Source organism: Erithacus rubecula (genome assembly GCF_903797595.1).
Source record: "Erithacus rubecula genome assembly, chromosome: 3".
NCBI classification, from domain to species: domain Eukaryota; kingdom Metazoa; phylum Chordata; class Aves; order Passeriformes; family Muscicapidae; genus Erithacus; species Erithacus rubecula.
In genome coordinates this window covers 139,529,971-139,591,104 of record NC_136689.1, presented here as the reverse complement: position 1 = coordinate 139,591,104, position 61,134 = coordinate 139,529,971, and the positions used below count along the sequence as shown (strand labels likewise).

Below are 61,134 nucleotides of genomic sequence, written 5' to 3'. Positions count from 1 at the left end.
ATCCTTCAATATGCAGTGGAAATTAATCTCATTTTTTTGAAGATTACAAATATTCAGGAGCTGCCCTTAGCAATATCTATTGCGACAACTGTAATTTCACTTATCTGTATTTCCTCACATCTCAAAAAAAAACCCATAGGATCATAGAAAGTTTTGGGTTGGAAGGAGATTTAAAGAAAACCTTATTCCAACCCCCTGCCATGGGCAGGGACACCTTCCACTATCCCAGCTTGTTCCAAGCCCTGTCCAGCCCAGCCTTGGACAGTTTCAGGGATGGGGAAGCCAAAAATTCTCTGAAAAACCTGTGCTAGGGCCTCACCATCCTAGAAATCAGGAATTTCTTTCTAATCTCTAATCTAAACCTCTCTTCTCTTAGTTTGAAGCCATTCCCTGTGTCCTGTCCCTCCATCCCTTGTCCCCAGTCCCTCTCCAGCTCTCCTGGAGCCCCTTTAGGCTCTGAGCTCTCCCTGGAGCATCTCCTCTCCAGGCAGAACAGCCCCAACTCTTTCATCCTGTCTTCCTAGGACAGTTGCTCCAGACTTCTGATTAGAAATCCTTCCTTAACACCCAGGCTTTCCCCAAAGCACAAGGAACCCTCTTCCCATGGCAGCCACCTCCCACAGCCCAGCAGCAGCGCTCGCATCCAACAATGGAAACCTTCCCTCTGTTTGCCTGCTCGGCTCTGCCAGAAACAAAGAACACTGCTCAAGTGGGAGAACACCTTCCTACTTCTTCAGGGAAGACCTGGGAATTTGTGCAGATCCCTGGTTACTTGGAGGCAGCATTTCTCAAGGAAGGAAACCGGGGGAGCTCGGAGCAGCAACTCTCAGTGCTAAGGAGATTAGGATGGGAGCCCAGGGAATCAGCAATCCCAGCACACCACATCCCCACAGCCTTGCCCAGGGCTGTCACTTCGAGGAGAGTGTGCCACAAAGGCAGCACAGAGATTATCTTGTTGTCTTGCAGGAATGCAAGGATTGAGATGCAAGGGAAAAGCAGCACGATGGAGCTTTGTGGAGGCAAAGCAGGGACCACCCCATGGAGGAAATCTGGCCAGAAACCACCCCAGCACTGGAATGCTGGCCAGGAAACTGCTTTGGGAAAACACAAAATGTGCCAGCAGCCCCATGAGACTGCCCATTGCTCTGAGGGGGGTGCACTGAATGCCAGGACACCCCAAAGAAGGCAGGCGTGGGTAATTGTCAGATTAAGCCACCACCCAGGGAGAAGGGTTTTTGGGTCACCACGGTGCTCACATCACATGTTGACAGCTGGAAGAGCCACACAAGGGCTGCACAGTGGCTCTTTTTTCCTTTCCACACACACTGGGTGGCATCCCAGAGAGCAGTGTCACAGCCAGGGCTCACATGTGTGGTGAGGACACAGAGCAGCTCACTGTGAGGGGAGCAGTGACAAGCCAAGTCCACCAGGAACCCACAAAGAATCATGGAATTGTTTAGGTTGGAAAAAACCTTCAACATCATCAAGTCCCACCTTTAACCAAGCATTGACTGCAAAGGCCACCACTGTGCCATGTCCCCAAGTGCCACATCTGCACACCTGATAAATCCCTCCACCACATCCTTGGGCAGCCTGTTCCAATGCTTGACCACTCTTTTGGTGAAGAAATTATTGCTAATATCAAATCTAGACCTCTCCTGGAACCACTTGAGGCCATTTCCTCTTGTCCCATCACCAGCTTTATGTGCCCTTGGAGAAAATGCCCAGGTCCTTCACAGCCCTACAGACAAAATCAGCACTTGATGGAACAATTAGTGAAAAGCAGCATTTGTGATGCTCACCACTGACACTTGAAAAGATCAGAAGGATGGGGACAAGGAGAAAATACAATGAGATCTAGCAAGGACACAATGGGCACAATGAGGACATCAACACATAGAAGTTACATCTCCATTTATTTTAACCAATAAAAGTTTATTTTATGGATAGTTGTGCACACACAGATGTACATTTATGACTGATAAAAACACAATTTTCCAATTACTGTGCCTATAACTGAAAGCATCAATGACCAGCCAGAGAGAAAGACAGAAAACCACTTAGTGACACACAAAAAGTTTGAGCAGTGGAGCTGATGCTGGACAAGCTTAGCCCCAGTCAAACTCTGACTTGCATCACCTGGATGGAGGAGGCACAGGTCAGGCCAGTTGAACAAAGTCCCCAGGGGGAACCTGCTGGTCTGTTTAGCAAGGAGTGGCCTCTCCAGACCTCAGCAGCCTCCAGCAAACTCCTGCTCATGTGGATGAAGGGCTGGGGCCAGGGAGCACCTTGTGCTTGTGCCCTTCCAGCAAAAGTGCCTTCACCAGTGCTCAGCACAGAGCATGAAAAAGCTAAAAACAACTCCACTGCCTGCACTTCCAGGGTACCAGGAGGTGAAAAAGAACAAATGTGAGCAGGAAGAGATTTGGGCTCTCTGCTGCAAGGTTGTCCTTCTATAGCTTTGCTCCCAGAGCAGCACATGTGGCTACCAAACAGTGAGATTTTCAACAGCTTTCCACACCCAGCCTAGAGAGTGACTCTTCCCAAGGGGTTTCCATCCACTTTTCTCACCATGCAGCAGATAGACAGGGAGAGCAACAGACCCCTGGGGAAAGGACAATCAATGAGTGTGCAAGAGCACAAAGACAACACAGGGACAGGACTGAACAGGTGAACAAATTGACAGGGGCTAAAATGCTGTCAATGCAGCCAAGGACCCCCATGACATCTGGGGAGAGAGATCCTGACCCCAGTGTGGCTGACACCATCAGTGCAGCTCTCAGAGCACCACAGGACTTCCACATTCATCATACTTGGTGTCCTTTGCAATGCACAGCTCCACCACCAATGCCCTGCACCAGGCTTGTGGCTCCAGCTCCAGCAAGAGCAAGACTGGTCACAGACACAGAGAGGCCACAACATTACAACATTATTTCCCCCCTGTACTGCTGAAACAGGTTTCCAAACCATTGGTCCATGGCCACATTCCCATGTACCTGCTCCTTTCTGCCACACAGGAGAAACTGCACATGAAAGCAAGAGATGGGAGGGGAAAGGCCAAAAAAAGTCCAATAAAACTGAGAAAAGGTGTCCTTGACAAAATTTGTTTTCAGGCATCATACTGAAAGCCAAATCCTCTGATTTTCAGTCCAGACCCTTGTGAGAGAACTTTGTTTTCTCTCTTTAGCCAGACATGGTGCTGGGGCACTGTTCAGGGCAGCAGTAACTCCACTAAAGCTCTTTGCTCAGTCCTGCTGCAAGGAGATCCAGGGGCAATGAGCTCTGGTATTTAGGGAAACATCACCTGCATCAAAGGGGACACCCATCACACTGATTCAGCACCACTGCTGCCACTGGTGACAGGAAAATTACACAAAGCACTGCTCCCTCCCCAAACAGGAGCCTTGCAGGGGATGAATCAACTTCTGTCTCCAGAGCCACCAAGGAGGTGTCCTATAAATCTCCTTCTGCCTCCAAGGGGAGGTAAACCAGGTGGGAGAGAAGAATAATCCCAGAAAAAGCCAGTGAAGCTTGGCTGTGACAGCACTGCCCACAGATGGATCTGCCACAGCTGGATCTGCTGCTGGAGCAAAAAGCAATTCCCCTGGGAGGGGACCACTGAGCATCCAATGGACACATGAACATCCCAGCAGTGTGGGACCAGCACCCCCTGCTTGCATTTCACACTGCCCTGGAGACCAGCAAGGCTTTACCACCCTGGCAGGAGTTTCCAAAATGAAGAACATAAAGTTTAAACCTGAAGACCTACAGAGCAATTCAGTTTTCAGTGATTTCTGGGAATTTGGGTTTGGATTTTAAGTAGAGCCTGAAGTGTCAGGGTAATAGTTTCAAACTGAAGGAGATTAAGGGCTCAGGCAAGATAAAAGATTTTGGTAAGACACAAAAAGGTTGCCCACAGAGGTGGGAGGTGTTCCATCCCTGGAAAGATTCAGGAGCAGGTGGGATGGGGCTCTGAGCAATCAGATCAAGTTGGAGATGTCCCTGCTCATTGAAAGGGAATTAGATTTGATGACCTTCAAAAATTGCTTCCAACTCAGAGTATTCCATGGTTTAAATTCTGCCTGGCTTCCTTAAGCACCCAAGTTTCAGAGCACTGCCATTTTCCACGTGTATTTTATTCCTGTTCATGGTTTGCTCTAGGGATTAAAGATATGGAACCAGCAAAGGATCAGCACAATAACAACACAGTCAGAAACATGAAAATATGCCCAAAGCTCTGAGACAGCTCTTGGATAAGGTTGCTCTCTATATGAGTGGAGATAAAGCACTCCCTCCCCAGCAAAAATTTCCATAAACCAGCTCTCCCTTTTGGCAACTCAGTCCAAAAGAGAGTTAAAGTCCTATAAAATGAAAGTAATGGGAAAAAAAAAAAAAGTTTCTCAAGAGCAAAATTTTATTTGCATCTGCCTGAGCCCCATAATTCCATGTTCAGGTGATCCTCTCCTGAAGAGATGCTCTTACCAGCTGCTTCCCAAGTCCTGCTCTCCTGGGCACACAAGACTTTCTTCTAATCTAGAAGAAAAAGCAAGACAACTGGTAAGTACTGGAAAAAAACCACTTATTTCACTGTCATGGTTAAGGACATGGCAACCATGAGCACAAAGAGCAGTGATATCCAGGCACATCTTGCAGCCTTTAAGCTGGGCTGCAGGAACAAGTACAAAAACAACTGTTTGTTCCTCAAAACATCAGTGCTGAGCATGGGGAACAGCATTTTCTTTTCAAAAGAAAGTTGATATAAATCTTTACAATTCCTAGATGGTTTTAGTATTTCTGGATTAGTAACAGTACAAAAGTAAGGGGTTGTAATTGTTTGCAGGACACCTGCAAAAATAATAAATAACAAAACCTTCAATGGAAAAGGAGAATCACTTTTTAAGTGTCCAGTCTTCTTTAAGATCCCAAACCTGCTGTGGGAGGAACAGTCTGGCCACAATCCAGTTAAGCATTTCAGATTTGAGAGAACAGGGAGAGAGAACAGAACCCTGCTGAATCAAGGTCTTGGCATTTCTCACCAGCCATTTGTTTCTCTCCCCTGCTGGCCCTCAAACACGTACACACACTCCTACTTTCCAAGAATTTCCAATTTTAGCTTTTATTCTAGAAAAAACACCTCCTGGTTACAAAAGCAGCCAATTTTGCTGCCAGGAAAAAGCACTGGTAGAGCCCCAAGGGGTTGGTCCTGCATTAGATGAGCACCAGGCAGCTCTCAAGAGCTCACAAAAGGCTTTTTAATTTTTAATTAATACACCTTCTTGCTTTGCTCAGTTAACACAGTGAGGAAACCCTTCACACAGTGCTTTCAGTTGTGGTCACTGTGTGCTGAACACTTTAAAAATCCTTTTTCATTAATAAATACTTCCTATACAAATGCCATATATTTCCTATGTACATGCTCTATACAGAAAGCTCAGGTAAAAAAAAAAAAAAAAAAAAAAAAGAAAGGCAATTTCCCCAGAGAGAGAAAAATTCAGAGATAAAATTTCAGCAGTGATTTATATCTGCCCAGAGCAGCAATCCCAGCCCTTGGTGACCTCTGTGCAAACACACCAAGCCAATTACACACTGTGACAGAGGATTTCCCCTCCCAGAGCAGCAGCTTCTTGTTGCTCAGAGTAAGAAACATCAAAAGGTAGTGCAACAAGTGAGTGTGTGTTAATGAGCAGGCTGGGGACAACCAGCCTCGAGGTTTAATCAAGATTTGGATCCAATTCTGTGAGGGGTTTTGTAAACATTGATCTTATTGAGTTGTTACATCTGGAGGATGTAATTCCCAGTGACCTGCTAGTTTAACCTATGGAAATCACCACGGGGCAACAGCTCAATCCTCCCACTCCATCCCTTCTTCTTTGCTGTGGTCTCCATCAGCAGATGAGTAGTAATCCACCTCATCCTTCAGCATCCCACAGCTGGGATGTGCCCAGCAGCACTTCCATGTCCTTTGATAAAAGGGAAAACACAAACTTTTTTAAGCCACCAGTCATTGCTAGCAGCTGACAGAAAAAAATGCTCTCAGCTTCCTAGAGTTACAGAATAATTTAGGTTAGCAATGACCTTTCAGATCCACTAATCCAACTACTAAGTACTGCCAAGGTCACCATTAACCCATGTCCCCAAGTGTCACATCCACACATCTTTCAATACCTCCAGGAATGGTGACTCAACCACATCCCTGGGTAACCTCCTCCAAGGTTTGAAAAATCTTTCAGTGAGGAATTTTTCCTAGTATCAAATCTAAACCCTCCTGGTGCAAACTGAGACCCTTTTCTCTTGTCCTGTCCCTTGTTGCTTGGGAAGAGTGTGCAGGACATGGTGATGTGCAGCCTGCCAGTCCCCTTGTTTGGCCCAGGACATCCTGGTTCCAGCCTCTTGTTGAGCCATAGCATCACTGCTCTGGTTATAAGGATGCTTCTCCTCCTGGACATCCCAGAACCCATTTCCTTCACCCTGTTTCTTTAGAAAGAAAACCAAAACATAAGGGATGAGAGCTGGGAATTGTTGACTTCACAGGCCATTTTTTTCTGCTCCAGGAAAAAGAAAAACTAGGAAGAGTATGATAAGGAGCCTGTAAGAGGTGCACTGAGATCTGGATTTTTAACCATCACAGACTCACAATCTTTGTTTCCTGCAGGATTTCACCCAGAGCAGCCAAAATCCAGGTGACTCCAGCAGGAGAAAGAAATGCAGCAGCAGGTTCTTCAGAAGATCCAAAACTCAGCTCATCCTGCCAGTTCCCACAAGGACACTGAAATTCCAGATCCCATCTGCTCCCCAAGAGGGGAAGTTATCCCTCCTCCTGAGGTGTTTACAACAGGGAAACCACCTCAGCTCCCAGATTGTGCTTTGAGTCTTCCCCAGTCTGCTCCTATGCTGTGAACTCCATCATCTCCTTGGGACTGGGATGGGAACATCCTTTTCTAGCACCCCAAATGCACCAGCTTAATTATTATACTTTGGGCTTTTGGGGGGAGGTTTGACTATTTTCATCTTTGAAGCATTCAACCACGGGACAAAATGATTTCTGCCTGCACTGAGAGAGGAAATGTTCCTGACTGTTTAGGTGAGATTAATTTCAGGATTGTGGCCAGACTGAGGAAATTGGTGGCAGAAATCCCTCATAGCTGGATAATGAGGTTGTGGCTTTATGATTAATTCTCCTGAGTTATTCTCCAGTACCTTGGGTGTGGGTGACACATTCCTTCCTGCCCTCCTTCTTTGAATGGGACATGTCATCCAAACACACAAACACAATATTTATTCAAAAAAGTAAAATTAAAATAGTCACAACACAATTCATGAGGTGGAGGCACAGATTGCATCTCAATTGTACAACGTCCAGTCAACTGCTGTCTGGAGGAATTTCCCTGCTGGGTTCTCCAGGAATGTCCCCAAATTCCATCACAACCATGATGTACCCAATATTCCAAAAATCTAAAGAGCCTCTGGGGTGGAAACCAAGCCAGATCAACAAAAACACTCCCTGAACACCTCTGTTGTACCAATATTCTTGATATGGAGAGATGAATCCAGGCTTCCTCACTGCCTGCTGCTGAGTCCCCTTGCTGCCATACCCATGATCCTGCACATACTGCCCATGCTGATCCCACATTCCTCCTCCCAGCCCAAATTGGCATCCCTGGATTGCAAACAGTTCCCCCTTTTTCAGCAAGCAAAGGCTTTCACATGGAGGTTACCTGAAGTTTTAATGCTGTCAAAACTCAGCTGCAAGGAAACTGGAGAGAAGAAAATCAGCCTTTCTGTGGAGATGCCTCTGCTCCAGCTGGAGCCATCACCTTCCATTGCTCAGCTGCCTTTTTGGGAATCCTCCATGCCTTCCCCTCGGCCACACCAGGGCACCAGACATGAAGATAGCTAATGACAGTTTCTGCTGGCATGAAATCCACCCTGCTTCTCCTGGAGGATGAATGAGCAGATGGGACCAGGGGGAGATGGCTGAGCTGGACAATTGGAGTCCTTCCAATCCAGTAATTCCCACCCAAAAGACAGGGGATGCAAAGAGCCTTCAGGGTCAGACCTTTTCATAGGGGTAGGAACATGTCTTGGGTTGCAATACAGGATGTGGCCAGAAATGTGGATTCTGTCACCATCTGTTGAGCCAGATGGGGCAGTGATTCCTTATCTCTGTGGCACATACCATCTGCTAATGGGCCATCTTTAAACCAGCTGGGGCAATCATCTTTATCTTTTCCACAACCCATCCTCCCTCAGGAAGATATCAATTGCTGCTGGGCCATTGAGTCCCACTGTGTGACTGATAAAATTACATCATCCCATGGGAGATGCTCCAGCCAGGGGAGGAGCCAAGCCTTTCCTACCTAGATAAAAACTGAGATTTGGAACAATAAGGTACCTTCTTTCCACTGGATTCCAGAGGAACACTGGACCTTTCCACATCATCCCTGGACCTTCAGAGGAAAACTGCACCTTCTCCAGGAGCACTGCTCCAGCTGAACCACATCTGCCACTGCAGGAGGATGCAGCCACCATTGAATGGGACTGCAACAACACCCTGACTGACTGACAGGGTGTCAGGTTGGATTCTGACTCTGTCAGGGTTGGGATTGTTCTTTGTAATACTGTATTTCTATTTTAATTTTCCTAGTAAAGAACTGTTATTCCTAATTCCCCTATCTTTGCCTGAGAGTCCCTTAATTTCAAAATTATAATAATAATTTGGAGGGAGGGGGTTTACATTCTCCATTTCAAAGAGAAGTTTCTGCCTTTCTTGGCAGACACCTGTCCTTCAAACCAGGACAGAACAGGGTCAAGAAAGACAGGCAGGTGGTTACTGAAAGACTGTGCAGATTAAATGTCTGCATGGTTGGTTTTACTGCTCCCCAAATTCTTGCTTTGGTTGCTTATTCCTCAGGCAATCCACTGCATTATTCCAGCAAAATAAGCACAATCCTGAAGAGTTTGAAATTAATGATGGGCTCTCAAGCATCTTCCATCATGCAGAACCAAAATGAAAATGTACACCTGGCCTCGCTTCACTCCCTGAAATCCATCAGGAAGGAATTTCCTTGTGTCACATCAAGAGACTCTGACAGCTGAAAGGGTTAAAGGTAAACTGTATTTCCAGCTGCTGCCAGGCTGTAAAACAGGGTTCCAGCCCCACCACCATGCCTGTTCCAGCAGAGCAGCCCCTGCCTCAGACACAGCAAAGCTGCTTTTTAGAGCAGTGTCCTCCTGCACAGGGGTGACAATCATCTCCAGTGTATAAGAGAACCAGAAGAATGGTGTTTTCCAGGTATTTTGGAGAAGGAAAAGTCAACCACGAGGTTTTCTCAGGAAAAAAAAAAAAATCTGAAGAGCTCATGCATGTTCTGGCTGTGCCTACACCCTGACATGAGAGAAGTAATAATCAGACACACAAGAAATCTAATTCAATCTCTGCAAAAACCTCAGGGGACAGGTGGGACAAACACAAAGTTCAGAGGCAGCAACACAATGACACCTCACAAGGCTGGGCATCCCTAGGAGAAAAAAACTTCTGAGAATCAGAGAATCATAGAATTATTTGGGTTGGAAGGAACCTTAAAGAACATCTTGGTCCAAGCCCCTGCCATGGGCAAAGACACCAGATCAGGCTGCTCAAGTTCTGTCCAACCTGGCCTTGAACACTTCCAGGGATGGGAAATCCACAGTGGTTTTGGGCAACATGTTCCAGTGCCCCAAACCCTCACAGGAAAGTATTTCTTCTTAATATCTAGTATAAAAATGCCCTTTTTTCAGTCTGAAGCCATTCCCTCTTGTCCCATCACTCCATGCTTTTGTCCAAACTCTCTCTCCAGCTCTCTTGGAACCCCCTAAAGCACTGGGAGAAACTCTGAGCTTTCCCTGGAGCCTTCTTGTCTCCAGGCTGAACAACCCCAACTCTCTCAGCCTGTCTCCTTAGCTCCAGTCCTGTGATCAGCATAGTGTCCCCCATCTGAACCACCTGGGGAAACATCTCCACCCTCAATGCAGCATCAACAGAGAGATTTGGGGCAAAGATGAACTACCAGAGCAGGGTAAAACCCTGATATCTGAGCTACAGCTGGTCTCACCCTGCAGCTCCAGCTCAGATGAGCAGCTCTGTCAGAAGGAACACTGAGACAGGCACTGACTCACAGTCCTGAAATCATTGTGAAAACCCTGTTCCAGTTCATTGTGAAAACCCTGTTCAGCAGCAAGGCACCAATATGGCAAGTCAAGATTCCCAAGGTCCTGCTGCAAACCCCAATTGATTTTTCTTTTCCTCTTGCTCGTGGCTGACATTTCCTGCCTGGCTCATCACACCATCAGGACCACAGCAAGAAAACCAACACCCTCTCAGACACCTTTTGGGAGAGCAAACACAGCTGCCTGCACTTGATGGTTATTTTGGGGTTGAAATTGAGATGAAGATTGCTGCCAAAACAACCACTCTGGGGGAGCAGTTGCTTTTTCTCTTGAAATGCAGAGACACTTTCCATTTCTTCCCTCCCCTTACTTCTACTGATTTTACCAGATTTCTTAGAGGAGGAAACAGCAATTGCATGACTCAGAGGGAGAATCATCTTCTGCCCATCACAGAAATGATCATGTGCAGGCAAGGAGCTGGGTGAGACATGGGCTTTTGTCCCAGGCCATGGGTATCAGACTGGCAAAGCTCTGCCAGATGCCCAGAAGAAAACAGGCAAGAGAAGAAGCAACAGCACCAAGAGTCAGAGGCTAAAATTGCAGGGCTGTGAACAGAAAGAGGTTTCCTCCAAGAAACCACCAAGCCAAACATGAAAGTCCTCATCCCATATGCAGAGGAGATCACAGGAGGATAAATCTACAACTTTCTGCTGGAAGAGGATGTGTGGGATCAGGTCAGGATGGTCAATGTGGTCAAGGGATAAAAACCATTCCCAGGAGCAAAGTGAAAACAACAACCACCCAGTGATGCCCACAATATCCCATCTACCATGCTGACTTCCCTTCTTCACACACTTTAAACTTTTGGAACAGACCTCCAGAAAAAGTTGTGATTGGTGGGAACATATTTTCCCTTGTCTCCACTTTTACTGCATTTTTATTGTGGTGCCCAAATATCCAATTGCTGAAAGGGTGGAGTGTGGGCTGGCAGGGCCCATGCTCAGAAACACCAGGAGAAGAGATGGTTCCTCTGACACAGGGAGAGAGGTCTGAAAAGATCTTGCCCTGCAACAAAAGCCTTGCCATGGGAACAAGAACATGATCCCCTGCAAAACTGCAAAATTCACTTGGTGGTGTGCAGATATTTAGAGCCCCCAGGGCTGTTTTCACAGTTATGATTCCTCCTTATCCCTAATGCAGCTGACAGCAACACGTGTAGGATCTGGAGACTCCGTGCAGGGGAGACAACTCACAAAGGCATGAAGGCATCAGTGCATTTCAGCAAGGCCTTCAGAGTCACTTATCTGATGTTTTAGACTTCACTGATGGCATTTATGAGTTTAAAAATACATAAAAGGCTTCAGCATCCTCTCCCAGCCACTCTCTTTAGGATGCAAATGCAGTTTAACACAATTAGACAGGACAGAAAGCCCAGACATTTTACAGGATCAACTGTATTCCAGTTGTCAGAGAAAATAAAGAGACACCAGCTCAACAGACAGGCTGGACAAAAGCCTGTATTCATCTCTGGATGGTTTTTGGATCAGCACAGCACTGTGCAAGGAGGAAGAGCCTTTTTCCAAAAGGCATCAAGCCCTGCTAGAGCTCTATTTGGGAGAAAAAAATGCCAAAAAATAATCAAGTAATCCTACATTTATTAGCAAGAAAATACAAATTAAGAAGTACAAATTCATTTAATTAAAAAAAAAAAAAAAATCTCATCTTTAAAACTAGAAAAAAACCCTCAAAACTTCAAGAAAATTGCCAGGGCACATTGCTCCATTTACAGATGTAAATAAAGCAGGGAAGGGATAAATGAAGAAAGGCAGGTTTAGATTACATATTGAGGAGAAATTCTTTACTGTAAGTGTGGTGAGGCCCTGGCATAGGTTGCACAGAGAGGCTGAGGACTCCCCATCCCTGGAAGTGTCCAAGGCCAGGCTGGATGGGGCTTGGAGCAACCTGGGGTAGTGGAAGGTGTCCCTGCCCATGGCAGTAGGGCAGAATAAGATGATCTTTAAGGTCCCTTTCCACCCAAACCATTCCATGATTCTGTGATTCTCTGTGTTATCTGAAACTCACAACATTAGGACAGAAAATAAAGAGGAGAGAGAAAAGGAGAAAGCTCCCAGTGTGATGCTTCTGGCAGCTGAAGACATTTATTTCCATTGCTGAAGGTTCAGAAGTGAGAAGTTGACAAAGTGTCTGGAGGTACCTTGAAACACTTCCCATCACGACTGCTCCTTCAAAGGAGAAGCAATGTGAAATTGGCAGCAAGTAGATATTTCTACATAATTTGTCATCTTTCACAGAAAAAAAAATCAATCATCCCTAATTCTAGGTTTTGTTTTTTTTTGTTTTTTTGTTCCTTTTTTCTTCTATTAAAAGACCTAAATAAAGACCTATTATTACACACTGCAATTTTAAAAATTAAAAGAAACCCGTTTATTAATTAAATATTCTGGGGCATCTCTGCTATGAAGACAGGATGAGAGAGTTGGTGTTGTTCAGCCTGGAGAAGAGAAGGCTCCAGGCAAACCTCAGAGAACTCTTTCAGTCCTAGAAGAGCTCCAAGAGGGCTGGAGAGACACTTTGGACAAGGGTATGGAGTGACAGGACAAGGGGCAATGGATTTAAACTGGAATCAGGAAAATTTGGATTAGATTTAGGAAGAAGATGAGGGTGGTGAGGCCCTGGCACAGGTTGCCCAGAGCAGCTGTGGCTGCTCCATCCCTGGCCAGGTTGGATGGGGCTTGGAGCAACCTGGGATAGTGGAAGGTGTCCCTGCCCATGGCAGGGGATGGAACTGGATGATCTTTTAAGGTTTCTTCCAACCCAAAATATTCTGTGATTCAATTAATGATTTTTGGATCTACCCCTGAACTCTTCAGCAATTGTAGAGGACCTTTAGGTGGCAACAGAAACACTGACAAGATGTTTTTAGGAGAAATTAAAAACATCAGAACTTGTGCTTCTTTCTAAACAACAGGATCAGGAGGCTCTCAGAAATTATCATTTTGGCAGGATCCTGCAGGATGTGAGATGGGAAAGCAGCTGAGCACAGGTGCAAGGTGTCAGGTGCTGTGTTTGCACACCTGACAGGATTTGACCACCCCCTACATCTCCATGCCTCCATCTCCCACCCCAAATCTTGCACCACAGCCCTGACCTTTGGAAAGTGCATTAAGACCTCTGGGACTGTTATAAAAGCTCAGGTGTTACCACCCCAAGCCCAGGTAATCCAACACAAATCACTGCAGAGAGACAATGGTGTGGCCCATCTGAAAATAGACAGAAATCCCCACCAAAAACATCTAAGTCGTCATGATAGAAAAATAAATCCAGGCAGATTGTTGCTTGCATTGTATGAATCATCATGTTGTTATAGCAACTTCATATCTGCACCCAATCTGAAAACCAAGCACAGCTGAAATAATGTAACAGCATTAAGTTAAAATGATATATAACAAGACAAAAAAGGATCAGCTTGATCTCCAAGGAGCACCCACACTTCTTTCTCACCCTCTTTCTTCCCTTTGAAAACATTGTTTTGCTGTATTTAAACAATTTAAAAAAAAAAAAAAAAAAAAAAAAAAAAAAAACCCAGACTTGGAGCTCATGGAGAAGAGGAGCCCTAATGAGCTTTTGAATTCAAGAGAGTCTTCAAAATGAAAATGTCATAGAAATCTGGAATCACAGAATCATTTAGGTTGGAAAAGACTTTAAAGATCATTTTGCTCCAAGCCCTATGGCATGGACAGGGACATTTTTCACCACCTTTAGATAAAAACAGGTGGAATTCCCAGTTACAACCACCAGATCCAGCCAACTGCCCCTACTGTTCCCATGTACTCCAGAATTCATGTATTCAATAAATTACATAAATTTTATAAGTATTTTATCTTTATTTTTAATTCATGCAATGCAGGACACATCTAAATATATATGTACATTGTGTCCTGCTCTGTTCAGGACTCCTGAACAGAACATTTAGAATCAACAAAGGGGATGCACAAGCTCTAGTTTTTAAAACTGCAGCTCTGTCTGGTGATTTCATTGCTGAAGAAAAAGCAAAAAAAAGTGTCACCAAGATTCTTTCCATCAGAGCAGCAAAGGAAGAAAGGTAAATAAACAGAATTGTTCCAGGGACTTGGCAGGAAAGCACAGCTCCTCTGCATGGCAAGGGGAGCCCACCAAGCTCCAAAACACTGCAGGTGCCTCAAAAGCCACTGTTGTGCTCCAATTAGTGCCAAAGATGAGCAGAAAGCACCACAGGGCACCTCACTGCTCCTCTCCCCATGAAATGCTGCCAGCAACAAGGTCTGAAGGAAAAAGAAGGGAAAGGGAAAGGGAAGGAGCTTGGGAGATCTGTGAATTTTGCTCTTGGTGTTTCAAGCAAATTAAGACCAAACAAACCCCAAAATAGAAAAAGCAACCCACAAACCCACAGCTCTAGTCCCAACAAAGTCCTATTAGTCTTAACAACAGCACAAAAGTGACTCAATTAATTGAAAGCAAATAAAAGAAGCAGCTTAACTTATTCTTTCACAGTTCAAGACAGAAGCACCAGTCTGCCCCAGACAGAACTCTATTTTTTTTTCTTCTTTTTCTTAAATGCATTTATTCATTAAGGTTTCCTTGTAGGCTGGGTAATGAGTCACTTCTTGCTTCTCTATGAAGTGCAAAGGGATGGAGAGGAATAGGATTTAAATGGAGGATGGAGACACTCACAAAGCCTGTTAGAAAAGCTTGAAAAGCTTTTGAAGGAGTCACAGATAAAAAGAGGCAACTCCTCACATGGACCCCAAACCCTTTTCTCTATCACAGAGCTTTCCCAGGGTCCAAGCCTGGCTGTCTCCTCTCTTTCAGCCAGCACAGAAACCCACCCCCTCTCCTCCACTGAGCTTTCTTCCTCCCCAGAGTTTGGGATGAGGATCCCAGAGCTGGAGCAGGAAGCAGGAATGATGCTGCTCCTGCCAAGGACCTGATGGCTCAGAATGTGGATGTGACCATCCCTGCACCAGTGGAATATGGACAGGGGGGATCCTATCAGCAACAGCACATGGCATTTTATGGTTCTTACCCTGGCAGAAGCCGGAGAAGCCCCAGCAGCCTCCAGCTCAGAGTGAGCCACACACATCCAATTATTCTGCAATTGTTTTTCCAAGAAGCACAGAAGCACAGAAGGGTTGGTGTGGGAAGGGACCTTAAAGATCATCTGGTTCCAACCCTCCTGTCGTGGGCAGGACACCTTTCATTAGACCAGGGTGCTCCAAGCTCCACACAAACTGGATTTCCAGTGGAGAGGATCTGTCCAATCCATCAGATCAGAGATGACAAACTCTCCCATCATCAGCCTTATCCCAGACTGGAGCTGAAATATCCTGATTTGGTCCCACAACTACTGTCAGGAGTTACCCCTGGCTCCCCAGGTCCTTTAAGTCCTCTCACCCCAAGTTTTGAGGAAGCAAAGCCAGCATGGAGATGGGACACAGTCTGCAGAGTGGCTGGACAACAAGAAGGGCACACATGTCACTGCAACAAACACAAACCCCCCAAAAAAGCACAACCTGAACCCAAATTCACCCCTGCCAGCTTTCCAGCAAGGACTCCCATCTAGTCCACGTGTAGGAGTAGAAAACTTGAAATAAACATTGGGACAAAACAGATACTGGGGGAGAAATTCCTCCCTGTGAGTGTGGTGAGGCCCTGGCACAGGTTCCCAGAGAAGCTGTGGCTGCTCCATCCCTGGAAATGTCCAAGGTTGGATGGGGCTTGGAGCAACCTGGGATAGTGGAAGGTGTCCCTGCCCTTGGCAGGGGTTGGAACTGGATGAATTTAGGGTCCCTTCCAACCCAAATCATTCTCTGATTCTATTTTTCTGTGAAACTGCTCTGGTGACAGCCACAACCATGTGTCATTCCCCATGGCAGGGATCTTCCACCTTCCCTACAGTGGTGTCTCTCACTTTTCTAACATTTATTCTGAAAAAAAAAAATAAAAAATTTAAGCAGCAAAAAATAAACAAAAACCCCCACAAAATCTTAAACAAATTTAAAATCCTCCTAAATACAGAATCTAGGGGAACTTTTTTGCTGCCACCTAGACCCCTTGCAAAGGGTTCAGATGCCAATCTAATAATAAAGCTGTCTTATGGGGTGATGTGATTTCAGCTTTCAAGCTGAAGGTTGCTATGGGAGGCTGTTCCCAGCAGCAGCACTGCACAAGCATTTGTAAAAGCCCTTTGCAGCATCAGACTCTGATTTTTGAGTAGGAAAAAAAAAAAAATCACTATTTCTGTTTTTAAAAAGTTCCATAAAAAGCAGCAGTGCTGGGGAAAAAAAAAATGTAGAGAGAAAAAGGCAAAATAAAAAACTGTGCTGTAATTCAGATGTCTGTAGAAATGCAGATGCACTAAAATCCCCTTCCCAAAGCTAAAGCACCAGGAAAACCTAATTTTTTTTTTTTTTTTTTTTTTTTTTTTTAAATCAATGCACATCAGCTGAGTTGCTGCATTTGCCAACACCAGGTTTGCTGGGACGTGGGAGAAGCTAAAGACAATCAGATGATCTCAGGTGCTGTAAAATGAGGTGCAGAAATGGGAACAGTTATTGCAAGTCCTCTGTGGGGTCATCTGCTGTGCACTGAGATCTTGGCTCACATAAAAATAAGAAATCACAACAGGTTGAGAAAGTTTACCCAGCTTTTCAGAATTAAAAAAAATAGAATATATATAGGGATTTTGCAAGGAATGAAGTATTATGTATATATATTCACACACAGAGTTATGTAAAGCTGGTCAAATACAAACGACTCTCTTAAAACTAACAAACAAGTAAACTCAGAAGGTATTTTCTACAGCAATCTGCAAGATTTAGGAGACTGTTACAACCTGCAGGATTTACAGAGGAAACACAGTAAGAAGGAGGATTTAGCACAAGGACAGAGCCCTGAGGCAGCAGGAGGAGGACACACAGTCACTTTTTACCTTTCCACAGTGAGGTGAAGACCACCAAACACTGATTTGGAAAAAGGCTTTTGATTCATGTTGCCAAAGCCTCCAGCCATTAAGTGTCTTAAATCTTTGCAGGTTAAGTAAAGGAGAGCTTGTAGAGGAGATATGTGGATGGGATCAATATCTAGAGAGCAAACACCTCCCAAATTGGAGATGTGAGATTGCAGGACAGCACACAGACAGCTCCCTGCCCAAACCCAGATATGGAGAGGGGTGAGGGTCAAGATCATCCAGTTCCACCCTCTGCCATGGGCAGGGACACCTTCCACCATCCCAGGCTGCTCCAAGCCCCATCCAGCCTGGCCTTGGATACTGCCAGGGATGGGACAGCCACAGCTTCTCTGGGAATCTGTGCCAGGGCCACCCATCACCACAGGGAAGAATTTCTTCCCAATATCCCATCTACCCTGCCCTCTGTCACTTTAAAGCCATTCCTTCCTGCTCTGTCACTCTATGCCTTGTCCCAAGTCCCTCTCCAGCTCTCCTGGAGCCCCTTTAGGCTCTCCAAGGTCTCCCTGGAGCCTTCCCTCCTCCAGGATGAACTCCATGATTTTTTTTTTTGCCTGAAGTCTTCAGTGGCAAGTGCTACAGTGACACCACTGGGATGCTCCTTCTTCATCGAGAGCCAGGAGGCAAGAACCCTACAGACAGATTCACAACCAGAAATTTCTGTGATGTCAAAGGTTTCAGACACAATTTCAACTCTGATGGAAGTCATACACAGGTGAAATCTTAAGACAAAAGAAGAAAAACTGATTTGAGTCTGATGTTCAGATAAGTAACAGAGATGCTGCAGAAGAGATATTTTCAAAGCATGGAGGTACATTGGGTCCTGCACCTCAATGATTTCACAGATTCTGAGACAAAATCTCAACAAAGAACAGAGAATCTTTTGCCATCACAAGCTTTTGCCAGAACATACAAATAACCCAAACAGAACTCCTGATCAATAAGTCAGGATTTGTCTAAAGGCCCAACCTCCAAACCAGCAACAATGAGGAGCCCACAGCACCAGGCAAAATAAGAACCATCACTCAGATGCACTGACTGCAGTGGCAGTACCAGGAACACACCATTCAATTAAAATTATTAAATTAAGTTGCTAAAACCAGACTGAATTATTGCAGAACACTTCCCTATCAGCCCAAGGCTTCACTGCTCACCCACCCACCCTCTGCATCCCCAAAACTCCTCCTTCCCCAGCACTCTGCTCAAAAACTCAGGGATGTCCTTCCCAGAGGTCTCAATGCCTTGTCAGCAGAAATTCAAATCAATCCAGCCCTGGGAGCAGCTGCAGCAAATAACTCAATCACGTTCATCATTTTAACTTATCCTATTTATGAATCAGGTCAAGCTTGAAATCTCCATTTACATTATCAGCCTTCATGATATTAAGATAATCATGCAGAGGACTGATCAAAGGTTCCTTGTAACTTTGGAGTGCAGGAATTACCATACAATAACTTTTTATCTACTCCAGTGTCCTCTGTGACTGTCAAGAATGCTTTCTTCCCTGGAAAATAGGACAAGGAACAACACATTGAACAAGGAACTGCTGCCAATCCTAAATCTAAGAGTAACAGGGCAGTAGGGACTGTACACATCTCCAAAAAAAAAACCATGAAGATCACAAGTTTTTAGAAGAGAACAGGTTAAGCAGGGCTTTGAGTAACCTGGTCCTGATCCTGCCCATGACAAGGGGTTGGAGCTGGATGGTGTTGAAGGTCCCTTCAAACCCAAACCATTCTGGGATCCCAATATCTGCTGAAAGTCTCTGAGAAAAACACAGATATTCCCTGGAATCCCCTTTATTTTATCTGGCCTGTATGGAAAGACATTTTGATTTTTTCCAGACTGATACTGAAAATCACCTAAAATGCTCTCTAAAGGGCCTCAATTTCTCTCAGGGCTGTTTTGATGGGAAGATGAATCCTGCAGCCTCCTGACACCCAGAAATATTCAGCTGATGCTCTTACAGCCCTCCCCCAGCAGCTGCAGCACCTGCACAGCATCACCAGGTCACTGCTGCAGATCTGAAAACAACCACCAAAACATAGGAAAAGAGAAAAAGCAATTCCCATCTTCTCTTTCACTCTTCTGTTCACCTCCAACTCACTGCTTTTCTTCCTACAACAAATAAAATGTAACCTCATTCTGCTATTTTTGTGAAGAAATGTTTTATGCAGAGTTTGGGCAAAGGGAAACAATTTCTAACCTGATTTTAAGATTATTTAAAGAGGGTAAAAAAACACAGAAGGACATAAGCTTGTAAAACAGCCTTATGTGGGAAGAAAATATAGGAATACTTTATTGGAAGCACTTCACTTCTGGTACCAGCTATTAAGAATGTAGATATAATCCTTTATTTATCTCATTTGCAGCAAGAAAACTCTACACACACAGGAAGAAAAATCACATGGGATATAATCCAACAACAATCTCCCCCATTAACTCCAGAACGATGTTCTATTGAATATTTCAAGCGTGATTACACTGTAACAAAATGGCACCATGCCACCAAGCCCTGTAAATTATTTTCTCTCAATACCTCCCTTCCTTGCAAAGATGCCAGGAGGCTGCATTAAAAAAAAAAAAAAAAAACAAAAAAAAGCCAAAAAAAAACAAAAAAAACCCAAAAAAAAAAAAACCTGCTCCTGGATCAAAGTAAAAGGCACCAAAGAAAGGAGGATCCTTCAAGTGACCATCCCAGCATTTGTCCCAAATAGGAAAGATGACCTTAGCAGTTGATGTTGCACTTTCCAGGCAGGATCTGGATATTGTACCAAGGGAATGCTTTCTGCAAAGGAATTAAATACAGGATTTAAAATGATGGCAACCTGCTCCAAGTTATAACTTTGAATGCAGTTAATGCCTCTGCTTTGATTTTAGGGCTTCCAGTGGTAGAAAAATTTCACCTTAGTTTCTGTAATGTGGAAAAAAGAACATAAGCAGCAGAGATGAAAGCTCAAAACAGCTCCCTGGGTGATGCATGGGCTCAGAGGGATATCAGGTCCAGTGAGCTTTGACTGGGAATCATGGCTGTCTTTTTTCCAGTCATGGCTTAAGGAGGAAGCAAACAGCAGCAGAATCACAAATATTGCCAAATCCAGGCAGCGAGGCTGTAACAGAGCTAATTAAATACTTTGTCAAAGATTTTCCAATCGTTCAAAGGATTGGGATGTGCAAGATGAGGTTTGCAGGGGTATGAACAGCAGCCAGAGTGCTGAGCTGAGCACATCTGAAAGTGGCAAACACCAACATGGATTCAGTCTGAATTCCCTGAATGTGTCAGAGAACAGGGAAGGAGGAAAAGCCAAGTTCACCCACGTAACTGAAGTGCTGTGTCTGAGAATCTACAACCAAGGCAGAGAGACCAGAGACCCCCAAAGGTGCTCCACTGACCATGGAAAGAGTTACAGGTCTGCAGGAACTTCTTCAGTCCTTTGGGAAGGGTGCTGTCACTGTCTGAGCCTGACCACACAAATGAACATAACCAGGATAAGCAGCCTGGGACAGTGGAAGGTGTCCCTGCCCACAGCAGGGGTTTGGATCTGGATGACCTTTAAGGTCCCTTCCATCCCAAACCATTCTGGGATTCTGTGATCATGGGGGACATCAACTGATGGGCAAAGAAGGGGGATGACACCTTAAGAGCATCACTGCAGCTCATGGTCCCCAAAATTCCAACTTGCTGCCTTCTTGAGCATGCAAGTTGATTTTTTTTTTTTTCTCTTATTCAGAAATTTTACTTCAATATGGCTTGGAATTATGTACAGCAGGCCCAATAAATGTGAAAAGAAGATGGAGAGGAAGTGTTGTAGCAGGCACACTCCTAACAGAAGCTGAAGCCAATGAAAGGAACTGGATGTTACCACTGGCACCTCAAAAAGAAACTTTCCCAAGGCTTATCCTTTCAGGTGAGCAGTGGGAAAGAAGAGAGAATTATGTAAAGATTATTTTAAGGTAAAATATAATTATAATTATTATAATTAATGTCAAATTCATCACTTAGAGGGTGGTGAGGCCCTGGCACAGGGTGCCCAGAGAAGCTGTGGCTGCCCCATCCTTGAAAGTGTCCAAGGCCAGGTTGGATGAGGCTTGGAGCAACCTGGAAGGTGCAGAGGCTCTGGAAACAGGATCCTTGAGTCCCTTCCAACCCAAACCACTGTAGAATTCCATGAAAAATAAAAGGTAAAATTGGTGGTGCAGGGTCATTTGATCCTTAATCTTTTTAACAGAGAAGCAGCTCAGAGAATGTTCAGAGATGAAGACCTGAAATGCTTCTTGCCCCATGGAGACTGGTGAGAAGAAAAAGACACACTGAAGGAGTGAGTTTGATTTGGAAACTGGCACCAGATAAAGCAGAAAAAGCCTCAACAAGGAACAGTTTGGAGAAGAATCTCTCAGCTTCCTACCACATACTAGAAAAAAAAAAAAAAAATCCCAGGAAATCTCCCTCAAGAAAAAAAAAAAAAAAAAAAAGAAATCAGGAAATACTCAAGAGATAAGTGATTATTTTTAATAATTAACATACAGCACAGGTTTTAGAGGCCAAGGACTCCAAGATCCAAAGGCACAGGGAAACACATAACAAGAGCAGCCAAAGTTGTCATAACTAAGTTGCAACATGAAATGCTGAAGCCAAGCCTTAATGATTTACCATCAGGAGAAACCCAGGGAGGATTCATCACCACATTTGCATAGCAGGACATTGCTTGCTCTTCTTCTGAGCACATTATTACTGATCACCATCCAAAAGAGAGATTCTTGAACTAAATGAAGCCTGTGGCTCTCTAGGCAATTCCTAGACTACTTATAATTAAAGGCACCATTAAGCCTTCAGAGAAGCAGATGCCAATCCATGTCAAAAGTTACACAGCTGAGTGGGGTCTAATTACACTGAATTCAAGAGATACATCACATCCCCAACAGATGTCATTTTATAGAAAGCTTTTCCCATCTCTCACAATTTTAAGATTGCTTGAGATGCTCTTGCCTGTATTATCCCTTTTCTTTAGAAAAGACCATCCAGAGTCATCTGCCTGCAAGCTTAAGATGAGGTAAGTGCCAAACAGAAGAAAAAGCCACTGATCTGGTGGGGAAGCCAATTAAAAAAAAAAAAAAAAAAAAAAAAAAAAAAAGATAAAAGTTGACATGAAGAAACAATTTCTTCCTTCCCATTTCACACTTTTTTTGTGGTAGGATGATATTTTGGGCTCCCTTTTTTTGCATGTTTATTCAGGGTCTGTACAGCCAAGCAACTGCACATTCTTGAGAACTGGTAAATGCTACCAGCACAGTTCATCCATTCCCAAAAAAAGAGTTTTATGAACAATATAAAACAACAATTAGGAACTATAAAAGGGTTCTTGCACAGCCTGGCCCAGGTGGCCAAATAATCCAAAATATATTTTGGATTAAGACAAGTGATCAATTTATATCCTCTGTATTTAAATGGGAAAAGAGAGTCCAAGTCAACTCAGAAGCAGCCATCATAGAAGACACTAAAAATATTATCATCTAAACACAGAAAGGTCAAAAAATAAATTCTTAACTGCCTTCTCAACAAAATGCAGAACGCACATCTATTCTTAAGCATTCACTAAGGCCAGTGAGTTTGGGAAAAAGACAGATGGGAGAGTATGTAGGAGAATATGTTCTCTGAATACTTCCACAAATAGGCTACCAAAAGTCAAGAGAGATGCTGTGTCACAAGGGATGCAGGAGTCACAGGAGATGCATTTCTTGACATTTCCCTCCAGGAAAGAGATCTCCTTGAGCTGAGAGAGAAGTCTTTACTACTTGTTCTCATGGCATTGTCTCCAGACACTCATCCTACAGTTTTCTGATATGTTTAAACAAAATGGCCCCATGGCTGGGGAGTGACAGATGCCACTTTTCAGCTTTTCACAGCAACATGGTGATGATCACCACAAAGAATGACAGTGATACAACAATCATCTGAGGTTTGTGCTGAACTTCCCTTTTCCTGGTCCCATTCTCCTCCCTTTTCAGCTGCTCCTGTAACTTGAAGCTGTTGGACAGCTTAAACAAATGAGAGGAAAAAGAAAAAAAAAACCAGTCCCAAACCAGAACTATCAGCCTGAAAATCAAGGGCAATATTAGAAGACTTCTCCTATGAAGACAGGGTGAGTTAGTTGGGGCTGATCAGTCTGGAGAAGAGAAGGCACTAGGAGACCTTAGAGTCCCTCCCAGTACCTAAAAAGTGCCCACAGGAAAGGTGGAGAGGGACTTTTCACAAGGGCATGAAGTGATAGGACACAGGGAAAATGAATTTAATGGAAGGAGAGTGCGTTTAGATTAGTTATTAGGAAGAAATTCATCCTTGTGAGGGTGGTGAGACCCTGGCACAGATGGCCAGAGAAGCTGTGGCTGCTCCATCCCTGGAGTGTCCAAGGATGGATGAAGCTTGGAGCAGCCTGGGACAGTGGAAGGTGTCCCTTCCAACCCAAATTACTCTGATATTCTATAAATCAAGGAAATAAAAATAATTAAACACCAGTGTGGAGAAATAGAAAAAAGCACAACACTTGCAGCAATTACCCAGTGAGTGGATTATCTATAAAAAAACAAATGGGAAACCAACAAGGTTTATGGTTTCTCCTGATGGAATGTCAGGAGTCTGTGGAAAATGAGGTGCCTTCTACTTGTTCTTCAGCAGATGGAGTGTGGAGAGCAGATGGAGATGTTCCTTCTCAGCCATTTCTTTTGTGACATCCTGGCTGGTGTCCCCACCAACAGCAAGGCCAGTCTTGGTGGTGGAACCAAAAGTAATGGAGTCAACCACTAATGCTCCAGTTCTCCATCACTTTTATTTGACAGTACAATGTTAAGGGTTGGACTTGATGATCTTAAAGGTATTTTCCCATCAAAATGATTCTATAAATCTGAAATGAGCCATGAAGAGGGATGGAACATCCCTGAGAGAATCTGGATTGTTCAGCCTGGAAAAGCAAATGCTTCAGGGTGACCTAAACTGTGGCTTTTCAGCACATGAAGGGGAGAGGGACTTGTAGTGATAGGACAAAGAGGAATAGCTTCACACTTAAATAAAGCAGGTTTAGATTAGATAACAGGAAGGAAAAATTCTTCACTATGAGGGTGGTGAGGCCCTGGCACAGGCTGCCCAGAGAAGCTGTGGCTGCCCCAACCCTGGGAGTGTTCAAGGCCAGGCTGGATGGGACTTGAAGAAACCTGGGACAGTGGAAAGTGCCCGTGCCCATGGCAGGGGGTCAGAATGAGATTATTTTTAAGGTCCATTCCAACCCAAACTATTCAATGATTCCATAACTTCTATATACAGAATCTGACAAGTACCAGAATATCCATGTACTGTATCCCAAAAACCCCCTGTGAGAAGCAGGTGCTCCACAACCAGAGGCCTGAGGACTCTGTTCTTGCTTCCCAAGTATCCTGTGCCCAACCAGCTAATGTCACAGCTTGTTTCCAACATAAATGTGTTGTGATCCAGCAAATGGATCTGCCCACATTACTCTCCCATTGCTGAAGAAATTGGGACCACAATTAAGAGAAAATTGTCCTTCAGTTAAAGTGACCTGATTTTCGTCACTTTAATCCAAAAATTAGGTCTGTATCATTCATTGCATGAATTTCCTTTCCTATTTTAAGGATTTCTCACCATCTTGACTGGGAACAAAACACAGGGTCTTGTTTGCAGTCAAGTCAGAGCAAAGCTGATGAATGCCAACACAGCTGGATCTCAACAGCCCTTCTGCTAAACTGCCGTGTAAAAATTAGGGGAGTGACAGAGATTACCAAGAAAAATACAGCAACACACCTGTAGGTGTCCAATCAAAAGTCATTTCATGGAGAGGGAAACAATTCCAGGTGCAGAGGAAGCATGCAAAGGAAGGCACACATAGCAGAGTCTGCATTAGTGCAGCTGCCTTTATTGCAAGGACCCTAATTGGCATTTCCAGATGTGAGGCAGGAAAATCAGCTGACAGGAGCATCTTTGCCTATAACCCTAGAAAACCTAGGTTTGAAGAAGATACAGGGCTCTGTACAAATCATATGTGAAGAAAAAAATAAAATTAAAAATCCCTTCTTTCTTTTCCATATATTGAGTTGGTTAAAGCAGTCCACGTTCTTCCATTGTTACAACAGCATTTATTTATCACCATCCTCAATTCTCAAACTCCAAGTGATAACACATGATCTCCCTGCAAAACCAAACTGAGATGGATGGAGGACAAGGGCTATAATTTAAGACAGTTTACATTGCTCACAGTCCCAGGAACACTGCATTCAGGCTGCAGGAAAGGTCATTAGTAAATTGAAGGCAGTAGAAGATAAGGGAAAAGTTTACAAACAACATTTCAAGAGGAAAAAAATGAGCTTATTTGGCCATTCAGGGAAAAGAGCAACCAGAGAGGAAGTTTGGGTGTCCAGGCTGAGGAGTGAGCTCATCTCCAGTGCTCATGATGGAGCACACAGGATCTGCATCAGTGCCATCAGCAGCAGCTCCCATGTGTCAGGAGCCTCCTGCCTCCCAGATGGCTCCTGTTAGTGCAGACTAGTGCCAGCATCTCCCTGCAGCTGAGTGCACAGGATTGCTGCCCTGAGCTGCCACACTTCAGCTTTCAGCCTTTTTGTGAGCACTACAGGAGATAAGCACTGAGATACAGGAGATAGGCAATGTAAAGAGTTCACTTCTTCCCTCCTGAACACCATCATCTGATGAAAACATAGTTACTCAAGTGAAGGGGAGACTCTCTAAGCTGTTTTTTTGGAAGTCTGCACTGCCTGTAACCTGGTCTAGTGGAAGGTTTCCCATCCATGGCTGTGGTTGGAATGGGATGGTCTTTGACATCCTTTGCAATCTAAACCATGCCATGATTCTGTGATTCTCTGTCATCAGCAGACAAGTGACACACACTGGCTTCAGTGGATTCTCCATGGCCCAAAGCCCAGTGGGACAAAGGTCTGTGAGGAGAGACTGTGAGAGCCAGGCCAGGTTAGTCTGGAGAGGAGACTGAGAGGGGATCTCATCAACCCATAAAAATATCTCCAAGACAGGAGTCAAGAGGGTGGTGCCAGGCTCTTTTTATGGTGCTCAGCTACATAAAGTCAATGGCCACAAACTAAAACACAAGTCCCACCTCAACCTGAGAAAGAACTTTTGCCATGCAGGGTGGCAGAGCCCTGGAACAGCAGCCCAGGGAGAATGTGGATTCTCCCTCTCTGGAGACATTCCAGATGTGCTCCTGGATGTGACATTCTGGATGTGCTCCTGTGTCACCTTGCCTTGGCAGGGGGCTGGATTGGATGAACTCCACAAGTCCTTTCCAACCCTAAAGATTCTGTGAATATATGAAGAAGCCCAGCCTTCAGGACAGGCTGAATCTCACCCTACTTTCCTTTTTAAATTTGGATTATCCACATGGACACACTTGAAACACCTGAGGAGCTCTAAAACACAGGCAGCCACCCTGACCTCACAGAAGTGCTATTTCTCATAACTGAGTTCCTTGGCATTCTCATCAGTTGCACTGCAGGGAGGAGAGGGCATACACCAAATATATGGAATGTTAAGTAATTCAGTTATTTTGCATCAGGAAGATGAAGGACAATGTCCTAAATATCCAACTTTCAGAACATCTTGAAAAAAAAAAAGACATCTACTCATTTTTGGTCAACACAAGGCTTAGCAGTGATAAACTCACACATCTCTGTTCTGCACAACACAGAGAACTACAGAAAAAATGGTGAATCCCCATCTACCAAAAGCTTCCTGCCATGACAACCCCAGTTCTACTACTCCATATCTTCATGATGCTTCTGTCCCAACTTCTCCACACTCTCCCTGTATCCATGGACACTTTCCCTCCTCAGTCTCAGGTCCCATCCATGCCTCAGTTTCTTCTCCAAAGCATCCAGAGAGGCAGCAAACAACCCACATGGGTGATCTAGACCTGGACACATGTTAACTATTGACTGTATGATATAAAAAAAAAAATAGGTAATCTGTGAATTTGCCTGAGTTTTCCTTGAGAACACTGAGATATTAAGTCCTTACATGCTTGGTGAATACATACACTGATGGTTGGGCAGAGGAGAAAATCAGTGGATTGTATTTTTTTCTCTGATGAGAAAATTGGTTAACTCAACCAACCTTCTTCAGCAGAAGAGGCAGAAAGACACTGACAGAAGAGATCCTTAAAGGAAGTGAGAGACTTCAAATTATCAAAAAAAAGTAAAAAAAAAAAATTCTGAAAGCAACCCAGTGTTGCTCATCTGCTCTCACTTTCAGACCCATGCCCCAAATATTCTGTTTGTATTTAATTTTCTGGCTGGTCAAGTGGAAAAATAACCCATTCCTGAGGCTTTCAGCTGTATTTACACATTTGGTTAGGACTGAGCTGAACACTCAAACCTGTCATTGAAGGTTTCAGGTGCTCCCAGCTCCATGAGGGCTTTGCTCTCCACATCACAGACAATCAGAGAATTGTTAAGGTTGAAAATGACCTCCAAGATCATTGAGCCCAACCATAAACCCAACACCATCTTCACCACTAAAGCCCTCAATTGTCATATCCATGTTTTTTGAATATTTCCAGGGATGGTGACTCTACCTCTTTCCTGTGCAATCTTTTCTAATGCTTAACAACCCTGGAACTGAAGAAACTTCTCCTAAAATCCAATCTAAACCTCCCCTGGCTCAACTTGAGGCCATTTCCTCTCATCCTGTCACTTGTCACCTGGGAGAAGAGACTGACACCCACCTCACTACAACCTCTTTCCAGGTAGTTGTAGACTGATAAGGTTCCCCCTTGAGCCTCCTTTTCTCCAGGAGAGAATAACACTGGCCAGAAGAAACCACTCTCCATCCCACCACATCAGCCAAGGTCCCACCATGTCCCAGTAGTTCAAACCCATCAGCTGGGAATACAGCAAGATTAATTTAACCCAAGAGAAAGCACAAGTTGCTTTATAAGAGTTGAAACTGCATCTTGTCTATCCAAAATGCAATCATTTTTAACTTATTTTTTGGTAGGGTTTTGTTTGGAATGCATCAGAGTTGGCTTAACACACCAAGGCCATACTGCTGGACAGAGCTGAAATCCACAAATTCACTTACAAGAGAGTGGAGTGACTTTCAGTGGCTTAAATTTATGCAAAAAAGCATCTTTAGGCTGCAGGTCTGTGATGAATTAGCTCTGACAAGGGAGGGAACTCAAGATCTCCCCACAGCCCTCTCTCCCTGCCCCACACCACAACTGCCTCTCCACTCTTGCTAACACAGAGACCAGCAGCCAGTGCTGTAAAATCTAATCAATGAAACATTCAGTTAAAAATAACAGCCCAAACCTCCTCCATTGCAGGAGAGCCTTTCAGATCACAAATGATGAAAGCACATTTTTTTAAAAAGCTGAGTTGAGAGGGATTTCTGAGAAGGTGGCAAAATAAACAGCCCAAGCCCAACCAGCAGAACAAGGGCTGGGCTGCTCCAAGCATTGCTGTGGCTCCAGAATAACCCTGGCAGTGGAAAACAGGTCTCAGTACCCCCAGTTAGTGTCTACCTGCGTCAGATGGTGGCTGGCTCCCATTCTGGTGATGCTGTAGGAGCAGGGCATTCAGAGGACACCACCACCCTCTGTTGTGAGCTATGCTTTGGGCATCTCCTTGCCCACTGGGCTATGTTATTCCTGCCTTATTGCTGGTAGACAGGGAGAAAAATTTGGGATGCAGCTTCTGGAGTCAAGAAACATCATCCTTGTGGTACCCACAAGTACCCAGCCTGTGGTGCTTGCTGAAACTGTGAGGAAAAGAGAAGCAGCATCCTTGAGGTTTCTTACAACTATTTTTATGACTGATGCTGGGAAAGAGGAGAGGGAGTGGGGAGTAAGTTTTTCCCCCTTTTTCCATGTAATTTCAGCATCCACTAAACAAACAACCAGCTGTCTTCATGCTGCAATCCAGATGGATGCCCCTCTGCAGCAGGGGGATGCACCACAGCATCTTGCCTCCCATTTCCAGTGCCAGGATTCAATACAGCCACTGCAGCTTTTAATGCCTTTTACAAACATCTAATTCACTCTGTATTAATCCCTCAGAGCAGCTACTCCTTCATTTTACCCTTGGAGACATCAAGCTAAAATATTCATCTGCTTGAACACAAAAAGCTACAGCTCAAAGCAGTTGTTGAGGACAGAGGACATGCTGTTACCCAGTTCTCTGATATATACAGCAGTATAACACCATCCTTGCAATAAAAGTACAGAATGAGCCTCTAAAGATGCCTTTTTACTAGATGTTTGTAAGTGGATTTAGGTTTAATGACAAGCTCCTCTTGCTTATTTCCCACTTTTACTCATCCTTCTTTTTGGGGGGAGGGTGGCTGACAGGGTGCTTCTTTCTCAAGCACAATATTAAATAAAAGAAACCCAAAAATACATTGAAAATGCACTCTTAAGCCATGGCACAAGGCATATTTCAAATGAATGCAGCTGAAAACCTCCAAACTATCAAAAAGGTATTTCAATAAGGGATTTTCACTTACTCGAGACATTGAAGACATTGACATAACTTCTAAAAAGATCAATCTCTTCCAAGTATTTTAACTCAATTAAATTGACAAAATCTCCAGCACATGAAGGTGACAACAACCCCATGGCCCACACTTCAATCTTCCCAGGCTACAGAGGGCTTCCCAAAGCTCACTATTTTAGGGAGAGCTTCCAGGCAGTCTCTCAGCTGACTCCTGCAGGCCATGCCCAGATATGCCCAGAAATCTTTACTGAATATTGAATTATTGAGAATTGAAGAAGCAAACCATGGAAGTGTGCATTAACTCATGTGTGCATTAACTCCACATCTCAGCCACAACAAATGACAAACACAGAACAGGACCTGACACACACTATTAATTTGACCTTTGACTATGACAGAGGCAAAGCAAGGTGACTCCAGCCCATAAATATTCCTGACTCCACCAGCACTGAAGATGTTCTGACCTCAAACCTTAAAATGAAGCAAACAACAGCATCAAATCCCTGCAGTTGTTTCACTTTAAATAGACAAAAGGGAGGGCTTGACACTGAAGTGATGCTTTGCAGTTCAGGAAATCTGAATTCAAGTGCCAAGCTTGACTAAGCTCTGGAAGCAGTAGGAGAATTAAAGACAAGCCACAGTCCTCTCACCTCATGCAAAGCATCCTGGAGCTGCAAAATGCATAGGAAAGATTCCTCGTTGAATGGGATGTTATTGTGCTTCAGTGCAGCACAGCAAGGAATGGATCTGCATAATTTTAATTTTTAACGTTCAAGAAGATTAAATTAAAATAATCAAAAAATCACAAATATAGAAAGATACAACAACTGTAATTAAGGTGGCAAGAAACTGGCAATGTGATCACCACTGGAACAGTTTGGGAGTTAGCCTGAACCAGTCCATACCATTGATCAAGGCATTTCTTTGCATCAGCCTCCTGCAGTAGGCAGATAAAATGTAGCTGCTCCGTCTACACAAAATGTGTTTAGATACATAAATCCTTGCAAAGTGGCTTTTTATTTTGAGGCAAAACCAGAAAGAATTATATGCTGCATTAAATATTTTCTTCTCTGTCCTCTCCTCGACTGTCTGCAAGATCAATTAAAGTGCTTTTGCATAAAACAGGCAGAGAGGAGCACATTCCAAAAAATAAATAAATAACGACACCACAAGCGTAGAGACTTAAAGATTCCCACAGTGAAAAAGAAGCAAATGATGAAGGTTTAATCATACACTTACAAGGCAACAAAACACATTTCTCAAGTCTTAATATCTCTTGTGAAATTTTAAGTGCTCAGGCACAAATGTTAGCAACAAGCTGCAGCAAGCTGAGTCGATTCTCCTGCCCTCACACAGAAATATGTGAGAGTCCCTCCCTTGCACTCACACACTCACATTTGCTGTTTCCATTGCTTTTCTATTTGAAAAAAATATCCAAATGAAACCATGAGTGTTTAAGACGTTGTGATTTAACACATTCCTTGCCTTACAGAGGTCTTGCTCACCAACCTCTCTGTCCAGCTGCATTTCAACATCTGGAAGCCCCAGCAGGACTTCCCCACAGGCTGAGCAGCAATGGGAGTCACAGCCACAGCCATGCAGAAACATTGGCCCAGGTTGCCAGAGAAGCTGTGGCTGCCCCATCCCTGGCAGTGCTCAAGGCAGGGTTGGATGGGGCTTGGAGCAACCTGGGATGAGGGAAGGTGTCTCTGCCCATGGCAGGGGAGTGGAACTGGATATCTCTAAGATTCCTCCCAGCCCAAGCTATTCTATGATTCCATGACCCTACCTGGCCCCAGAGAATGTGGTGGCCCTAAGTGGCACAGCAGGTCACTGACCATTTCCCCTTGGATTAGAGGGGGTTTGCTTCTGCTCCCTGTCCCTCCAGCTGTGGGAGTCATCCCACCATGTTTCCCTCATGGCAACTGTGCCATATTTTTCCAGCTGCACAGGGTATTCCAGCTCCTCCTGTTTGTTGCCCATGCTGTGGGCAGAGACAGGCCCTAATTCCTACATGGCCACTCTCAGGCACTTCCATGGTTTTGAATACATCAATAACTCTGGTGCCTTTGCTGCTGCAGGGATCTCCATCCCCCACCTCCACTGAGACAGCAGAAAAAAAGGGCCTCACTGGCATAACATCCCATGATAAAAAAACCTAAAAATCTGCTGGTGATACCAGGCTTGGGGCCAGGTATTGATTGATTGGATTTTCCTCATCATTCCCTGCAACTGGAAGGGTAGAGGAGAACACTACTTGTGTTCCTGATCCCTTAACCAGTCAACCTCACAACAAAATACAAAAGAACTGAGAGGAGAGAGAAATCACTGCTCTACGCAATTGAAACAGTAGGAAAATAACCTGCAATAATAAAATAAATTTTAAAAACAAACCAACATGAAAAAGAGAACCAAACACCCAAGAAATGAAAACAAAAGCTAAGAGGTGAATAATTCATTTAGGCAATGTGCAGTGCCCATATTCTACCTGCATTGTTTACATGGAAGGTTCATAGTTTAATCAGAACTGCTGGAACAAGAAAAACCAGAGTCATAAGTACAACATTTATCTTGAGTAAACAAAATAGGTTTCTGGGTAAGGCATTTTCATTTTAAAACAGAAAAAAAAAAGTAGGTTGCAGTTTGTGACGTGACCAGCAAGGGGAGTTGGTGCCCAGAGCTTTGAGGGAACCACGCAGATGCAGTTTTGGGTGGAGAAAATTCAAATAAACAATTCTGAGGTAGTGACATTGATAAAACATTGAAGACTGCCAGAGGATGCTGGAGGATGATGAGCAGAGAGCAGAAAACCCACTAACCTGGAAAAGAGAGAGGGCTTGAGACATACTAGGGTAGAAAAACTATCATGTTTTGCTTGGAAATTGGACTTTCTGTCCCTGCAAGACTTAATGGAGAGCATGCAATGAAGAGCTCTTGGAGGGAAAAAGGCAAAGAACAAATTAAATCAAGCCAGGATGGAGCTTAGAATGAGAAAATAAAGGTTAATCTCACAGTGCTTCTAAGAATAATATTCTGACAAGTAACAAGAAAAGATTTTGGCCAATTCCTCTTTGGTGGCCTTGAGGAGACATCCAGGAGGGTACCAGATGTCTGGGAGAAGATGTCAGAGGACCAGGGTTGATCAGGCACCTCATCACTGAGCCCCAGAAACTAATAGGGGAAAAAAACCATAAATAACAACTATTAAAAACAACCCTCACAAGGAGTGGGATTTAATAATATTATCCAGCATTTAAAGCAAAATGCCAGCAGTAGGAACTCATTAGGCTCTGTATGGGGAACAGCAGCAAAATCACTGCTGCAGCTCCAGCCATGCTGGGCTTGTCAAGAGAAATGGGGCCACCCTGGGCTCGGGGCCACCAGGAGGGGCACTCAGAGCTTTGGTTCCTCTGCCCTGTTAATCTCATTAACCTCACATTTACTCTGTTGTTGGTAATTACTCAGAACGTTAATAGGCACAGTTTATGCATATTATTTACTGAATGTTACAAATCTCTTTAGCTCTGAGTATGAATCGGGGCTGGAACAAGCCAGTGATCCAAGGGCTGTGGAAAAATGGAAGTAGAGAAATGGAAAATATTTTTAAAATTTAAAAAAAAAACTATTTTAGGATTTGTCTCAAATTTCTTCGATATCTTCGGTTTCTTCTTGCAAGATAACCAATCAATTCAGATAAATACATAAAATCCACTTTACTAAGTTTATAATAACATTCTAACAAGGAAAAACACGCTAAACCAAAAATACCCAAGAAAATTATTTCCTCCTATTAAGATGGAGCCCATGGAACAACTCCAGCCATGATACAAATTACCTTTAACGATATTCCAGGTGGGAAAAACAGATGCAGTTTAAGAAAACTGTTATTGCTGTTAAAGAACTCCATAGGTTTTACAGACACAGTCTGTTACACCTTGAAAAATGGAACTTTCACTGACCATCTGTTCCTAGCAGAGAACACCCAGCAATTCTGGCTTTGGCCAGAAAGCCCAGCCCAAAGTCAACATGCCACAAGCAGGGGACATCCCAGAGCTTAATGTGCAGCCAAGATCAGATGTCATGGGGACAGTGTGGGTGGAGATCACCCAAAAGTAATCAGTCAAAGCAAAGAAACCACTGCAAGAGCAGAAGATATCATGCAGAGGTGAACATCTGCAAGAACAAAGCCCACAGCATTCCTACACCCCCTCTCCAGAACCTCCTCTAAAACATGCAGCATCACCTCCAATGAGCTGAAAGGATATGGAGAAAACCAATCAAAATCAAAGAAAAGAAAAAAAAGAGAAGGATTATCAAGGAAAGAAAACAGCAAAAATTACCTCACCCACAATTTTATTCTGCTGTATTGTGGAGTCACTTGTTGGGAACTTGGCAGCAATAACCCAATGGATCCAAGGCCCAGCTCAGCAGTATTGTTCCTGTTCAGATAAAAGGGGGAAAAAAGAAAATTAGATGTGAAAAGCACAAACAGGCTTTTATCTGCTCTGCTTCCCTCAGTCTGAAGCTCAGGGATTCCCAAGACTGAGGTTTTAGCTGTATCTTTAGATTCAACTGGGAGTTTTCACACCCTGTGAATTTGTTAAACATATCCATATATTAGGCAAGCTTTGCTTTTGGCCTACACAATGTCTGTTGACAATGGAACACACACACAAAAAAAAAGGAAATAAAAGAACATTTCTTCCTTTTCCTTTCAGGGTGCAAACATGAGGGGATGCCTGGCAAAACACAGCAAGTAATTTTCATTTTCTGCAATTTGTGATTTCACATTTTTGTCATTTCCTTGTTTAGCAATGTCATATTTTATAGTCAGTATTAACCAGTTAAACCAGATCTGGTTTTAGGATGTTTTTACTACATTTTTACACATTTTCTACCAAAAGAAAGCCCATGCAAATATAGAGATTGCTGAGAGAGAACCATAGAGCTGAAACAACCAAGTGGACCCAGCACTGAACTTTTGGACATTTTCAGGGATGGTGATTCCACCACTTCCCTGGGCACTCTGTCCAATGCTTGACCACACTTTCAGTGAGGAAAGTTTTCCTATATCCAATCCAAACCTCCCCTGGTGCAACTTGAGGCCATTTCCTCTCATCAGGTACAGCATCCATAAGGATCCAAAAACTCAGATAACTCTGGAGACTGTAGTGGCATCATAAACTCATTTCCCACACACACTTTCACAATTTTTGTGGGGTTTTTTGCCCAAATCTGGAAATGAAACTAATCATCCAGAAGGAGTTTAAAACACTTTTAATGCAGTTTATTATGTTTAATAAAAAATAAAAAAGAAAAGAAGAAATAAAATGGCTTAGGCAACTCAGGTAGAGGCACTTATACACCAAGTAAGGAAATAAAAATATCCCAGAATTTTTACTGCAATTATTCATCAAAGAAAGTTTCTTTCAATGAAAATGCTGGCATTTTTGGGCTTGTTTTAAGCAGGAGGAGCATCACCACACAGGAGAGAGCCTTCCAGACTAACCATGAAAGCTTTCTAATCCCTCCTTATGATGGGATGGTGGAGAAAGTCAAATCACGTGGGATGACACTGGGGCTGAAGAGAGCAGCAAAGGATGCCAAAGGAGCTCCTGCCTTGAGTTTTTCTACCCTTAGAAAAAAACACCCAATTACCCTTTCCTTCTCTTTGATTCCCCAATCGACTTCAACACCCTCAAAAGCCAACACATCCAGAAAATTGGGGAAAATAATGATTAAGAGCCTTTAAGTTAAAGTGCAGTAACCAGAACCAGCTTTCAAAGACAGGGTAAATAAGGAAGACCTTTAAATTTTAAAATGTTGCTCAGCAGCACCTTGTCATGCCACATCACACAATACTTCTTCCTTGTTATTTCTCTGGCCAAAGGTCAAAATTCCTTTTCCCAAGAGACAAGCCTTCATATAAAAAGAGAAACCTTTACATCCAACTGATTCAGGAACAATCCACATCTCCATCCTGGAGACCTTTCTACACATGATTTATTGCAATTTAAGGTGGGGACAAAAAATGACAAAATTTGTCTGAAATGGAGGCAGCTCTGCTCCAAACAAAAACAGAACTATTTGTTCAGCACACAGAGTACAGCACTGAAATTTCAGGGTGTTCATGGCTGCTAAGGTAGGAGTTTTTATCACCCTCATGTAGCCTTGGGACAAGCATCTTTAAACTGCCTATACAAGCGAAAAAAACAGTGGTCATTTCAATTTTTCAGAAGCTAAGCCATGGCACACCCCATCCTGCCAAGTGGGGATTCAGGTTTTTAAGTGTAAAAACTTGGTGGTGCAGTTTCCCAGAAATATCATTCTGCCCATCTCCCAGACCACCCAAGGCAGCCTTAGAGGATGAAAACCAATATTGAGATGATCAAAACATGAGACTTCTAGCCCATCCATCTTCTCTTTATCTCACCCTCCCACCAGCTCCATGGCCCAAATTGATATTTTCTTCTCCAATCCAATCTCCTTCTGGTGGTTTCTCCACAGCAGGGCCTCTCCTTTGAGTCCCTCTTGCATTTTCCATAAAGGAATACAAGAGGAATGTGATCCTTGGTTGGCATCCACTGGGACAACTCCATTATAGGGAGGAATTAATGACAACTCTGCCCACCTGCAGGTTTTTGGGGTTTTTTTAAGCCATCGTGTATGTAACTCATGATGTCAGTACAGGAATATCACACTAAGGCTCTGGAAAGCAAGGGGAGGGTTTTCCTCGTTTCTATGGTTATGAGCAATTTTAATGACCAACCTAAATAAAAAGGCTGGAAAAGAGAGAAAGTAGGAAGGAGTGAGGTGGGTGTTTAATTTTGATTGACAAGACAGAGCAGAACTAGTTAAGATCTGTCAAAAGCTTGCTGAGGATCACAAATCCTCAGCACATTCTACAGCAGACAGAATTAGTCTGAATGCACAGCTTTACAAAAATATTTCTGATCTACTGAGATCAGAGTTCAGTATTTCAGCTGCCCCACAGAAAGCAGCTGATGTCCTAACTACCAAAGGAACTAAGGTAGGGCCAGAAAAAAAATATGTGTATATTTTAATTATTTGTATTTAATTTTTTAAGTATTAACATCTACAATGTCTTAATATGTCTTAATTTTTGTTTTTGGCCTACATATAAAAGAATATTTATGTAAAATGGCAGCATTCTCAAGACTGTTAACTACCAAAACAACAATTTTAAAGGTATTATCAAAGGTACCACTTTAGAATCACATCTGCATCACATGAAATGTTGTATAAATAAAGAAGACAGAGACAATTCCTGCAATAAAGACCTTAAAATAGGAGACTGAACGCAGAAGGAGTTGAACACAGATTTGATGGGAAATTTCAAGAAACACAATCTGGAAAGACAAAAACACTGGCATGACAGTCAGCTGTGATGTTCCCTGAAGATACACCACCAAAAAACAACCTTTGGGGAAACTGAAGAACATTCCTACAAATTAAATCATCAAGACAGAAGAAGAATGGAGAGGTGGAGGCTTGGAGGATTTCAAAGTCAGCAGCAGAGTTTTATGACCTTGGGGGGAAGAATCAATATCTCAGCAAGGCACAAGGCAGCATAAGACTAAACCAGCATCTTGTGTTTAAGGCCAGGGAGAAGCAGGATGCACCAAAGGACAAACACAAAGAAGATTCAAAGATGTGCCTTAACCAAACTTGGAAGATGATTTTCCTGTACTCACTTGGCTCTGTTGGGATACAAGCAGGACACAGTGATCTTCACAGGGCTACACACCCATGAGCTTTGCTATTTTATGAAATGATGCTAGAATTTTAAGGAGAAAAAAACTCAGCAAGAGAGGATGAGGTTACAAAAAGAGGGAAGTCAACAGCTCCTGAGATGCCTGCCAACAGGATCTGCACTTAAAGCATGCAATTTTGGCAGAGAACATTCTCAAAATCTGATATTTAAAAGTCTCATGGTGTTGGAACGTGTAATTAAAGTAAAAAGATACAAGTGAACTAAGATCTGATCAACACAAACTTGTATCAAAGTCAGAATGTGTTCCCACAGAGTCTCAGCCACCTGGTTCTTCCATGCTTCAAAGACAGAAAAATTAGCTACCAACTACTTTTATTCCCACTCAAAATCACTCTCCAGCCTCTAGAAGAGATGGATTTGTAACAATATTCAAGAATTAAGAAATTCCAAACAAACCCCGAAACTCACAAGTTGTTTAATTTACTGCCACTTTCCATTTCTAGAGCAACATATTTGTTGAATGTTTCCTTCACTTATTAATGCCCAGGCATTGATGGGTGAAGGAAACAAAAAATAATGAAAATACCTACAATTCCATTCTTGCTCCTCAGGAACTGGAATAAATGAATTAATTCAAATTCTTCATTGAGAAAAGCCCTGAGGAGAGGAAGGACTTGAGGATATTGGTGGATGGGAAGCTCAATATGACATTATAAATGGCAATGTGGCTGCTCTACCCCTGGAAGTGTCCAAAGCCAGGCTGGACAGGGCTTGGAGAAACCTGGTCTACTGGAAGGTGTCTCTGTCCATGGCAGAGGATCAAAACTAGATGATTTTTCAGATCCCCTTCCAACCCAAACCGTTCAAATATTCTATTAATTTACTGCTGCTTCCTTCCCAGTAGTGCCAACGTGAACTCAATAACCAAGAAAATCTTAACCAACAAAAATAAGGAATTCATATGTGATCTGATTTCTTGCTGCAAGGTTTCCAACAGCCAAGCTGTCCATCACCAAGTTGAAGAGAAAAGTCAAAGCAGTGTGGAATCAGCTGGCACAAGCTCATTTTTTTTACCAGGTAATGCCTCAAAACCTCCCAAACCAACTCTGCTGCCATCAGAGCCACCTCTTCCTTGGACAGCACCCAGGAACTACTCACAAATGAAATCCAACCGAATTTATTGCTTCTGCAAGCCTAGAAATTTCAGTTCCAGAGGTGACGTGACATTTTGTTTCGCCAATGCTAATCTAATACCTTTTTAAAGGTGCATACGTTTCACCCTGTTGGCTTCCAACACTGAATTACCAGCTCTGCTAAGCTCCAGAATAGATGAGACGAGCTTGGCCTCCAGGCAAAATCCCTTTGCTGTAATCTTTATTCAAAACACACTGCTCCAGAGCCTTGCATGCATTGCCAAAAATCGCCTTGAGGTTTGCTCTTAAGATGGCAATTTGCATATCAACATTTTGCTGCAGAGCTTACCCAATGTCCCCGCTATTATTTTAATACTCTGCTGTGGGCGGCCCCCTGAGCAGCTCACAGAAGTGCAGGATAAAAATATTCCTGCCTTCCCCACCGGCTCCACGCATGACCACAGCGAGCACTGGCTGGGATGGCATCCAGGAGGATGTGCAGGCTCCAAGGTGCTCCAAACAACGTGGCAAGGAGGAGGAAAGTAGCTCTGCATGGATGGAGGGAAAATGCACAGGTGCTGGAGGAGGGAGAGTGCAGAAAGAGCTGGTCTTACAAGGGAAGCAGGAGGGGTTTATCCGCGTGCGAGACATTCTTGGGAAAACCAGAGGTAATAAAGCAGGTGAGGGAGGCAGAGGTTGGGATATGAATTTAAGATGCTGCTGAACCGAGGAAAGGGAGAATTCCCAAGCACAGAACAGGAGCAGACGTGAGCACAGCCTGATTCATGCCCCAGAAGGGAGATCCCAATCCCGCTGGCAGCACCATGTTGATGACAGCACACGAAAAAACATGGATTGCAGGTTTTTGTACCTGCCCTCCTCCCCCTCACCCAGCAAACTCCAGGCTCAGAGGTTGTAATTATTTCTGGCAAGGTGTAAACAGGTCTGGGAAATGGAAAACTGGAGAACTGGAGGTATTTATGAGATGCCATGCTGGGAGTCGGCATCGGAGCCTGGCTACCAAATCAGTGAGTGCAAGGTCACCCTGGTGTGCTCAGAACAACTTTGCAAAGTGGTTTGCAGCCAACCAGGAAAAATAACCAGGCTCAGTCTGCCCAGGAGGGTGAGTCAATGGAAGCAGAGGGTGGAGAACCAGCAGAAGACATTGCTCCAGCCAACACCAAGGGATTTATGACATCCACTCATGATAACCAACTGTCTCTCTGGGTGTGGGAGAGACAAAGGAGAACATCAAGTCCATAAGTCTCCATCCACCAAAGTTGTAGAGGAAAGCAGCCAAGGGACTCATCTGCCTGGAACTGTTCCAGGCCAATTGGATGGAGCTTGGTTGAGTGGAAGGTGTCCCTGCCCACAGCAGGAGGATTGGAACAAGATGATCTGGAAGGTCCCTGCCAACCCAGACCCTTCTAGGATCTGCATGTAAATGGTGGTGGTGGAGACCACTCATCCCCTTACCCTGCATCCAAGGAATTGGATTATTGCCTCAAGAACACAAAGTTTTGTCAGGAAGAATACAAATTTTGAAAAGCAATCTATTTTCTGCTAGTGGAAAAAAGCAGCAAGAGCCAAAGCATCCCAGCAGGAGGATCTCACACCCCGATGGGGCTCAAGGAGCCAGCAGCATCTCAAGCCCACAAAGCAGCAAAGGAGGAAAATTCAAAAACTCTTTTTGGTCTCACCAGGAAGGAAAGGAAAAGAGCTGGTCAAATTCAGGCAGAGGAACAGTGAGTGTCCCCAGGGACAGCAGGACATCCAGACTATTTTCTGCACACACTCCATATTCTGTGCTCAAGTGTCTCACAAACAGGATTAGGACACACAGCTCTGTTTCTGAGATTATACTTAAATTCTAATTAATTTTTAAAAGAATGGCAAGCACAGTGCAGTATGAAAAGAACTGGCCAAAGAGAGAAGAACATGCCTGAAGACCTCAGAGCCTGTGGGATATCTCTATATATTAAAGAAAACAAAGGTTCACCTGGACAATGTGCAAAAAAATAGAAATTTAAAAAATAAAATAAAAAGCAAAACTTGGTTTCCATGCATGGGGAAGAGTCTATTAACAATTAATTTTCCAGTATTCCCACAAGAGGGAAAAAAAAAAAATCAAACCCACCAGAATTCCAGTCTTGTGATTGTTCTGTTTGGGACAAAGGAGACAAAACCCCATCCCTGAAAGTGTTCCAAGCCAGGTTGGAGAGGGTTTGGACAATCTGGGATAGTGGAAGGTGCCCCTGCCCATGCAGGGGGTGGAAGTACCAACCCAAACCATTCTAGGATCCTATGAAACCCACCTGCTTCAGCTCTGAAGATGATCAACAGGAAAATGTCTGTAGTGAGACCCTCAGTTTGCTTTTTCAAATTCAAAGGTGTCCTGTTTTACACAAATATTGCAATCCTGTTTTCACCACTTGCCAAGACATCTCTCCAAGGGGCTGGTTTGGGCACTTGGCTAGGACTGAATCCACTGCACTTTCAGAAAAATAACCCATAGCTATAAAACTTCCCCATGGTGCATGATCAAAACTCAGGAGAGCTTTGGAAAGCACACAGCTGTTCTCTAAAACAGAAGTGTCAAAAAGCTTTGGACAGCATTTCTTGGGCTTCCACACCCACATTTTGACACCTAGTACCATCTTTAAGCACTTTCTGTTAATGGATGCTGAAGGTTCTTGACCCTGAAAAATCAAACCTCTAACATGCAACAGCCTCAACACAATTTAAGCACCACTATTTAAATTATTTGAGAATTTTACCATATGTATCATTAGTAGAAGTAGATTTAGTAAAATGAATTGATTTTTCACCATTGCTGCAGCTCTGGATAGCTTAAAAACCTGCTTGGGATGGTCTGTAAGAGGATGGGGAGCACCAGGAGGTTGGAAAAACTTCCCTGATCACTTCTCTGAGTATTCACCCTGGCCTCATCCTGCTCACATCAATCCTGTAGAACTTATGGCAGAGAAAAGACCAAAATTTTGAACTTTTTAAAACAAAGGCCAAAAAACAGAACATAAAAGCAAACAAAACTACATCCAGTATTATTATGTATATTTGAATTATATAAATACGGTTTTATGCACTATATTATAGAAATTAGTTGATAGTTTAATAATATACATATATATGTAAGCTACTTTTTCACTCAGCATCCACAACCTGCAGCAGAATATTTGATGGGACTGACATTGGGTCACCCCAGCAGCAAGAGACACTCAGGTAAGGGAGCAGCTGGAGATTACCAGAAGACATCAATACATTTGGGGAAGGTAAATCACATCTCAAGCTATCTAACACTATGTCTAAACTTGTATAATCAGGTATTTTAGAAATTAGGAGGGGTCTCATGAGAGTCTAGGAAGTGAATAGTGCCACAAGTGATCACAAATCAATTGTTTTTGTGGGGGAAAATACAGTGAAAAGCTGTATTTAGGTTTAGCTCTTGATTCAGTTTGCACAAAGGAAAATCTGAAGAGTGCAGCTTCCAACAAGAATTTCTGTCACATACAGGGTATATGAAACAAGATGTTACTCAGCACTGCTTCTGCAACCTCATCAGCCTCTCCATCTCCAGATGTACAACAACATTTTTATCTCCAAAATTTGAAAAACTGAACATCTCCATGCTGGGACATGGGATGCTGCAAAGCATTTGCTAATAATTCATCTCAAAACTAATTGCAATTAGTGAGTTGTAATCACAGCTCCCTCTGATGCTGAACATTTCCCATCCCTGGAGTGTCCACAGCCAGGTTGGATGGGGCTCTGAGCAGCCTGGTCTGGTGGAAGGTGTCCCTGCCCATGGCAGGAGGTTGGAATGAGATGATCCTGAAGGTCTCTTCCAACCCAAATCATTCTATGATCCAATGAATCTAAAATTGAAGTGACTATTCCACAACTTGTAGACTCAGTGGGACATCATCCAAATCTTCCCTAAAAAGCCCAAGAAGATTTTGTTCCTCTAAGACACCCCGAAATTGGGGCAGATGAGCTGGGGAGGCAGCACCACTGCATGAGGAAAGTGGTCACTATCATGAAATACCATGTGTCAGTAAATCATAAAATCACAGAATGGCTTGGGTTGGAAGGCACCTTAAAAATCATCTCATTCCAAACCCCTGCCATGGGCAGGGACACTTTCCACTAGACCAGGTTGCTCAGTTCCTCCAGCTTAAAGACATTCCCCATTGTTCTATCCTAAAAAATAAGGGAATTTCAAAGTGGAGGAAGAAAGATGAAGAAAAAATAGCATTCCTGGTGGAGTATGGGACTTTTTACAAAGCAGCCATTAATAGCAAGTTTGGGAGTTGCCTTGTACCATATTTGAGTCTCTGGCATCTCACAAAGCCAAGAAATGGGTTAATCCAAAAATCTGGGTCCTAACACTTCCAAATCTGCCTGGTTTTTTCACATGTAGAAAAATAAAGGAGGCACCTCCCTCCTCCACACAGAAGCATCACAGGAAGATTCATTATAAATGGAAGAAAAAAAAAAAAGCAACAGGTTTCAGCAATGAGCATGATCAAAGTCTCTCGTGGAAGAAGAAAATGTTTTATTTTACAGAAATAAGAACTATGGCAACAGCTCTGGAATAAAATCCTACAGCACGGCTGTCTCCTGCACTCCTTTACTCCATGCACCAGATGATGGAGGAGTCCTACAAGGGGAAAAAAAAATACATGGCCAAGTTATTCAAGACTAGAATGACAATAAATATATGCAGAGAGGAGTAGGAGGACTAATAAAGTCCTCAATAACCTCCAAAAATCTTATTTTTGCAATGCCTGGCTTTGCAGCAGGGGGGACAGAAGAGTAAGAACAAAATAAATGCTACACAGTGAAGAGCATCAAACATTTTGCAGTTGTTTTCTGCTTTTATTTAAGGAAGAGGTGACAGAGAGAGTGAAGAAATCATCACCTAACTCAACATCAATATCTACTTCCAAAAAAAAGGAATTTTACCAAAAAAATCAAATAAAACCAGTAAGTATAGGTATTGCAGCCAACTTTGACTTCATTCAAGGAGAAGCTGTAAAATATTTTCCAGATTTTGCTTGCAGCATCCCAGCAGATGAACTGCCAACACACCTGGGAGAGTTTTTCCCCACAGCTTTGCAACCCAGAAAAAAAATTTCAAAACCACCTGCTGATACACCATTTCTTCTTATTTTTTGGTACCAATCTTCAGGATATATTTAAAAAGCAACTGATCATCAGTGCAATCTTTGCTTTTCTAATGGCCATCCAAAAAGGAGATAAAAAGATAATCCATCATTTTTTTATTTTAGTTAAATGCTATTTTTTCCATCATCAGAAACACTGCAGAGATGTGCCCATGCACTCCAACAAAGAGATGGCACCTGCCTACTGAATTTCCTGACTAGTGACACTTCAAAGAAAAAGAGTTTTAAATAGAAACCTCCCTGCAAGTGTTAAATCAGATTAATTTAACTCTTGCATTATTTTAGACTCCACCATTTGCAAGGCAAGCAGAAAATAAAAAATAGGGAGTAGGATTCTTATCTTGACCATATTCTTTGAGAAATACAGTGTATTATTAAAAATCACAAATAGCCTTTCTGACAGCAAAATACAGACACTTGTGGCTCTTTTGCAGTAGGAGAAAAGCACCAATATTTTATGAAGCCTTCTGAGCACTCAGCACCAGGGAAGGGCAGAGATTTCCTCCAGCCTTGTGGTGCCCAAAGCCACTGCCAAAAACACCAGCACCAGTTTGGAGTCACACCTTGAATTTGCAAAAAGTGGCAAAAAGTGTTCTGCAAAATACAATGCATTTTGAAAGGTTGGTGATGCTGAGGAAGAAATCTGGCAGCATTTCCCCTGCAAACACCATGGTGGAGGCACACTGATACTCCAGTTGTGAGTTAGGCTCATGCTTAAATAGCTGGATTAAATTTAGACTGAGTGGATTGTGTCATGGGAAAAAACACACATTCTAATGGTCAGGATTCATGGAATGGATTGTGCTGGAAGGGACATTAAAGATTATCCAGCTGCAGCCCCCTTTTCATGGGCAGGGGACACCTTCCACTATTCCAGGCTGCTCCAAGCCCCATCCAGCCTGGGTCTGAACATTTCCAGGGATGGGACAGCCACAATTTCTCTGGAAAGCTTGTGCCATAGCCCCCCATCCTCACAATTAGGAACTTCTTTCTAATATTGAATCTAAACCTGCTTTCTGTGAGTGGGAAGCCATTCCCCCCATTGTATCACTCCAGGCCTTTGATCCCAGTCCCTCTCCAGCTCTCTTGGAGCCCCTTCAGGCACTGGAAGGGGCTTTTTACCCTCCCCAGAGCTTTCTCTTCTCCAGGATGAACATCCCAGCTCTCTCAGCCTGGCTCCAGAGCAGAGCTCCATCCCTCTGATCACCTTGGTGGCTCCTCTGGATTCTCTCCAGCAGCTTCACATCCTTCCTGTGCTGGGATCCAGGGCTGGAGGCAGCTCTGCAGGTGGGGTCTCACCTGAGAGGGGCAGAACAACCCCCTCAGCTGCTGCCCACCCTGCTCTGGATGCAGCCAGGAAATGTTTGGATTTCTGGGCTCCAATGCACATGGCTGGGTCATGTCCAGCCTCTCATCCACCAGCAACCCAAAGTTCTTCTCCATGGGGCTGCCCAGACACCAGAGGTCAAACTACATGATCAGTCATGACCTGGGTGGAAAGATCCATCCATCCATCCATCCATCCATCCATCCATCCATCCATCCATCCATCCATCCATCCATCCATCCATCCATCCATCCATCCATCCATCCATCCATCCATCCATCCATCCATCCTCACTGGGATCAAACCTGCATGCACAATTCATTTCCAGTGCAAGCAGCCTTTGCCCTGACAATGACCCTAAATAAAACAGAGGCTCCTCCTGACACTCAGATGTCACCAATTTCCAGTCCTCTGAAGCACAAGCAACCCTTGGAAAGTCCATAAAAACCCAAGTGAGAGCAACCCAGCTCACCCCACTGCACAAAGTAAGTGAATTGTAGGAAGGAGGATAATAAAGATGGGAAAATTAAATGTTCTCAACAGTTCATTCCACTTTCATCGAGCAGAATGTGTTTATGGTACAAGCAGGGAATCAAAATTATTTTTATCTTGATATTATTTACCCTTTCACACTTGCTATTTAAATATTCCTGAAATCCCAGAAGAACCAACAATTGAAAATACCATTTGATATATATATATATTTATAAGGAAAGGGAAGCACAGACTCATTCATTTTCAGCTTCCCTCTTTTTTTTTTTTTTCCTTTTCAATTACATTTTAAGTGCTGTAATATCAATGTGCAAATTTATCAAGACACCAAATATTTATTTCTCCTCTGCTCCCAGTAAAAATTCTCCAGATCCAGAGCAGGCAGGGAAATCTCATCACATCAGAGGGTTGTGTGATGAGGAGCAAATGATGACAGGTTTAAAATGTTTTAAATAAATAAATAAATAAATAAAGCAAGCTGTGAGAAAATGGATGAGGTTGCTTGCACAAGAGAGGACAGGAATAAAATATTGTAATATTGAAATCTCTGTTTCATCAGTCTTTTTAGCCAATCTCAACTAAGTAACTTAGAGAATCACAAAACAGTGGCTTAGAAGGGACCTTTAGGTTCATCCAGTTCCAACCCCTGCCATGGGCAGAGACACCTTTCCCTATCCCAGGCTGCTCCAAGTCCCATCCAATCTGGCCTTGAACATTTTCAGGGATGGGGCATCCACAGCTTCTCTGGACAACCTGACTCCTTGTCTCACCACCCTGCAGCTCTTGCTTTAGACACAGAGGAGGAAACAGGGATGGAATTTGAATCAGAAGCCTGGACCAAGCAGGACATGTGGCTGCACTGATCAGCCTCTCTCACATCCATCAAAGCTGCATTAGTGGCCAAGATAATTTTCAGTTGCATTAATAAACAAAAGCAAAGCAGGAAGGTGGGAGGCCTTGGAGAGCACAAGGAGGGGGATTTGTTGCATGGATGGCCACTGTAAAGTGGGAAATAACACATTTAGCACTTTAGAAGAAGTCCAGAAAGCAGCCTGAGGATGAGAGGGAAAAAGGTGTTGCAGCTGGCAAAGATGGCAGAGCAGGAAGGCAACAAGGGGCCAGACAGCAATGCCCTGATACATCAGGGATTTAAAAACCTGAATTTGCATCAACACAAAGAAGAGGGATTTTCCAGAAGGGCATGGGGTGATAGGACAAGGGAGAATGTCATTGGGCTAAATGAGGGAAGATTTAGATTGGATTTTAGGAAGAAATTCCTTACTGCCAGAGTGGTGAGGCCCTGGCACAGGTTTCCCAGAGAAGCTGTGGCTGCTTCATCCCTGGAATTGTTCAAGACCAGGTTGGATGGGATTTGGATCAACCTGGGAACAGTGTCCTTGTCCATGGCAGGGGGATGGAACTGGATGGTGTTTAAGGTCCCTCCAACCCAACCCATTCCATGGTTCTATGACTAACACTCCAGAAAACACCTAGGGTTCAACCTGGAGAAGAGATGGAAAAGGGCACGACAGCTGGAGAACAGAGCAGGAGAGCATCAAGGGGTCAGACAGCAGCTGGCCTGAGCCAGTGGTGATTTAAAGATCAGAAACTCCTGCAGGGGACACCTGGACCACAGCACAGCCCAGCAGGGCACAACAGGGTGCTGCATCTTCACTGCAAAGTGAAAAATCAGCCTGGAAAAGGGGATAAATGCTTGATAAACTATAAACCTTATTGCTAAAAAAAAAGAAAAAAAAAAAGGGTGAGGGAAAACACTCATATTTTAATCAATCCTTCCCACGCCACAGCACACAGCTAGTAAAAATTTAGGATTCAGTCTGCTGAATCCTGAATCCTTTGTGCAGAACGAAGCACAAAGCAAAACTTGAGGCCGCCACCCCACGCAATGGTTTGCAAACAAACATCTCCTTGTTCCTGCAGCACTCCCAGACACAAGGATGCATCTCAAGCTCCAAAATGTCCCAGAAAACTTCAAATGCTAACAAGCAGAGGGGTCTGCAGGGTGTATTCAGCGTGCTGGTGGCAGAATGAAACGTGCTTTTAGCTTTCCAAAGCCTCTGCTGTTTGATATGCACACAAAGACAGCGAGCAGTTCCATGGGAGCTTTCCCCAGCAAAGTCCACTCCAGCACCAGATGCCGGAGGTTAATTGTACCCCACAGCTCAGGGGAGCTTTTAATAAAAGCTTCAAACCACAAACACTTTCCCAAGTACAAAAGCAACCAAAAGAAAGTTTCTGCAGTCAGCAGAGGAGCACTGCAGAAAGTGGTGCTTTGTGCATTTAAAAGTGGAATTATTTGCTCTCCGTGTATTTCCACAACCATCCCACTGCATCAAGCTCCCGATTAGCCTGGAAGGGGGAAAAATAATAAATAAACAACCTGATGCCCTCTGTGAGGTTAAAATTGAGTCAAAACCTGGCAGGTAACAACCCAGGAGTAACAACCCAACGTTGTCATTGTGCTGGAAATTGATAACTCAGGGTTTCTTTGTGAGCAGCTGTGGGACAGTGGCAAACTGGGAGCAGGGACATCCCATCCTTACTCAGTCACTGGCGACATGGGACACAGGTGTGGTTCACAGCACCCTCACACACGTGTCCCCTCCTGTTGACAGTGCCCAAAGCACTCGTCACACACATAAAACACGGTGCAACAGCAGCCACAGTGCCATTTCCACCCACAGTCCATGTGACAGCCCTGGCCCTGTGTCACACACCCCCCCAGCTTGTGCCAGCCCAGCTCTGTCCCCATTTACACTGTCCCCTGTGCCAGGACAGTCCTGTCCCCACATCACATTGTGCTAGCCCTGTCCCCATGTCCCATGCACACCCCAAACTATGCCAGGCCATCCCTGCCCCCATGTCACACACACACACACCTGTCCCCATGTCACACACAGCCAGGCCATCCCTGTCCCCATGTCACACACACACACACCTGTCCCCATGTCACACACAGCCAGGCCATCCCTGTCCCCATGTCACACACAACACAAAGTGCCAGGCCAGCCGTATCCCCATAGACACACCCACCCCACCCAACCTATGCCAGGCCATCCCTGTCCCCATGTCGCACACCCAACCTATGCCAGGCCATCCCTGTCCCCATGTCGCGCACACACACACCTGTCACCGTGTCACACACAGCCAGGCCAGCGCCGTCCCCGTGTCCCACGGTGCCAGTGCCACCCTGTCCCCACGCTCCCAGCCCGTGTCACCCCCCTGTCCCCACAGCGGGACCGGCGCGCGCCCCTCACCTGCCGCCGCGCGCCCGTCACCGCCGGCACCCAAACATCACGTGACCGCCGCGACCCCGCCCACCGCGGCCACGTGGCCCTCGCTCCCCCCCATCGTTGTAGTCCTCATCCCGTAGGTGCCGCTGGCTGTTCTCCCCTATTTGGACTACAACTCCCAGAGTGCACCGCGAAGCGGCGTCCTGTCCCCTTTACCCGCCAACCAATCGGCGAAGGGGACGGCCCCCGCCCACCTCCCCTCAGCACCTCCCTCCTCAGGGCGCGGCCCGGGGCCGCCCCTCAGGAGCCGCTCCCGGGGATGTGCCTGTCCCCGCTCCTCATCCTCGCTGCCTTCCTCACCTTCCTCCTCCTCGGGAGGGAACCCCAGGAGCGGCTGAGGGAGCTGGAGGTGTTTATTCTGTAAAAAGGGGTCTCAGGGGACGCCTCATCATTCTACAACTCCCTGACAGGAGGGTGTAGCCAAGAGGGGGGTTGATCTCCTCTCCCGAATAACAAGAGCGTAAAACATCTCAGGTTGCGCCGAGTTGGATACTAGGAAAATTCCTTCACTGGAAGGCTATTGAAGCACTGTAAAGGGCAAGTAGTGGGTTCACCTCTCCCTGGAAATGCCCAAATCAAGTGTAGATGTGGCACTTGGGGACCGGGTTTAGTGGTAGATTTGGCAGTCCGGGGTTGGACCCAGCGATCCTTCAGGTCTTTTCCAACCTTAATAACTCCATGATTCTGTGCCAGAGCTGTGCCCTCCTTCGTGCCCAGGGCACTGCTCGCAGAAATAAATGAATAAACCTCACCAACTCGCTGCTACTAAAGCCACTCATCCTCTCCAAAGCGCCACAAATTGCAGCCCGGGACTGGAGGTTGGAGCAGTCTGGAGTGCGGCTGTGCCTGCGAGGAGTTTGCTTTTATTTGCCAAATGACAGCAGCTTTACGTGGTGACTGGCTTGCAAAAGGAGTTATAAAGAGGATTTTCTTGATAGAGCCTTTAACCAACAATTCATTTTAACAAGGGACTGACAAGCCAGCTGCCTGTTTCAGAAATGGAGTTCTGCACCAGTAGCCCTGCTAAAAAAAAAGCTTTAAAAGGGCTGAAGGGCCACCTGAGCCTCCATAAACTTTAGGGTTTTACAGCACCGAACTGCTATTGGAGCAGTTTCCTCCATCTTTTGCTGCATTGATAATCATTTCTTTCTGTGGATTCTCAGGAGAATCCCTTAGGAGAAAGGACGTAAAAATGTTCTGATAACAAAATACAGCTGTCTGCAAAATCCTCTGACTACAGCTACTAGTGCTATGCCCTGTTCTTGCTGGGTGGTTTGGGGTTTTTCTGGGGGGGAAGAGCGAGTTAATCCTGCAAGAAGCATAGATTACATTTCAAAAACCACTGTGAAGATTTTGCAGTAATTTTCAGTACAAATCATATTTACCTCCAGCATGAGCCTCATGAAAGTAAATAAGAAAAGAAATATATAAACACGTGCCAATATAAAACAGCCCAAGTATTCCAAGGGACAGCAATCATAAAAATTACAGTGGGATAAATCTCATATGAGTGCTTTGGTTTGCAGGCTGCATCTTGCTGGTTTTGCATTTTGGAGCTGGAGAAATACTGCTTAATCAATAAGTGTGTTATTCATACAATAATAATGCTGCACATTCTCTTGGGACATTTTTCTTCTGAGGAATTTGTGCTGTTGCAAACCTTCTCACTGTGTGTAGCAGGGCTGGTCCTTGTTATTAACAGCTGCTTATTGATCTGTAACAGCTTTTAGAAAGACCAAGGGTGGGGTTTTTGGCACGGTGTGGAAGTCAGGTCTTTTACATAAGCAAGGCAAGGCGTTGTGCAGCATTAAGATGTTGCTTTCTCTAAATTTAGGGGGAAAAACTCAAATAATTAACAGCTTTGTTCCATCCCACAGTGATAACATCTATAAATCTGAAAAATATACAGTCAGCTATACGGGAACCAAAAGCTCCAGAGGCCAAAATTTTATTAAAACAACTTAATCTTCATGTTTCTCATCTTTGAGTGGGAGGAGGTTGCCTGTTTGCCAGATGCTGTGTGGCATTTCCCAAGGTGGAAGCAGAGATTTCCTTCCACATGAACAAAACTCCTGGAGGCCAGACCCTTGTACCTGGAGGGGTTTGGCAAATGTGACTCGGGGGTGAAGTTATCAGTGAGTTTCTGCTCTGGAAAACTGCTCCAGTTCCTCAGTGAAGATGAAATGGAGGATTTCCAATGGAATTTGAATCAATTCAGCTGTGATGCTTTCACCTCATCCCTGCTGGGATGATTACCCACTTAGGCTGGCTGTCTTTAGGGAATTTTTTCCACTCCTTGGAAGGAGTTTCCTTTTGGGTCACAAGTTTCTTTTTGTGAATCATCTTAAATCTTAATAGCTGGGCTATGGAAGTATTTATGGAAAGGTAATCCAATTATCTTCGTTTCTTTTTTCCCTAAGATGTGTGGGTTTGGCTTTGCTGTAACAATTTGTATTACACCCCATTGCATCCTTACAAATAACTCCATGGGGTTTCATTCCTATACTGCAGGATTTTTCTACAAAGCAGGGGAATCCAGACAAATAACTTGCATTAAATAAAGTGGGGGGTTTAGGTTATAATTTGGATTATGTTCCTAACATCAGGTCTATAATCTAAGGTGCTATTTACTTCTCTCCTGTTTTGGATTGACTGAAACGTCAATAAATCCAGGAAGAGTGGGGTAACTAAAAAATAGGTCACAAGAAAATGTCTGTGAGTGCCTAATTTATCCCATCAGGACACGGATGTAAACATGGCAGCAAAACCATCAGGGAAGAAAAAAGAACAACTTATCATTGCAATCCTGTGAAGGAGATGTTTGGACAGTGTGTACAAGTAAATTCCTCCAGATTTTAAAATATTCTAGGAATTATTTATTTAGGGTAGTTTTACATTTGTGCTTAAGTAGTCTCAACTTAAAAAAAACAAAACAAACAACAACAACAAAAAAAAAACCTAAATCTGCCACCCCTAACAAACAAACCCCCAAAACAACAATAAAAACAACCTAACAAAACAAACAAAAAACAAAACAAAACCCCACAAAACTGCTTTTCAAGTTTCTTTCTTTGTTTGATCCAGTTTCTTTTCAGATTTAAATAAGAAATTATTCCCTTCTTTCCTTCCCAGTTTCCTACCTTCTTTTACTATTTTTTCCTGTTCTTTTCAAGTATTGGGCTGGGCTTGTGGCATTCCTGAGGATTGCTAGAAAAAAAGCTGTTTCTTTAGCAGTACTCAACTTTTCAATGCTGAATTAACTGGCCAATCACACAGTTAGAAAAACACTTTTTTCTTTGATAAAAATGCAGTTTTCTACTCAAATACCTTACACACCAAACTAGTGAACTGCAAGGAGTCCAGCAACAAACACAAGTCGGCCTGAATGCTTCACCAAACCAAGGCTGACTCTTATTTCCTATTTCCAGACATTCATCCATGACCTAAGATTCCCTGAAAAACAGCATAGCTCAGAGAGCTTATCACAGCACATCTGTATGTTGTTACCTGTGAGCAATTTAATAAAAAAGATATTATAGCAACAATAAAAGGAGTCTGGAAAAAGCCAGCTAATCCCTGAACAACCTTATTTCAGTCTATTTAAAGTCCAAGAGAGACTTGAATTCCAGGACTGAGCAAAATCTGGCATAAAACAGATGTTTTCTTCAAGTGCTGCAATGGCAGCAATACATGTCCCAAGCTAGTGACTACTTGGCGGGTCTGGTACATCACAAGGAGGAATCATGAGCCATAAAAAAAATGATTTTCAATCCTTTGTGCATTTCTGCATCAGTTACATCTGGTTGTGGCTGCAATAGCAATGGATTTTAGTGGCATTTCACCTGGATTTATCTGAGCGTTGCTACATTTGACCCTTCCGCTGATGGAGGCACCTGACTGCATCTGAATTAAGAAAATAAAAGCCACGAGCCAGTATAAAAAACAGTGATAAGTCAATCACCTCATCAATAAAGCTTGTCCAATACTCTCAGTAATCCCAGTGATCTGTTTTGCTTATGGAAGCTGGAGATATTAAATGGAGCTCGGAGCAGGGATGACAAGTGGCAATTGAAAGTGATGTTGACAGAGCAAAAGGAGCCCACGCTGAGAGCAACAGATGTAACACAACGGTGAGGGAACAGCTAAACCGGGCTGGTGACGAGGAAAACTCAGAGGTCGGAACAAATCCCTCACTCCACTTAACTCCATGACAAAACACTGCTGATCTTTTGCTGGGTTCAGCAGTGCTGCACCTGGATAATCAGGAGGAAAAATGGGAGGGAGCAGAGGAGCCGTGGCCCAGGAGCTGCAGGTGTGAAGGATGCAAGGGAAGCACTGCAAAGAATGAATTGAGGGAGATTTCAGCTCTGAAAATCTCAGTGCCTCCTCTCCTTCTTCCCCAAGAATTACCATCATTGGGTGATGTGGCTTTGAGCCAAGGTGTCCCTGCCCATGGCAGAGGTAGAATGGGATAATCTTGAGGTCCCTTCCAACCCAAACCATTCTGGGGCATCTAAAAGGCATCAAAGCATAACTGAAAACCTCCTTTTTATGTTGCACTTGTGAAATAAAGAGCCTGGAAAAGGAACCCCTGAAATATAAGTGGGTGTATAGGAAAATATGAAAATGGAAAAAAATAGAAAATAAGAAAAAAATATCTGGATTTAAAACATGTAGTTCTGGTTGAATTCATCATCTGTTTTTAAGGCTGAATTCCCTCTACCAGAATCAAGTCTCTAGTTGGTTACTGTTTTTAAAGCTGCAGTTACTCCACTCATCAGTCAGAAATGTTTCTTCCTGCCTCTGCTCTCATCCAGTTAGCAGGGTTTTTTTCTCTCAAATTACACATTTTTCAAAGGTGAAAGGTTTTCTACACATTTGTACTACAAAATGTGGCACTTAAGGACATGGTTTTGTGATGGACTTGGCAATGCTGGCTCCATGCTTGGATTCAGTGATCCTGGAGGTCTTTTCCAACCTTAATGATTCTGTGATTTTATGATTCTATACATCTTTCGCAACAGATTATAACTCTGTGCAAGCTGCAAATGCCACTTCAAAATAACTTTTAAATACTAACTCTGATTTGAAGTATGTGAGAAAATCTTCCATTTGCTAAAGAAAATTTTAAAAATGCCCAAAGACAAAAACAAGTTTTGGGGATTCAATGCCAAAAGCAATAGTGCTTTTTCCAGTGTTTATAAGACTGAGCAGAACTCATGTTGAAGTTTCTGTCCACACTATAAGATAGTGAGAGAAAGTAAAAAACAACAGCAAGAAAGATCTAAGATCTAGATAATGTAATTACAAACAAAGATTGAAAGAGATGAGCTTGGTTAATCTAGAAAATTGAAGATCTAGGGAAATGGGAATAACTTCTCTGATACATGAAGCCTTGCTGAAAAAAGAAACAGAAAAACTGTTCTCCATGCCCACTAAGGATAGGTCAAGAAGCCATTGGCTTAAATTGGCTTGGATTGCTGGGAGAAGATTTAATTTAGATATGAAAAACCACTATCTGGTATTAAGGTTTCTAAAGTACTTGTACAAGCTACCTGGGAAGGCATACCTGGGAATTTTGGCTGCTGGAAGTTTTCAAAACCAGATTGAATCACAGATCATGGAAGTGGCTTTTTTGTGATGGGTGAGATGATTTGGGGATGGACCAAACAGTCTCCTGAAGCCTCTGTGTTTTGTAGGTTAATCTGTTCTGTTGGACAATCAATTTCCTCTTCAGTGGGAAGGGTTGGATAGATTAAGCCCATAAGAAATTCAAACTCATTCTGGTTTAAAATAGACACTGTTTAAAAATCAGTGTTGTTTTAGACCCACATACATTTGACCCATCTTCTCCCCTCACCAAAAGTGAGTGCCAGAAGAGCACAGGGAAGATTCTTATGAGCACTCTGCCAATCTCCAACTACTGTCAATTTGAAGATTTCCTGGCCCTCTTCTGATCCTTGCTGATTCCTTCCTCCAGCTCCCATACAGATTTAAGCACATAAAAATGTCCATTTATATTTTTCATGACTGACACCTGCTCCATGCAGAACTTTCTTTATTTTATTTTAATTCCCATTACCTTCATTTAAAGACATGCTTGCCCTAGCACTAGAAGAAAAAAATTGTTACTCCTAGCCTTTGCTTCCTGCCTTTAAAAGATTTTTTATATCACTCAAGACCAGATAAGAGGATGGTCTTATCCCAAGTCTGCTTATTTCCTTTAAATACCTTTTGTTAAACCTTTTTTTTTGATCCAAAATAATTTTATTTCCTGAGTTATTGACACCACATTAACTCATTAAAAAAACCCAAAGATTCTTTAAAGTGCAATTAACCAGAAGTGAAACCTTTTTACTTTCCTTCATCAAAGTTTCACATAATTTGTCTGGTTCAGATGTCAGGTTTAAAGTTTGCAGTTCCCTGGATCTCTCCTGGATCCTCTCCAGTCTTCACATACCAGGGACACTTTTAGTGAAACATTGCACATTGTTGTTAATAATTCAGATATTTAATTTTTTATTTACTGTGAAACTCTTGGGAAAATACATCCAGCCCTGCTGTTTTGTCTGTGGTTATTCTGTCTTTTTAATCCGAACTTTTTTTTTTTCCAGGCAGGCTCTTTTCTGAATCCTCTCAAAGGGGGTCTGGGATGTTTATCACCCCTGTTTCTTCCATATTTCTTTTTTAATTCTAATATCAGTTTCATGCTCCTGTTCAACTATACTTGCTTTTTTTTTTTTTTTTTTCTTCAGAGCAAACCAGCAGCACACCTGGGTTTGTTTCATGCTCAACACACTGATGGTACTGTCAACACCTGAAAGGATTTAATTCCTTTAACTTCTCTTTTCAACTTTTCCTTAAGAGCTTTTTTTCTACCCAGTCCTGCTGCTGAATTTGAGCAGAGCTGTGGTGGATGCTCAGCCCTTTTTCTCCCATTGGGATGTTGATGCAAGGTACATTATGGAATTTGCTGCAGGATGCTGACTTCATGATGAGATTTTGAACTAGATTTTTATTGCAGCCCAGGGGTTGTGTATCTTCTTCTGGGATCACCAGTTGCTGCTTCAGACTCAGATGTGACCTTTGCTCAGCCTCCATGGAGGGAACTGAAATCCCCCAGAATGCTGGTGGATGAGAAGCCATGTCCTAGGCTGCAGCAGAAGTGTGGCAGGTTTGTCAACAGAGGGGATTCTGCCCCTATTCCCCACTCTACCCTACCTGGATTTCTGTTTCCAGCTCTTGGGACCCCAAGATAAGAAGGGTGAGGACCTGTTGGAACAAGTCCAGAGGAGGAGATGAAGATACCCAGAGAACTGGAACACTTCTGCTGTAGAGAGAGGTTTTGAGAGTTGGGATTGTTCAGCCCAACTCAGCAAAGAAACCTCTGGTGAGACCTTAGAGCCCTTTTCACTACCGAAATGGATTTTTTTTTTACCAGGGCCTATTGTGATAGAACCTTTTAAACTAAAAGATAAGACATTTAGACTGGATTTCTGGAAGAAATTCCTCCCCGTGAGAGTGGTGAGACCCTGGCACAGGTTTCCCAGAGAAACTGTGGCTGCTCCATCCCTGGAAGTGTTCAAGGGCAGGTTGGATGTAGCTTGGAGCAACCTGGGACAGTAGAAGATAGTCCCTGCCCATGGCAAAGGGATTGAATAAGATGATCTTTACTGTCCCTTGCAACCCAACACAATTCTATGATTTTATGATTCCACTTCCTGCCATTCCTACCTTGTTTGGTTTTTTGACATCAGTCAGTATCACTGTACAGTGTGGGAAGGTCTAGTGGCCCAAAGGTGTGCTGTTCCATCTTGGCCTGGAGTTTCAGTTCATAGAGATTCTTGTTGTGTTTTCCTCTCTCCTGCCAGCATCTGGCTTATAAGATACAGTGTCCCTTTGATTGTTTTCTGTCCACCAAGTTTTTGATCTGTGTGTTTCCCTCTCTTCAATGAGGCTCAGAAAGGCCAGTCCCACTGCCTGCATTTCTGAGGTTTCCAGCATTTGAATAGTAAAACACCTACTGCCACGTTAGCTCCTGTCTTGACAACCTTTTCAAATGTCAAACTTTTTGTTTTCTGTTTGAGTATTTACTTCCCATGACCTATTCTTCATTGAGAGGTAACTACATTTGTGTCTTCATCTTCAGAAATGTCATCCCACACCATATGCTCTGATTTGGCTTCACTCACTCCCCACTCTGAAATCTCCCTCCCAGCCTCCCTGATTTTAAATGACCATGCCTCAGGTGAACTCTGTCTCTCCTGTACTGGGTTTTGACACTCTGCACATGTCATATGAGCTTGAAATTGTCTTACATTCTGTCTTAGTTTGAAGGACAGGTGTCTGCCAAGAAAGGCAGGAGCTTCTCTTTGAAATGGAGAATGTAAACCCCCTCCCTCTAAATTATTATAATTTTGAAATTAAGGGGCTCTCAGGCAAACATATGGGAATTAGGAATCACAGTTCTTCACTAGGAAAATTAAAATAGAAATACAGTATTACAAAGAACAATCCCAAAACACTGACAGAGTCAGAATCCAAGCTGACACCCTGTCAGTCAGTCAGGGTGGTGGCACAGTCCCATTCAATGGTGGCTGCATCCTCCTGCAGTGGCAGATGTGGTTCAGCTGGAGCAGTGCTCCTGTAGAAGGTGCAGTTTTCCTCTGAAGGTCCAGGGATGATGTGGAAAGGTCCAGTGTTCCTCTAGAATCCAGTGGAAAGAAGACTGCCTGGGTTTTCAAAATCTCAGTTTTTATCTAGGTAGGAAAGGCTTGGCTCCTCCCCTGGCTGGAGCATCTCCCATGGGATGATGTAATTTTATCAGTCACACAGTGGGACTCAATGGCCCAGCAGCTGATGATATCTCCTGGAGGGAGGATGGGTTGTGGAAAAGATAAAGATGATTGCCTCACCTTGTCTTAAAGATGGCCCATTAGCAGCTGGTATGTGCCACAGAGACAAGGAAATCACTGCCCCACTCAGCCTCAATGGATGGTGACAGAATCCACATTTCTGGCCACATCCTGTATTGCAATCCAAGACACATTCATACTCTGCCTCTCCACCAGTCTCTGGACCTGCAAGAGATAAGGATGCACTTCATAGAACATCACCTTCCTTGTGGTTTCTAATTTTTGCATCCACACACAGGACCTCCCTTACCTGTGTCATTGATGCCTGTTTGGGCTGTGACCACAGGCTGTTCATCACGTGTCTCATCTAAACTTCCATCTACCTCTATGTATTCTAACAATAAATGGCATCATCTTATATTTCTTAATACCTTTAATAAGTGATAACTGCTTTCCTGATGGATCCTTTAAGTATCTTAATTTTGCTGTCCTCTTGCAAATGGTCTTAATATCTTATTGCTAGGGGTTTCTGTATGATTTCTCCAGAGGAAGGAGGAAAAAAAATATTTTATGTTAGGGAAAAAAGAACCTTTCAATATGATTTAAACTTTATAATGACCTGGAAAGTAGACAAGGTAAGGGAGATTTGAGGATATTCCACTGCAAAGCCCAAGAACATATGCTTTAATTAAATTTAGCAGCCTAAATCAGCTCCTCCCCTCCCATATGAATGGCTGGCAGATATTGTGTGATCAGAAGAATATGCTTTCCTTTGCCCTTATTTATGTTGCTAAAATTCCTCCTAAAATTTCTCAGTGTCGTGACAGCATATAGCAATAGTGGGAGCAAGAAATCAGACAACAAGATATCACCCAGACCCACACGGAGCACTTTGGCTAACAAGGTGATTGTAGGACAGGTTGCCAATACTGACTGGATCTCTGGCTGCTTTCTAGCACTGGAAATGAGATCAAATTAAGAAATTTTAGCAATTAGGTGCTGTTTAATGAAGAAGGTTGGGATGGTCTGAGAAAAGATTTCTTAGGGGTTTTTTAGAGACCTGTGTCCATAAATCTCAATGCTTTTCCTATTAGAATTAGAATTGCATGTTTAATGTTGGAAGGAACTGTGACACCCATCCTTAAGGGACAGGGATCACTCAATATTTGTAGATACTCCTGGGCAAAAAGAACAGCAATAGTCAGATAAAGTTTACAAAGTTTTATAGGTAAATTGCACACTTGGTGTGGAAATTGGTATAAGTTACTCCCTGACCTCCTGTGTAAGCAGTGGCAGTGGGCTCTGGATAAATGGGTAGAGTGGAATGGAAGAGGGATAGATTAATGGGAGGGGGAAAGGGAAAGGGAAAGGGAAAGGGAAAGGGAAAGGGAAAGAAATCACATCACTAGTCCTGGCTCCAGCACTGAGTCCTGGGGTGCCCATGTGCCCAGGCTTCATGGGGGTACATTTTTTATAGATAGTTTTTCACCATATTGGAGATAAATTTCTCACTTTCTATGCAAATTAATTGTCATCCACAGTCTGTTCTTCTGGACCTGTCTGGAAACGGGTCAGAGACTTTGGGGATTTTGGATGGTCTTGGCTCCCCTTGCACCAATTTTCAACCTCATTCCTGTGCTTGGGCTTTGCTGAGTTGTGCTCATCTCCAGGAGCCAGAACACTTTTGTCCCCAAAAGTGCTGCCCTACCTCTATAAAACCCTTTCTTCCAGCCACAACAATCCTTGGCTGGCTCCACTGCTATGCAGCTATTGGTGTTTGAGGGATAAACATCAGCCCCCTTTATCTTCTAAGCACCTTAAAGATCATCTCATTTCCATGGGCAGGCACACCTTCCACTAGACCAGATTACTGAGAGCCCCATCCAGCCTGATCTTAAACAGCCCCAGGGATGTTTAGGGAGTCCAGGGATAGGAAGCATTAAATTTTAGATATCTAAAATTTTCTCCAGTCCATATCCAGAGGAGCTGCTCCCTCTGCAGAGCTGAGCAGTTCCTTCCCAGCACTTCATGAGATTCAGGACTCTGGTTCTCTCCTCCAGCACCCCAGGAAAACTCATCTCAGTGCATGTTCTGGGTGCATGCAGTGATAACCAGTGACACAGTCCTGACTGTCTGGTAATGCAAAATCTGTCCTTTTTGCAGTATAATAGAGATTATCTTCCTTGCGTAGGAAGTGGGTGGTTTGGACTCAAGTCTCACAGGTTGGGAAGTTTCCAATCCACCATTCCCATGTCCTAGAAAAATGTGCTAATCATGCAGCTGGGTTAAAGCAGCTTTCTATCCTGCTAAGCAAAGCTGTGCTTTTGTGTGAAAAAAAGGGCCCTGAAGCTCCATAAAGCCAATGAAGGAACAGCCAAAAAAGCAACATGACATTGCAGCTCATGAAAGAGGGGATCCTAGGCAACCTCTTGGGGTGGAGCATCAAAAGGGTGTAAAAATATACTGCAGAGGACCTTTAAGGTTAAACAAAACACTCATGTCTGACGTGATAAAGAAGAGGGAATTTGCTTGAATTTCCCTAATCCTCATATGGAAGAGGTTTTTCCTAGAGGGTGTCCGTTGAAATAATAGAGGTTACCTCCCTTGGTGGATGGCCTTTGTAATGTTGTTGAGCCTCATCCCTGCTCTCAAATAGATTACCCAGGGACTAGAAAATTGCTTTGCCTTTCTTCTTAAAAATGAGCTTTTACTAACTATTGTAGTGAGCTACAGCTGTATGTTTCAGAGTGGTTTTACCACTGATTCTTTTCAGCCTGAGCATCCTTTTTTCTAAAAGCAAATAAATGATAAGTGCAAATAAACCCTGCTGTCATTAGGACAGCTTTGTTCTTTGTGTTATGTGAGTGGGAGTGATGAGCACAGGTCTGTGAAGTGCTTCAGAATGGAGAGGACACAGAGAGTGGCACATTACACCTGGGTCTGTGCTGCAGTCTCTGGGCATCTTTGGTGCCTCATCCCCACCTTCAGTAAATTTACTTCCTTAAAATATCCTGGTTATTCAGCCATTTCAAAGCTGTCATTGATGGCAGACCTCCAAGGAAGAGGCTGGATGGTGCAAAACAGGCCATCCACAAGGTAAAGCTTTCTGTGCTTCAAAGCTGAACAGATGTTCCAGTTTGTGGCCAGAAGGACACTGCATTACAAGGAATCCCTGGATCCTGAATTAGTTAAAGTTCCCTCTGTCTAAAGCAGTGTGGCCAGCTGGTTGAGGGAGTGATTCTCCCTCTCTGCTCTGGTGAGATCCCACCTGGAGAACTCTGTGGTGGTGGGTTGACCCTGGGGGGACACCAGGTGCCCACCAAAGTCCCTCTGTCCCTCCCTTCTTTAACTGGACAGGGCAGAGATAATGCAATGACTC

General features: G+C 43.7%; 2 long non-coding RNA genes across 2 annotated transcripts; both read right to left on the bottom strand.

Moving 5' to 3' along the window:
* Positions 1 to 4,412: 4,412 nt before the first annotated feature.
* LOC306800564 lies at positions 4,413 to 23,788 on the bottom strand. Its single transcript, XR_013773857.1, has 4 exons — positions 23,769 to 23,788; positions 13,316 to 13,427; positions 7,716 to 7,935; positions 4,413 to 4,533 (listed from the first exon to the last, which is right to left on the bottom strand). It is a non-coding gene; the product is annotated as an uncharacterized lncRNA (long non-coding RNA).
* A 19,326-nt stretch (positions 23,789 to 43,114) lies between these two features.
* On the bottom strand, positions 43,115 to 45,213 carry LOC306800567. The gene is made up of 2 exons (XR_013773860.1): positions 44,975 to 45,213; positions 43,115 to 43,241 (listed from the first exon to the last, which is right to left on the bottom strand). It is a non-coding gene; the product is annotated as an uncharacterized lncRNA (long non-coding RNA).
* Between the last annotated feature and the right edge of the window lie 15,921 nt (positions 45,214 to 61,134).